Below are 72,089 nucleotides of genomic sequence, written 5' to 3'. Positions count from 1 at the left end.
CACCAGCAGTATGAAAGTGTTCCCTTCTCTCCACTTCCACGCCAGTATCTGCAGTTTTGAGATTTTGTGATGTGGGCTATTCTCACTGGGGTTAGATGGTATCTCAGGGTAGTTTTGATTTGCATTTCTCTAATAGATAGGGAAGATGAACATTTTTTCATATGTTTTTTAGTCCTTCGTCTATCTTCTTTAGAGAATGTTTTATTCATGTCTGTTGCCCATTGATATAAAAGATTGTTGGCTTTTCTCATGTGGATTAATTTCTATATAGATCCTAGTTATCAAGCTTTTGTCTTATTCAAAATGTGCATATATCCATTTTTATTGTGTGTGTTGTCTATTTGCTTTGTTTGTTGTCTGTTCAGCTGTACAGAAGCTTTTCAGTTCAATTAAACCCCATTTGTTTATTTTTGTTGTTGTTGCAATTTCCCTGGTAGTCTTCTTCATGAAGTCTTTACCAAGGAAAATAACTTCCAGTGTGTTTCGAATATTTTCTTTGAAGATTTTTATTGTTTCATGCATTAAATTTAAGTCTTTATCCATCTTGAATCAATTTTTGTGAGTGGAGAAAGGTGTGGGTCCAGTTTCAGTCTTTTACATGTGGATATCCAGTTCTCCCAACAGCATTTATTGAATAAGGACTCTTTATCCCAAGGTATGTTCTTGTTTGGTTTATCACAGATTAGGTGGTTGTAAGATGTTACCTTCATTTCCTGGTTTTTCTATTTGATTCCAAATGTCTATGTCTCTATTTTGGTGCCAGTACCATGCTGTCTTGGCCACTATGGCGTTGGAGTACAACGTAAAATCTGCTATGGTGATGCCCTAGCTTTATTTTTATTACTAAGAACTGCCTTAGCTATACGGGTTTTTTTAATGGTTCCATACAAAATGCAGAATCATTTTTTCCAAATCTTGGAAGTACGATGTTGGTATTTTTATAGGAATGGCATTGAACAGGCAGATTGCTTTGGGAAGTATAGACATTTAACAATGTCGATTCTTCCCACTTATGTGCATGGTATGTTCTTCCATTTGTTAATATTCTCTGCTATTTCCTTTCTGAGGATTTCATAATTTTCTTTATAGAGGCACTTCATCTCCTTTGTTAGGTGAAGAGAGTTGTGTCTTTAATTAGCTTCTCATCTTGACTTATTGGCATATACAAAGGCTACTGACTTGTGGACATAGATTTTATATTCTGAGACATTACTGTATTTTTTTATGACTTCCAGGATTTTTGTCATTGAATCTCTTGGATTCTCTAAGTATAAGGTCATGTCATCAGCAAGGAGGGAGGGTGTGACCTCCTATGCTCCCATTTGGATTCCCTTTGTTTCCTTCTCTTGCCTAATTGTATTGGCTGGAACATCCAGCACTATGTTGAATAGTAAAGGTGACAGAGGATACCCTTGTATGGTTCCAGTTCTAAGAGGAAAAGCTTTCGGTTTTACTCCACTCAGTAAAATATAAGCTGTGGGTTTGTCGTAGATAGCTTCGATCAGTTTAAGAAATGTGCCACCAATGCCTATACTCCTCAGTGTTCTAATCAGAAAAGGATGCTGGATTTTTTTTTTTCTTTTTTTTTTTTTTTTATTGTTGGGGATTCATTGAGGGTACAATAAGCCAGTTACACTGATTGCAATTGTTAGGTAAAGTCCCTCTTGCAATCATGTCTTGCCCCCATAAAGTGTGACACACACTAAGGCCCCACCCCCCTCCCTCCATCCCTCTTTCTGTTTCCCCCCCATAACCATAATTGTCATTAATTGTCCTCATATCAAGATTGAGTACATAGGATTCATGCTTCTCCATTTTTGTGATGCTTTACTAAGAATAATGTCTTCCACTTCCATCCAGGTTAATACGAAGGATGTAAAGTCTCCATTTTTTTAATAGCTGAATAGTATTCCATGGTATACATATACCACAGCTTGTTAATCCATTCCTGGGTTGGTGGGCATTTAGGCTGTTTCCACATTTTGGCAATGGTAAATTGAGCTGCCATAAACAGTCTAGTACAAGTGTCCTTATGATAAAAGGATTTTTTTCCTTCTGGGTAGATGCCCAGTAATGGGATTGCAGGATCGAATGGGAGGTCTAGGTTGAGTGCTTTGAGGTTTCTCCATACTTCCTTCCAGAAAGGTTGTACTAGTTTGCAGTCCCACCAGCAGTGTAAAAGTGTTCCCTTCTCTCCACATCCACGCCAGCATCTGCAGTTTTGAGATTTTGTGATGTGGGCCATTCTCACTGGGGTTAGATGATATCTCATGGTTGTTTTGATTTGCATTTCTCTAATATATAGAGATGATGAACATTTTTTCATGTGTTTGTTAGCCATTCGTCTGTCATCTTTAGAGAAAGTTCTATTCAAGATATTGGCCTGGGGGAAGACTTCATGAAGAAGACTGCCATGGCAATTGCAACAACAACAAAAATAAACAAATGGGACTTCATTAAACTGAAAAGCTTCTGTACAGCTAAGGACACAATAACCAAAGCAAAGAGACAACCTACACAATGGGAAAGGATATTTGCATATTTTCAATCAGACAAAAGCTTGATAACCAGGATCTATAGAGAACTCAAATTAATCCACATGAAAAAAGCCAACAATCCCTTATATCAATGGGCAATAGACATGAATAGAACTTTCTCTAAAGATGACAGACGAATGGCTAACAAACACAGGATTCTGGATTTTATAGAATTCTTTTTCTACATCTATTGAGATGGTCATATAGTCTTTGGTTTTACTTCTGTTAATACAGTGAATAACATTTATAGACTTGTGTATGTTAAACCAGCCTTGCATCCCTGGGATGAAACCTACTTGATTAACATTTTATGACTTTTTTGATAATAATGTGTAATCTGTTAGATAAGATTTTCCTGAGAATTTTTGCATCTATATTTATGAGTGAAATTGGTATGAAATTCTCCTTTTTAGTTGTGTCATTTCTTGGTTTTGTATTAGTGTGATGTTTGCTTCATAGAACGTGTTGGGGAAGATTCCTTCCTCCACAATTTTTTGAATAATTTCTGCAGTACAAAAATAAGCTCTTTCTTGAAGGTTTGACACAGAATTCTGTGTGAAGCATCTGGATGGTGTATGTACACCATGGAATATTATGCAGCCTTAAAGAAAGATGGTTGTTGGATGCTTTTGTTTTTCTTCTTCTTTTTCTTTTTTTTTTTTTTTGTAGATACAGAGGCTCACTCTACCGCTCTCAGGTAGAGTGCCATGACATCACACGGCTCAAAGAAAACCTCTAACTCTTGGGCTACGCGATTATGTTGCCTCAGCCTCCCAAGCAGTTGGGACTAAAGGCGCCCGCCACAACACTTGGCTATTTTTTTGTTGTTGTTGTCGCACTTTGGGTGGAGACGGGTTTGAACATGCCACCCTCAGCATATGGGGCAAGCACCCTAATCAGTGAGCCACAGGCGCCGCCCGGTTGTTGGAAGCTTTTTTATTGTTTCTTTAATCTCAGTGCTTGAAAATGGTCTGTTCAGCAGCTCTATTTCTTCCGGGCTAATTCTAGGGAGAAAGTGCCATTCCAAATATTGATCCATTTCCTTCACATTGTCAAATTTCTGGGAATAAATTTTCTGGTAGTATTCAGGGATGATCTCTTGTATCTCTGTGACATCAGTTGTTATTTCCCCTCTATCATTTCTGATTGAGGTTACTAGAGATTATTCTTTTCTATTTCTAGTTATTTTGGCCAAAGTTTTATTTATTTTATTTATTTTTTTCAAAAAAAACTCCTTTCATTAATTTTCTGAATGATTGTTTTGTTTTCAATTTCATTAATCTCTGATTTGATTTTGGATATTTATTTTCTTCTACAGGGTTTGGGCTTAGATTGTTCTTCTTTGTCCAATTCCATAAGATGGCTTGTGAATTTGTTAATGTGCTCTCTTTCTGTTTTTCAAATGTAGGCATCTAATGTGAAAAATTTTCCTCTCCAAACTGCTTTTGCAGTATCCCACAGTTTTTGGTAGCTTGTGTATTCATTGTTGTTATGTTCAAGGAAGTTAATGATTTCCTATTTTATTTCTTCCTGCACCCATCTTTTATTCAACAGAATTTTGTTTAATTTCTTTGCCTTTGTGTGGGGTTGAACGTTTTTGTTAGTGTTGAGTTCTACCTTTAGTGCCTTATGGTCTGAGTAGATACAAGGTAAAATTTCAACTCTTTTGATTCTTTTGAGGTTTGTTTTGTGGCCTAGGGTATGATCAATTTTGGAGAATATTCCATGGGGTGATGCAAAGAATGTATATTCTTTATCTTTGGTATGGAGTGTTCTATCTGTGTCTTTCAAGCACAGTTGTTCTAGGGTGTCACGTAAATCTCTTATATCTTCATTTATTTTCTATTTAGCGAATCTGTGCAGCTCTATAAGAGGAGTGTTAAAGTTCCCTGTTATTATTGCATTATCGGATATCATATTGCACAGACAGAGCTAGGTTTGTTTAAAGAATCTGAGAGCATTTAAATCGAGTGCATAAATATTTATAATTGAAACGTCTTCTTGTTGTATTTTTCCCTTGACCAATATAAAGTGACCATCTTTGTCTTTTTTGACTTTAGTTGCTTTAAATCCACATGCATGTGGAAATAAGATTACAACTCGTCTTTTCTTTTGAATTCCATTTGCCTGAAAACTTGTCTTCCAACCCTTCACTCAGAGTTTCAATTTGTCTTTTGAAGCCAGGTGTTTTTCCTGCAGACAGAAAATGGATGGCTTGTGTTTTTTAATCTGTGTCTCTTCAGTTCGAAATTCAAGCCATTAACATTTATTGAGATACTTGATAAGTGTGGTAGTGTTCTATTCATTTTATTTTGTGAGTCCATTGCTTATTTTTATCTTTTGCACCATTGTGGAAGTTAGGTTCTGTCCTTTAGTTTCTGAGTCCTTAATTTGCTGCTGATCCTTAGTGATGGTCAGTGTGTAGAACAGGTGGAAGTATTTCCTGTAGAGCTGGTCTTGTGGTGAATTTCCTCAATGTTTCTATATCAGTAAATGATTTGATTTCTCCATCCATTTTAAAGTTTAGCTTAGCAGGATATAGAATTCTGAGCTGCAAATTGTTCTGTTTAAGTAGATTAACGGTAGATGACCATTATCTTCTTGCTTGGAAAGTTTCATTAGAGAAGTCTGCAGTCCCTCTAATGGATTTGCCCCTGTAGGTCAACTGGCACTTGCTCCCGGCAGCTTGCAGAATCTTTTCTTTTTGTTGACTTTGGACAGTTCATCACAATGTGTCTTGGAGAAGCTCTGTTAGAGTTGAAGCTACCGGGGGTCTGATATCCTTCTGAAAGGAGTGTGTCAGAATCTTTGGTAATATTTTGTAAATTTTCTTTCATAATATTCTCTAGTATGGCTTCCATTACCCTGGGGCATTCTTCTTCCCCTTCAGGGATTCCTATAGCTTGTGTGTTGGAACACTCCATAAAGTCTCATAATTCCGTCATTGAACATTCTGCTTTCTCTCTCTTCTTTTATGCTTCTTTAGCTATCTGAATTATCTCAAGCACTTTGTCTTCTATCTCCAAAATTCTTTCTTCTGCCTGGTCTAACCTGTTGCTGATAGTTTCTATTGCATCTTTAAGTTCCATAATGACTTGCTTCAATTCCTTCAGCTCTGCTATATCCTTTCAATATTCATATCGTTCATCTCTTATTTGATTCTGTTTTTGGATTTCCTTTTGTTTATTTTCCAGTTTGTCAGCAGTTGTCTTCATTGTTTCCATCATTTCCTTCATTGTTTTCAACATGTGTATTCTGAATTTCCTTTCTGTCATTCCTAACATTTATTTATAGGTGGAATCCTCTGCAGTAGCTTCCTTATATTCCCTTGGAGAGGTTTCTCTGGACTGGTTCTTCATGTTGCCAGGAGTTTTCTGCTGATTCTTCCTCATGAGTGATTTCTTTTATCAGTTTCCTTGCCCTAATTTTCCTTTCACTTCCTCTTACTCTTTAATTGGTCGTACCAGTTTTCTACTGCTTTTGTCCTGTTTTGGGGTCCAGAAGTTTCTTGCTGACTCTCTTTCTCCTCAAAGGGATGATTATAGACTGTTATCACTATTCAGAGATTCTTGGATTCTTATCTCTCCAGAATCACTATGCCCAGTTACAAGGAAGCTGTTAGTCAGCTGCCATCTTTTTGTATCTGGAAATCTAAATATTTTTTCAATTCATCTATCTGTTTTAGATAAGCCTGGTCCTTATTTTTTTTTATGATCTTGACAAATAGAATTGGTCGGGTCTTCTGGGGAATGTCAAACACACATCAGTCATCTTGTGTTTCTCTGATGTTTTTCTCATGCTTAGATTGGAACTTATGAGTTTCGGAAAGATTACTACAAAGATGAAGTTTCATTTTCATCACATCATGAAGGGTAAGGGGAAGGGAGGAGGGAGGCCAAGTTGAGGGAGAGTAATCGGTTGGACCTCACCTATTGTGTACATTGAAAGGGTACATGTTGGGCAGCACCTGTGGCTCAATGTGGTAGGGTGCTAGCCTCATATACCAGAGGTGGAGGGTCCAAACCCAGCCCCAGCCAAAATGGTAAAAAAAAAAAAAAGGAGAAGTTTCTCTTGTAAAATGTTTTGGCACAGTAACTGAGATAACGCCGGAAAGGCTATGTTAACCACTGTGATAAAAATGTGTCAAATGGTTTATGAAGTGAGTGTATGATGCCCCATAATCATATCATTGTATACAGTTATGATTTAATAAAAAAATAAATAAATAAATAAATAAATAAATAAAAAGGAAAACATAGTGTACATGTCAAATCTATTAAGAGTAGAGTATAAATGTGTTAACCCAACAAGTAAGTAAAGTGAAGGTTATGTTAACCAATTTGATGTAAACATTCCAAAGTGTACATAAAATCAGCACATTGTACCCCATTAATGTATGAATGTGCACAATTGTGATTTAATTAAAAAAGGGTATATCCTATCAATGTGGCTCAATATTTGTCAAGCTGACTTTGATCCCCTGGCTAAAGTAGTGTTTGTCCGCCTTCTATGAAGTTACTGGATTTCTATTACCATACTTTTTGCTCTAGAAGCAAGTCACTGGATCCAGGCCACACACAAAGAATAGAGGGGTATTTAGGCTGGATCCACTTAGTAAAGAGTGGTATATGTACATACATTATTTCAAGTTATTATGCTTTGAATATTAATCTCTTCTATTTATTCACTCATTAATATACAGATAGATTTATGGACATTTACTTTGTATCTCGGGTATAACACAATTCTGTTATTTATTTTCGTTCTTACATTTTTCCATCCTTGGAAATTGGGAGCTCATAGATTTTGGCTCCAGTGTCCCTATGCCCTATCCTCATCGTTATGCCTTCTTTACTTTCTGACACTACATGCTCAAGCATGTAGTGCTCAAGCCCTAGAAATAGCTATTTCTATAAGAAGCTGAGCAACACTTTTTAAATGCTGCTCAGGTGATTCTCATTTAGAATAAGTGGGAACCACTGTAGTAGAATATTTAGAAATAAACTTATCCTACAGCAAGCACACAAAGTAAATTCAGTGTGAGCTTAAAATGACATGCTTTTTTCCCAGAGGCTTAACAGGCTTGGACCCCCATGGGTTACTCACAGAGTTAGGCTTTTTTGGAATTGTAAAATTCCTTAGGCCTTTTCTCTGAAGCAGTACACCCCGTGAAGCCTGAGATCCAAGGGCATGCCACCCTTCCTCAGAGATATGGGCCAGAGGGTTGACATATGTTAACAACATATTGTCAGATGTCTATAGGTACTCTGCCCTGAAGGAAGGTCACAGTCATTACTTCATACTGAGTAAACTGAGTGAATGCTTGAAGATATTCTTTTATTAACTCTGTTCCCCTATAGCTGCTTTCGTCTTTGTGCCATGCTCGGAAAACTAGTCATTGTTTAGAGGAAGGGATTTACTACACAAGTGGTTACATTGACATGATAAATATTTCCTTTAAATTTAAAATTCAGCTAATAGACAATGGATTAGGTGTGTACGTGACTGGAAGAGTATAAAACTTAAACTTGGAATAAAGAACTTTTCTATATGCCATCCCACGGTGTATAGTCTGTTTCTTGACTTAATAATTACAGGAGAGAGTTTATACCTACAGCAAAGATTTTGCTCGTTTGCGTCTCGGGTCACGCAACAACCCACTAATACTGAGGTTGGACTGTCCTTTTTTGTAGGTCTCCTAATTCTATGATCAGACCAAATTCTTGTATCCTCAAAGAATTTAGCCATCTTTGATTCATTCTTGCCCTTCCTTTACCCTTTGTGTTCAATCCTTTCACCAAAGCTGTTTTATCTGCCTCAAGATCTAGAGCACCACTTCTTAAACTTTAATGTACATAGGCTCTGGTCAAAATGCAGGTTTTGGTTCAGCATGTCAGACCCCAGATTCTGTATCCAGAGTAGCAAATGATGATTGGCATGCTGTCTATCCATGAAATACACTTTAAGTGGGAGTAAGGATCAGAAAAAAGAGCCTACATGGTCTGCCTCACCCCATTATATTACCCAGCTTCATTATCTGTGCATTTCTGCATTTACCTTGCATTCAAACTAACCCATCTACTCACCAATTGTGGTGTGCAGTTTCTGATGTGGCTCCCAATGATCATGGAAATTAATGTCCTTGTGTAATCCTTCTCCCTTGGGAAAAAGGTAGGCCTAATTAACTGCTTTTAATCAATAAAATATAGCAAAAGTTACAGGGTATCACTTTTTTATTTAGATTACAGAAGGCAATGACTGTTTCTTTGCTTATGTTCTCATTGGGTGGCAGTTTCATCCAGCTTCTTGGTGCTCACTCCAATGAAGCAAGATGCCATGCTGTGAGATGGTCTGTAGAGAGGGCCACAGGCAAAGATCCAAGGGAGGCCTCTGGCCAAAAGCTTGGGAAGAACTGCAACCTTGAAACAATAGCCTGTGAAAACAATGACTATTAAAACAAAAATAATATCCAGTCATTGTCACAGGCTCCTGTACTCTCAGCTACTTGGGAGGCTGAAGCAAGAGAATCTCTTGAGCCCAAGAGTTTGAGGTTGCTGTGAGCTCTGACAACATGGCACTCTACCTAGGTGACATAGTCAGACTCTGCCTTTAAAAAGAAAAAAGAAATAAAGTTCCATGTTCTAGTCATTGCAAAATAAATGGAAGCTTTTTAAAGCCTGATGAAAGAAAAATAATTTATGATTTTTAAATATATCACTGATGTGTATTCAATTCCATTTCTCTCAGTATTATATTATCCAAAATGTATCTGGAATACATGGTTATTTTAAATATTTGCACAATACCCATAGGATAAAAATGTGCCAAAATATACGTAAGGGGTCATCACTTTTTTCTATTTCCCCATAATTTTATTCTATACTCTCATGCATGTGTCTGCTTATAGCTTACAGTAAATTCATTACCTTATAAATTTAGAACTTCTAAGTGCCTTGAAAGAGAAGAATAGCCGTTAAGTGGGCATAATAACATTGAATTTGTGATTAACCGTTTTACTTTCTCATTTATTTATGATCACAGTACAACAAAAATATTTTGTATACTTAGTAGTATTAACTCCATTTATCTCATATGCATTCAGAAAATTGCCTTGACATTAGTATGTTGTGAGTATGTCTAAAACAGTTACTAGAAGAGTTATTTACACTGGGAATATGACCATTTAAAAGCCTAAGACAATTCAGATTACGTACTTTATGATATCATTTAAAACACCACCATTTTTAGCAATGGAATTCAACAATTTATTTTTCCTCAATTTCTGAGAGAATTATGTTTCAATGAAATATTTCATATTCTCCATCTACCCTTCCCCATGTTAACACATTTCTCAAAATATTTAATGTTATTCACACTTTTTAGTTAAATTGCCCATCTATTCTTATACCTGAAATTTTTGTTTTAAAAGTTGTAAGTGTACATATAGCACAATTTATTAATCCATTCATGGATCGTCGGGCACATGGGCTTTTTCCATGTACACTATGGAATCTTATGCAGCCTTAAAGAAAGATGGAGACTTTACCTCTTTCATGTTTACATGGATGGAGCTGGAACACATTCTTCTTAGTAAAGTATCTCAAGAATGGAGAAAAAGTATCCAATGTACTCAGCCCTACTATGAAACTAATTTATGGCTTTCATATGAAAGCTATAACCCAGATATAACCTAAGAATATGGGGAAGGGGGAGAGGAATTGGAGAGAGGGGAGAGGATGGGCAGAGGGAGGGTGATTGATGGGATTACTCTTGCAGCGCTTATTACAAGGGTACATGTGAAACTTAGTAAATGTAGAACATACAATACAATAGTTATTAATACAGTAACTAAGAAAATGCCAGGAAGACTATGTTAACCAGTGTGATGAAAATTTGTCAAACTGTGTATGAAACCAGTGTATGGTGCCCCATAAATGCATTAATATACACAGCTATGATTTAATATTAATAAAATAAACAAATAAAAGTTGTAAGTTAAGTCAATATTTCGTGTTTCTAAATTAATAAAACACATAAAGAAACATTAAGTGAGCACAAAGGATACCCGACTCCCAGCACTTCACATTTGATGCAGAGGATGCCATACTTGTTTACCTCTGACTGAAAAATAAGCATAAATTTTGATGACCTATTTTACAAGTTTTGTTTTTTTTTTTCAGGATTATGCATAGCTAGTTTTGTGGAGGTTGAAGAAAATGAAACCAAAAGGATGCAATTTGCAAAGTCAATATTCCATGAAACTCAACAGGACAAATAAATTCAACAAAAAAATTACAAGAGAAACAGGATGGACTGGTAAGCCTATCAATTAAAATGTAGATGAGAAACATTAACTAAATTCAATATATAGGCCTTGAGTCCTGATTCAATCAATTTGTTCAAAAATAGGAGCACTAGAGTGCAAATGATCTTAAATATTAAAGAATTATTAATTTTTTCAGGTGTGATAATGTTATTGTGGTTATCTTTAGTTTGTTAAGAGTTTATATTCTAGAGATACATGTTGAAATATTTATGGATGAAATCATATAAAGTCTAGAATTTATTTTTTAAATTCTTTATTAAATCATGATTTTGTACATTAATGCATGTATGTGGTACAATGTGCTGATTTCATATACAATTGGAATTCTTACATCTAAGTGATTAACATAACCATCTGTTTGCATATTTTTTTGGCAAAAACATTCATACTTTATTGTTAATAGTATAGAATGTATCATTGCATTATACATATTAGTTTGGATCCAACTTGATACACTCCCTCATCCCGATCTCCCGCTTCCCCTCCCCTGTTTTTCCTCTTCCGTCCTTTGTTATGGATTATAGTTATGTTTTACCATTTCTATGAATGTGTAGGTGATTATATACTGATTTCATAGTAGTATTGATCCTTCAAAATAATCTCTCATAGGAATTAAAGTCCTGTTTCTCAGAATCACAGTCATTGAAATTAAGTTAAGATATTTACAAATTGCTAGGTACTCTAGCGACTTGCAAGAAGGCTGTCTGGGTAAGGAAACATCATTCTAGCCCTCTGCTTATTTTTGCTTTGTTCATATAGAATGTTCATCACTCACTCAGAAATAACCACATACAAGAAAACACAAATGTTGTGAACAAAAGCTAAGAAAAGTAATTAACAATAGAAATAGTCTCATAAGCAATCCATATAATGGAGATATCAGAACTGAACTTCAAAATAACTATCCTTCATGTGCTTGAGGAGATAAAACAAAAGAGTGAAAATTTAGGAAAAGAAATGGAAATTGGGCAAGTGATACACATGTTGTTCACCAAAGAAGATACCCAAATGGCAAATAAGTATATGAACAAGTGCTCAACCTCATTTGTAATTATGAATATGCAAATTAAAACCGTGCAATACTACTGCATACTCCTCAGAATAGCTAAAACTAAAAAGATGGACAATACCAAGTGTCCGTAATGGATGAAGGGCAATAGGAAATCACAAACACTGCTTGTGAAAAGGCATTTTCATACAACCACTTTAGAATACAAGTTGGCATTATCTAATAAAGTTGAGCATATATATGTGTATATATATATATATATATACCTTGTGATATAGTGAATTACCCTTAAGCATATACTGACTGAACAGATATGTATGTATATGTGCACCAAGAATATTCAGTGCAGTGTCTGTAATATGTGAAAATGAAAAACATCCAAAGTTCCATGAATAGTAGAATGAAAAAATAAATGTGCAATCTTCGGAATAGCATAGTATGCACAAGTATTATGCACATAACTATATGAATGAATTTCACCATTACAAAGTTAAACAAAGGAAACAAGATAGAAAAAGAGCAGATCCTGTTTGATTCTATTCAGATGAAACTAATCTCTGAGTTGAAGGAAAAGATGAACACAGTCTTGGTGGAGGGAAGCTTATAACCTTGATTCTATTGGTGCAAAAACAAAGTATGTAAACAAAATGTGTATTCCTAATATTCTGAAATTATAAAAAAGGATGATAGTGGCCTTTGGTGAAGAAAAAAGAGGTAATAATTGGGAGAAGTCATGGAGGAATATCTGGGGTGCTGATGAGGCCCTGGGTGGTGGTTATGAATTTGTTTGTAATGACTTTGTGACAATACATTAAACTTTACATTTACTTCCTATGCACTTTTCAATACATATTATAATTCATATAAAAAATCTCTATACTCTGTTTTCCATTTTCTAACCTACCTTAACTCACTAATGGGTAAATTGTGGAGTGTGTGAATTATATTTGAATAGAGTTGTTATATTTTAATCAATGGGCTGATATCGATGGTGAAATTAGACAAAAGCCATTACAAAACAAGCGTGGATGATCACCATAGCTTACACCTATAATCCTAGCACTTTCAGAGGCCAATGCAGAAACATCACTGGAAGCTAAGGGGTTTCAGACAAGACTGAACAACATAGTAAGAATCACCTTGTCCAAGAAATAAGTGCAAAACCTCCCCCAGAAGTTGTGCATCAGCCAGTACTCGCAGCTGCTGAAAAAGATAAAGTCAAATAGGACACTTGAGGTGAACAGCTTCCATTGCCTTGAACTATGATGGAGCCGCTGTATTTTTCTCAGGCAAAGGGGGAAATGCAGTCTCAAATATATGAGATATATTGTATAAGTGCAGGAAAAGTCCAGTAGAATTACAAAATATTTTACAAATGTATGTGTATTGGGATTGCCATTCTAGCTCAATATGGGAAAATCAACTTATAGAATACGCTATATTAATAGAATCAATATGAACATCCAAATGGTCACCTCAACAGACACAGAAAAGGCTTTTGACAGAGGAAATATATCTTCTCGATAAAAACTTTTAAAATTCATAGATGAGAAGGAAATGTCTTCAGGAATACTAATGGGATTTACAGGTGATTGGATACATCTAATGTGCAATATTCACACTATGGACTATTTTTCAACAATCTAAAGGAATGAAGTGCACATTTATCTTACAATAGGAATGAACCTTAAAATCATTATGATAAGTCATCATTATGACGGAACTTAGAAGAAAACATCAAGACAAGGCCAATTGTTTACTAGGAGTAGGGAATAGGTGGGGGAGATGGTGGGGAGGATGTACTAGTAGGTATTGACCTTTTCGTGTGGGAATAGAAGCAAAAGTTCTAAAATTAGATTGTGATGATAGCTGTACAAGTCTGTGACTATAATTTGAAATACTTAATTGCACACTTTCAAAGGGTGAACTACTTATTTCTATGAAGCTACTTAATGATGTTTTCCAAAACTTGAGGTACTCAAAAGACTCACATCATAAGAAGTACCCAGGTTGTGAGAGTGCCTGAAAGACCATCAACCCTATTTCCCTGATCACACAAGGCTACCATGTGAATTGACATGGAAGGCACATTATTCCATCCTACCGAAGTTGTCATTTTCTATTTCGTTTAGACAGAGTCTGATTCCTTCCCCCTGGGTGGAGTGCCCACATGTCATCATAGCTAACTGCAATCTTAAACCCCTGGGCTCAACAGATCCTATTGCCTCAGACTCCTGAGCATCGAGGATTATAGATGCAAACCAACAAGGCCCAGTTACATTTGACCACCCACTTCTGCATCTCAGAGTGTTAGGATTACAATTGTGATCCACCAGTGCAGACCTTGATGTTGGGATGTTATTCAAACTATGGTTTGTGGCCAGCGGTGGTGCATCATGCCTGTTATCTTGGTATTTTTGGAGGCCCAGGCAGATGGATTGTGTGAGCTCCTGAATTGTAGACCAGCCTGAGTACGAGTGCGATACCCATCTCTGAAGAATAAAAACCTGTCGGATGTTCGGCAGGCACCTGGAGGCCCATTTGAGGGCATAGGTTCACTTGATGATACCACTTGAAGATTGCTGTGAGCTATGATATCAGGGCACTCTACCAAGGGCAAAAAATCTGTCTCAATATATAAATAGAGAAAAACATTGTTAGAGGACTTACCCCCATTTTTACGTTTAACCGCAGATCTAGTTTTGAAATTTTACCCCAAATTCTATCATAGAAAAATTGTATTTCTAAAACTTGTATTAGTCAAGCCTTTGGGTTTTATGTAACTCTGACTCTTTGATATTTTAGATTCTGGTAGTCCCTGGAAACTTCCCCCACAGGGAATTCTTGATTCAAATCAAGCTTTTCATATGCACACTTAAAAATCCAGAGTATACTCTCCACCTTCCCTGTTGGGCTCATTAAATCCAGGTCAATATTTCCTTACCCCGATCACTCTGAGGCTAGGGACCAGACATCTCAGGACAACCACTACCCATCAGATCAACTGTTAATATCCCAATGAAACAATACAAAAGCCACTTGACCTGCCTCCCTTGTTCCTCCCCACAGAAGCCACAATAAATATCCTCCTTTATGTAGTCCCATAATCCATCTGCTAATGAACTGTCCTTGTACTAGGCCTAGAAAATTTTCTTTCCTTCTTCCTGTCTTCCTTTCTTTCTCCTTCCTTCCCTATTTTCTTCCTTCCTTCCTTTTTTCTTTTCTTCTCTTTTTCCTTCCTTCCTCTTTCTTCTCTCTCACTCTCTCTTTCTATCTTTCTTTCTTTTTCTTTATTTATTTAGTTATTTTTCATGAGACAGACTCTCACTGTGTTGTCCAGGCTACAGCATCATGGCATCAGCCTACCACATAGTGATTTCCAACTCTTGGGGTTGAAGTGATCCTCTAGCCTAAACTTCTGGAGTAGCTGGAAGTACAGACAAGTGCCACAATACTTGGCTACATTTCTATTTTAGTACAAAACGGGTGGGAGATCAGGGCAGAGCATGTTTTGATGTTTCTCAGCCTTGTCTCTAACACCTGAGCTAAGGGATCAGCCTACCTTGGCCTCCCAGTGCTTCTAAATATGGTGAGCTAAATTGCAAATATTATGGCAAATGTTATTGAGTTCTACTTAAGAAATGACCTTATCTGGGAATTTGAATAATGTCCAAATCTCAGGTCACTGTGAAACACAGGGAATAAGACAGAACTGTTTTGCATATCCGTAGTGGCAGATATCACCACAATTATGCATGCATCTCTTTTTGCTTATCAGGTTCCATTAGTATTTGTGCATTTAATGTGTGGCCCAATATGACTCTTCTACATCTTGCCCAAGAATGTACATCTACATTCTTTTGGCCAAGAAACCAAAAGTTTATACAGCTATGGCACTGACATCAAGAATGTTGGAATTTTCCAGATAGGCTGATATTTCCCACGATCATCATAAGTTACTACAGCTATGGAGTATACGACTGAACACATTGCCTAACCAGATGTCGATAGAGGACCTTAAGTGAGACACCTACCTTCCCAAACAAGCCTATGCTAGAGGTATAAGTAAAACATCACGGAAAGTATAAATGAGAATTGTGTGACGTACCTGTCAGGTCTGTGAAATTATTGTCTGATCTTTGGGCTCGGGTTATTGGCCTACAACATCCCAGGGCAGCAGTTGGTGTAAACTACACTCTTCCATTTCCTTACACATCCATGAGTTGAAAAGGAAAGTAAGGGTTATTGAATCCCTTGGCCACAGATGCAAAGAAACTTTAGGAAGCATGAATTGAGTGTGGAGAAAAGAAACCCACTCTTTTGTAACAGTTTGAACCCAACAACAAACCTGGATAGCCACTACACATACATAGCAGGAAAAAGGTTAAGCTTCAAGATGGTAACCCAGGGAAAAACCCAATGTAATATCATCCACAATGACCATGTAGTGACTTCATCCTGTAATTCCTGGGATCCAGGGTTTTGGTCAAAGATACTAAGTGGCCTTTTCTGCTCACTTTAGCTGGTGTCCATCATGTGTTTGGACCCAGGACTTCTTAACCCTCCATTCACAGACAGAGAAGTGTTGTCCTATTGATTCTTTTGATGGTTGAGTTTCCTGGCACTAGGATGACACAATAAATGAGACTTTGTACAGCAGTGTGATTCAAGCTGCATCACAGATGACAAAACTGGATGAAGTCACTTAATTGGTATGCATTTCCAGGACCTGTTTTGACACCTACCACAAAATATCCACTTGAGAGAAGCTTAAAAATTTACTATGCCTGTCTACAGCCTCATTTAAGTTAAATCTTCACAGGTCTTAAGCAGGTCTTGAGACTGCTTAAGAAACTTGTGGTCTGTAGTCCCAGCTGCTCAGGAGGCTGAGGCAAGAGAATCGCGTAAGCCCAAGAGTTAGAGGTTGCTGTGAGCCGTGTGACTCCACGGCACTCTACCCGAGGGTGGTACAGTGAGACTCTGTCTCTACAAAAAAAAAAAAAAAAGATAAAAAAAAAAAAAAAGAAACTTGTGGTCTTTTTAGATGATGAAAATGTTTGTTGGTTTGTTTGTCTATGTGCTTGTGTATGTGTATTTTTGAGGTACGGTTTCCTTACATGGTCCAGGCTAGTCTTTTGTGGCCTCAGCCTAGATCAAACTCTAAGATTCAGACAGTGTTCCTGCCTGGGACTCTCATGTGTCTAGAACTACAGGGGCCTACTGCAATGCCAGTTAGTTTTTCACTTTTTAATAGAGACAGGATCTGACACATGCTCAGTCCATACTCAGTATCCCCTCATTCAAGAACTACACTCATCTCAGTCTGCCAGAGGGCTAGGTTTATAGGTGTGAGCCGCCAAGTTTTGTCATTTTCTCTTTCTTGGTTTCAATCCCATCCTCCCTCTATCTGCCCCTCCCTCACTTTATCCTTCCTTCCTCCAATTCTGTCTCTCTCATTAATGTGCTCTCTCCGTTCTTTTCTTTCCTTCATCCCTTCCTTTCTTCTATCTCTCTCTCTTCTACACCTTAAGGGAAACTTGTCTAGTAAAAAACAAAGTATACAAGTGATCCCTGAATGCGTAGTCTTGATTTTTTTTGAGAAAAAGCCTCAAGCTATCACCCTGGTAGAGTGCTATGGCATCACAGCTCACAGCAACCTCCAACTCCTGGGCTAAAGCAAATCTCCTTCCTCTGCCTCCAAAGGAGCTTGGACTACAGGTGTCTGCCACAATGCCCAGCTATTTTTTGGTTGCAGCTGTCATTGTTGTTTTGGCAGACCAGGGCTCTATTTGAACCCACCAGGTCAGATGTATGTGGCTGGCATCTTATCCACTTGAGCTTCAGCCAATGTGCCTAGTCTTGATCTTTACACTTGCTATGGGTGAATTGTGAAGTGTATGAATTATGTCTGAATTGAGTTGTTATTTTTTTATCTATGTGCTGTTATCTATGAGAAAAATAGAGAAAAACCTTCACCAAACATAAGCATGTATGAGCACTCTAGCTCACACCTATAATCCCAGCAATTTCAGAGACCTAGGCAGAAACATCACTGGAAGCTATGGGGTTCCAAAGCAGAATTAGCAATGTAGTGAGACCGCACTTGTCTAAGAAATAAGTGCAAAACTTCCGCAGCAGTGGTGGCATGGGGCTACACTCTTAGCTGCTGAAAATAATAAAGTCAGTATGTTCATTTGAGGTCAGAAGCTTGCATTGCCTTGAGCTATGATGGTACCACTCTATTTTTCTGGAGCAAAGGTGGAAACACCGTCTCATATCTATAAGACATATGCTGTATAGGTGCAGGAAAAGTCTGGTGTCATACAAAATTTTTATACATGTATACCAAGAGCGATTTATTACCAGGATTGTCAGTCTAGCTCAATATGAGAAAATCAACTAATAGAATACAGTAAATTAATAGAATCAATAAGAAAAGCCACATGGTCACCTCAAAAGACACATAAAAGGCTTTAGACAAACGCAACATATCTTGTTGATAAAATCTTTTAAAAATCTTAGATGAGAAGTGAATGTCTTCAGGACTATTAATGGGATTTACAGTGGATATATATAATGTGCTATAATCTCACGACGGAATAATTTTCAACAATCAAAAGGAATAAAGTGCACGTTTATGATACAATAAGAATGAAACTTAAAATCCTTATAAGGCCAGTTACAAAAGACCACACAGAGCATGACTGAACTTAAAAAAGAAAACATCAAGGCAACGCCATTGCCTGCTAGGAGTGGGGGGCAGGTGGGGCAGAGTGGTGGGGAAGATAAAAGTGATGTTATTTGTGTGGAGGAAGAAAAAAGGTTCTAAAAGTAGATTGTGATGATAGCTGTACAAGTCTGTGACTATAATGAGAAATGCTTAATTGCACACTTTCAAAGGGTGAACTTCTTATTCCCATGAAGCTACTTAACAATGTTTTCCAAAGATTGAGGTTCTCAAAAGACTCACAGCATAAGAAGTACCCAGGTAGTGAGAGTACCTGAGAGACTGTCAATTCTATTTCCCTGCTCCCTGCTCTTGCACGGGCTACCATGAATGGACATGAAGGGCACATTGATCTACCTTGACAAAGTTGTCATTTTCTTTTTCATTAAGACAGAGTCTGACTCCTTCCCCCTGGGTAGAGTGTCCCAACACCAGTTGGATTGTCTAAGCTTCTGAATTGTAGAGCAACCTGAGTATGAGTAAGATTCCATCTCTGAAGTACAAATAATGTCTGGATGTTGTGCAGGGGCTTGGAGTCCCAGATGAGGAAATAGGTTCACTTGATGAGCTATGATACTAGGGGACTCTACCAAGGGCAACAAAACAAGGGTCTTTCACAACACATAAATGGAGAATATCAATGTTAGGGGACTTACCCTTCATTTTTACTTTTGTCTACGGATCTAGTTTTGACATTTTACCCTAGACTAGATTTCAACTAGGAGAAATCATTCACTCATGAGAAAGTTGTTTTCTTAAAACCTGTGTCAGTGAAGCCTTTGGATTTTATGTAAGGCTGGCCCTTTGATATCTCAGTTTCTTGTATTCACTGGAAACTGCCCCCACAGTGAATTCTTGACTAAAATCAGGCTCTTTCTATGCACACTAAAATATCCAGAATAGGGTAGCAAATGTGGCTCAGTGGAAATGGCACCGAAACCATATGCCAAGGGTGGCAGGTTCAAACCCTGCCCTGGCCAAACTGCAACAACAAAAACAATAGCCAAGTGCTATGACAGTGCCTGTAGTCCCAGATACTTGGGTGGCTGAGGCAAGAGAATTGCTTAAGCCCAAAAGTTGGAGGTTGTTGTAAGATGTGATGCCATGGCGCTATACAAAGGGCAATAAAGTAAGACTCTGTCGCTGAAAATAAATAATCCAGAGTATACCCTCCACCTCTTCACTTGGGTTCATTCTTTCTGGGTCAATATTCCATTGCCCCAATCAGTCCAAGGCCAGGTACTTGACATGTCTAGACATTCCCTACCCATCAGATCAACTGCCAACATCCTAACGAACTAATCCCAAACTCGCGTTGTCCTGACTCATTGTTTCTCCCCACACAGGCCACAATAAATCTCCTCCTGTAGTCCCATATTTCCTCTGCCTACTGACCTGTTCTTGTACTTTTGATCTTGGAATCTGTGCTTAGAAATTTATCTTTCTTTCTTTTTCTTTTATTATTTTTCATGAGACCGTATCTCACTCTGCTACTCAGGCTAGAGTGTTATGGCCTCACCCTAGCAAGCAGCAACTTCCAACCCTTGGGTTGAAGGGATCCTCTTGCCTCAGCCTCTGGAGTAGCTAGAACTACAGGCAAGGGCCACAATGCTTGGCCACTTCTATTCTAGTAGAAACTGGGTGGGAGATTAGGGCAGAGGGTGTCTTGCTTTGCTTATTCTTGTCTCCAACACCTGAGCTCAGGGAATCATCTGACCATGGCCTCCCAGATCATCCAAATATTTAGGCATGTGTGGCAAAACTCATTGATTTCCACTTAAGAAATGACCATATCAGAGTCTTTAAGGAGTGTCCAATCCCCAGGCCCTGGTGACACATAGAAATTATGTCAGGACTCTTTTGCATAATGCTGGTGGTAGGTATCAACACAGTTATGCATGGAACTGTTTTTTGCTTATCATTTTTCATTAGTGTTTGTGTATTGAACATGTGACCCAACATAGCTTTTCTACCTCCTATGTGGCCAAGAAGCCTAGTGTTTGGGCACCCCTAGCATGGATGTCAGGAGTGTTGGAATTTTCCAAATAGGCAGAAATTTCACATGATCATCATAAATAACTACAGCTATGGAGTACAATAATGGACATAGTGCCTAACCAGATTTCCATAGTGGACCTTCAGTGAGACCCCTAACTTCCCAAATAAGCCATTTCTTGAGAAAGGAGTAAAACACCAAGAAAGTAGAACTGAGAATTTTGTTACATATCTGTCGGGTCTGTGAAATCACTATATTATCTTTGAGTTCAGATTCTTGTTCTACAACATCCGAGGGAAGCACTCAGTACAAATCACACCTTTCTATTTGTCTACAAATACATGACATGAATAGGAAAGGAATGGTTTTTGAATCCCGTGTCCACAGATACAAAGAAAATTTAGAAAGAAGGAATTGAGGGTGGAAAATAGAATACCACACTTTTGTATTAGTTTGAACCCAAAGATGAACCAGGACAGCCACTAAATATGCTTAACAGGAATAAGGCTAATCTTGAAGATGGTAACACAGGAAAACACCAACTGAGATGTCATTCATGGTGATTATGCAGTGACTTCATATAATTTAATGTCCTGGGATTCATGCTTCTGGTGAAAGATACTAAGTGGCCTTTTTTGCTCACTTCAGCTGGTGTCCTTCAAGTGTTTGGACCAGGCAACTTCTTAACCCTCTATCCACAGAGGGAGATGTGTTCTCCCATTTGTGCCTTTTTGATCCTATTGATGGTTGAGTTCCCTGGCACTAGATTGACACAACACTTGAGAGTTTGTACAGCAGTGTGACTCAAGATGCATCACACCTGACAAAACAGGATGGAGTCACTTAAGTGGGACTCTATTTCAAGGACCTGTTTTGACACCTACCCCCAGACATCCATTTTACTGAAGATTAGAAATTTACTATATATGGCTTCAGCCTCAATGTGGTAAAAGCTTCACAGGCCTTAAGCATGTCTACTGTTCTACAACCATCAAGGTAATTCTGGTCTTTTTAGATGATGAAAATGTTTGTTGGTTTATTTGTTGGTTTGTGTGTGCGTGTATGTGTATGGGTATTTTTGAGATACGATTTCCATATGTTGCCCAGGCGAGTCTTCCATTACCTCAGTCTAGATCACAGCAAACTCAAATTAGAAGATTCAGGCAATCATCCTGTCTGAGACTCCCGTGTGGCTAGGACTAATAGTGCCTGTCCCAATGCCTAGATAATTTTTCACTTTTTAGCAGAGACAGGGTCTGACCCTTGTTCGGTCTACTCTCAGCATCACCTCGTTCAGGAATGCCACTCATCCCAGCCTGCCAGAGGGCTAGGATCATAGGTGTGAGCCAATAAGTTTGGTCACGTTCTCTTTCTTTGTTGCCCTCCCTCCCTTTCTTCGCTCTTCACTCACTTTAATCTTACACTTCCTCCAATTCTGGCTCTCTCTTCCTCTTGCTCTCTCCATTTTTTTTCTTTCGTTCCTCCGTTTCTTTTGTCTATCTTTCTTTCTTTTACACCTTCAGGGTAACTTCTCTTGAACAAACAAACAAATGACACAAGTGATCCTTGACTGTGTTGTCTTGAATTCTTTAGGTGAAATGAGTAAATTGTGGAGTCTTTGAATTATATCTGAATAGAGTTGTTATGTTTTAATATATAGGCTGTTATATGTGATAAAAATAGACAAAAGCCTTCACCAAAATAAGCATGGATGATCACCATAGTTCACAGCTATAATCCTAGCACATTCAGAGGCAGAGGCAGAAAAATCCCTAGAAGCTAATGGGTTCCAGACCAGACTGAGCAACATAGTGAGACCCCACTTGTCCAAGAAATAAGTGGTGACATTGGCCTGTACTCTCAGCTGATGAAAAGGTTAAAGTCTGAAGGATAACTTGAGATCAGCAGATTGCATTTCCTTGAGCTATGATGCTACCACTGTATTTTTCTCAGCCAAATAGAGAAACACAGTCTGAAATCTATAAGAGATATACTGTTAGGTGCAAGAAAACTCTGGTAGCATTACAAGATATTTTATAAATCTAACCAAAATGGGATTTATTACCAGAATTGCAATTCTAGCTTAATATGGGAAAATAAACTCATAAAAAACACTGCACTAATACAATCAGTAAGAAAAACTACGTGGTCACCTCAACGGACACAGAAAAGGCTTTTGACAGAGGCAACATATCTTGTTGATAAAATCTTTTAAAATTAGTAGATAAGAAGGGAACATCTTCAGGACTTCTAATGGGTTTACAGATGATTGGATACATATAATTTGCTATATTCACATGATGGAATATTTTTCAACAATCAAAAGGAATGAAGTGCACATTTATGTTACAATAGAAATGAACCTTAAAATCATTATGATGAGGGAACAAGGCCAGTTACAAAAGACCACACAGTATGACTGAACTTAGAAGAAAACATGAAGACGAGGCCAATTGTCTGCTAGGAGTGGGGGTCAGGTGGGGCAGGGTGGTGGGGAAAATAAAAGTGAAAAATTAACATTCTTTACATGAGGGTACAAGAAAAAGTTCTAAAATTAGATTGTAATGATAGCTGTACAATTTTGTGACTATACTAAGAAACAGAGAATTGTACACTTTCAAAGAGTAAATTATTTATTTCAATGAAGCTACTTAAAGATGTTTTCCAAAACTTGAGGTGCTCAAAAGGCTCACTGCATAAGTAGTACTCAGGTCGTGAGAGTGCCTGAGAGGCAGATAACCCTATGTCAGTGCTCACACCCAGGCTACCATGAATTGACATGGAAGGCACATTGTTCCATCCTACCAAAGTTGTCCTTTTCATTTCCTTTGAGAGAGACTGTGAGTCCTTCCCCCTGGGTAGAATGCCCCTATGTCATCATAGCTAACTGCCATCTCAAACACCTGGGGTCAACAGATGCTATACCATCAGCCTCCTGAGCATCAGGGATTACAGATACCACCCCACAGTGCCCAGTTACTTTGGACCACCAGCTTCCGCCTGCCAGAGTGTTAGGATTACAGGTGTGAGCCACCACTCCAGACCTTGAAGTTGGGATATTATTCAAACTATAGTTTGTGGCCAGTGGTGGTGCTTCATGCCTGTTATCTTTGCACTTTCGGAGACCTAGTCAGTTGGATTGTGTGAGATTCTGAATTGGAGACCAGCCTGAGCACAAATGAGATCCCCATCTCTGAAGTGTAAATAATGGCTGGATGTTGTGCAGGTGCCACTTAATGGAATAGGTTCACTTGATGACAATACTTGACGATTGCTGTGAGCTATGATAGCAGAGCACTCTACTGAGGGCAATATAATGAGACTCTGTCTCAACATACAAATGAAGAAAAAAAATGTTAGGGGACTTAGCCCTCATTTTTACTTTTGACCACGGATATAGTTTTGAAATTTTATCCTTAGATTAGACTTCAACTAGGAGAAATTATTCTCTAATGGGAAAGTTGTTTTCCTAAAACCTGTATTATTCAAGCCTTTGGATTTTAGGTAATTCTGACCCTTCATTATCCTAGATTCTTGTAGTCACTGGAAACTACCCACATAGTGAATTTTTGACTCAACTCAGGCTTTTCATATGCACACTAAAAATTAGGGGTAGGGCGGCACATGTGGCTCATTGGGAATGGTGCTAGCACCATATACCGAGGGTGGAGGGTATGAACCCTGTCCTGGCCAAAGTGCAACAAAAAAAAAAAAAATAGCTGTAAGATGTGATGCCATGACACTCTACTGAGTGCAATAAAGTGAGACTCTGTCTCTAAAAATAAATAAATAAATAAATATTCATAGTACATTCTCCACCTCTTCACTTGGGGTCCTTCATTCGGTGCTAATATTTCCTTGCCCCAATCAGTGCAAGGCCAGAGCCTACACATGTCTAGACAACCCCACCAGATCAATTGGCAATATCCTAATGAATCAATCCCCATCCCACTTTGTCCTGACTCATTGTTCCTCCCCAGCCACAGTAAATCTCCTCCTGTAGTCCCATATTTCCTCTGCCTACTGACCTGTCCTTATACTTGTGTTCTTGGAAACTATGCTTCTTTCTTTTTCTTTTATTGTTTTTCATAAGACAGATTCTCACTCTGCTGCTCAGGCTATAGTGTTATGGCCTCAGCCTAGCAAACAGCAGCATCCAACACTAGGGTTGAAGGGATCCTCTTGCCTCAGCCTCTGGAGTAGCTGGAACTAAAGGCAAGGGCCACAATGCTTGGCCACCTTTTCTATTCTTGTAGGAACTGGGTGGGAGATTGGAACAGAGGATGCCTTGCTATTGCTCAGCTTTGTCTCCAACAACTGAGTTCAGTTGATCAGCCAAGCTTGGCCTCCCAGATCATCCAAATATTTAGTCATGTGTGGCAAAATTCATTGAGTTCCACTTAAGAAATAACCTTATCAGAGGCTTTAAGGAGTGTACAATCCCCAGTCCTCATTGATACATAGGGATTATGTCAGGACTGTTTCGCATATTGCTGGTGGCAGATATCACCACAATTATGCACAGATCTCCTTATTGCTTATCAGGTTTCATTAGTGTTTGTGTATTGAACTTGTGGCCCAATATAACTCTTAGACTTCATCGGTGGCCAAGAAGCAAAACGTTTGGACACCACTGGCACAGAGGCCAGGAATGTTGAAATTTTCCAGATAGGCTCATATTTCACATGATCATCATAAATGACTGCAGCTATGGATTATACTAATGGACACAGCACCTAACCAGATTTCGATAGCAGACCTTCAGTGAGACACCAGCTTCCAAAAGAAGCCATTTCTAGAGAAGGAAGTAAATCATCATAAAAAGTAGAACTCGAAAATATGTGATGTACCTGTAATGTCTGTGAAATCACTGTCTAATCTTTGGGCTCAGATTCTTGGTCTACAATATCCCATGGCAGCAGTAGGTGTAAAACACATTCTTTCCTTTGGCTACAAATCCATGACTTGAACAGGAAAGGAAGGGTTGTTTAATCTCTTGGCCACAGATACAAAGAAAATTTAGAAAGAAGGAATTGGGGGCGGATAATAGAACCCCACACTCTTGTATTAGTTTGAGCCCAAAGATGAACCTGGACAGCCACTACACCTGCTTAGCAGGCATAAGACTAAGATTGAAGATGGTAACTCAGGGAAACACCAATTCTGATGTCATCCACAGTGACATGTAGTGACTTCATCATGTAATGTTCTGAGATCCATGCTTCTGGTGAAAGATATTAAGTGGACTTTTTTGCTCACTTCAGCTGGTGTCCCTCAAGTGTTTGGACCAGGCAACTTCTTAGCCCTCCATCCACAGAGAGAGACATGTTCTCCCACTTGTGCCTTATTGATCCTATTGATGGTTGTGTTTCAAAGCACTAGATTGACAGTTTTTAAAGCAGTGTGACTCAAGATGCATCACACCTGACAAAACAGGATGGAGTCACTTAAGTGGGACGCTATTTCAAAGACCTGTTTTGGCCCTACCCCCAGACATCCATTTTACTGAAGCTTATGAATTTACTCTATATGGCTGAAGCCTCAATGTGATCAAAGCTTCACAGGCCTTAAGCATGTCTACTGTCCTACAACCATCCAGGTGATTCTGGTCTTTTTGGATGATGAAAATGTTTGTTGGTTTATGTGTTGGTTGGTCTGTGCATGTATATGTGTATGGATATTTTTGAGATACTATTGCCCTATGTTGCTCAGGCTATTCTTTCATTGACTCAGTCTAGATCACAGGAAACACAAATAACAAGATCCAGGTAAACCTCATGCCTGAGGCTTCCTTATGGCTAGGTCAACAAGTGCCTGTCACAATGCCTAGAATTTTTCACTTTTTCGTAGAGACAGGGTCTGACTCTTGTTCAGTCCATTGTCAGCATCCCCTTTTTCAAGAAATCCACTCATCTCAGTCTGCCAGAGGGCTAGGATTATAGGTGTCACCTACAAAGTATGGTCATTTTCTCTTTCTTTGCTTCCTTCCATCCCTCTCTTCACCCCTCCCTCACTTTTCCTTCCTTCCTCCAATTCTCCCTCATTTGCTTGCACTCTCCATTCTTTTCTATCCTTCATCCTTTTCTTTCCTCTATTTCTCTTTCTTCTACACCTTCCTGGAAACTTCTCAGTTGCTGAGAAGGATAAAGTCAGAAGGATCACTTGAGGTCAGCATTTTGCATTGCCTTGATCTATGAAGGTACCACTGAATTTTTTTCAGTCAATGAGGGAAAAAGTCTCAAATCTATAATATATATACTTTATAGGTGCAAGAAAACCGTGGTAGCATCACAAGATATTGTATAAATGTATCTGAAATAGGAATTCTTACAAGGATTATAATACTTGCTCAATATGGGAAAATCAACTAATATAATAAACAACATTAATAGAATCAATAAAAAAACCACATGGTCACCTCAGCACACACAGAAAAGGCTTTCGACAGAGGCAACATATCTTGTTGATAATACTTTTAAAATTCATAAAAGAGAAGGGAACGTCTTCAGGACTACTAATTGGTTTATAGATGACTGGATACATAAAACATGATAGAATATTTTTCAACAATCAAAAGGAATGAAGTACACATTTATGCCTAGACAATTTTTTACCTTTTAGTAGAGACAGGGTCTGAGACTTGCTCAGTCCATTCTCAGAACTCCCTCATTCAAGAACTCCACTCATCTTAACATTCCAGAAGGCTAGGATTATAGGTTTTAGCCACCAAGTTGTGTCATTTTCTCTTTTTTTATTTTCCTTCCTCTCTCCTTTCTCCCCTCTCTCCTTTTATTATCCCTTCATCCAATTGTTTCTCTCTCTTTCATTCACTTGCTGTCTCCAATCTATTTTTTCCTTCATCCCTTTCTTTCCTCTATTTCTCTCTTCTATACCTTCAGAGGCCAAGACAGAAAGATCACTGGAAGCTAGGTGTTTCAGACCAGACTAAGCAACAAAATGAGACCCCACTTATACACCAAATAAATGCAAAATGTCCTCAGCAGTGGTGGCATGGGCCTGTACTGTCAGGATAAAGTCAAGAAGATCTATTGAGGTCAGCATCTTGAATTGCCTTGAGCTATGATAGTACCACTGTAATTTTCTGGTCAAAAAGGGGAAACACAGTCTCAAATCTTTAAGACATACACTGTATGGATACAGGAAAAATTCTGTCGCCTACAAAATATTTTATAAATGTATCCCAAATGGGATTTATTATCAGGATTGCCAGTCTAGCACAATATGGGGAAAATAAACTCATAGAACACAACACATTAATGGAATAAATAAGAAAAACCACATGGTCACCTCAACAGACACAGACAAGGCTTTAGAAAAATGCAAGATATCTTGATAAAATGTTTTAAAATTGTTAGATGAGAATGGAACTTCTTCAATACTACTAAGGGGATTTACAGATGATGGGATACATGTAATGTGCTTTATTCACACAATACAATATTTTTCAACAATCAAAAGGAATGAAGAGCACATTTATATTACAATAGGATTGAACCTTAAAAAGATTATGATAAGGGAACAAGGCCAGTTACAAAAGACCATGCAGAATATGACTGAACTTAGAAGAAAACATCAAGACGTAGTCAATTGTTTGTTAGGAGTTAGGGGACAGGTGGGGGAGGATGGTGGGGAGGAAGATGAAAGTGACTCCTAGTAGGTATTGATGTTCTTTGTGTGGGGGGGAAAGATAAAGTTCTAAAATTAGACTGTAATGATATCTGTACAATTCTGTCACTATACTAAGAAATACAGAATTGTACACTTTCAAAGTGTGAACTACTTATTTCAACGAAGCTACTTAACGATGTTTTCAAAAACTTGAGGTGCTCAAAATGAAGTACCCAGGTCGTGAGAATGCCTGAGAGACAGTCAACCCTACCTACCTACTCACACACAGGCTACCATGAATTGACATGGAAGGCACATTGTTCCATGCTAATAACATTTTTGTTTTCTTTTTCTTTGACATAGACTCTAACTACTTCCGCCTGGATAGAGTGGCCTGATGTCATCATAGCTCACCACAATCTCAATCTCCTGGGCTCAATAGATCCTACTGCCTCAGCATCCAGAACATCTGGGATTACAATATCCCCCCACAGTACCCAGTCTCTTTTGATCCCGGCTTCTGCCTCCCAGAGAGTTAGGATTACTGCTGTGAGCCACCACTCCAGATCTTGAAGTTGGGATATTTTTCAAACTATGGTTTGGGGCCAGTGGTGATGCTTCATGCCTGTTATCTTTGCAGTTTCGGAGACCTGCAAAGTCCATTGCAGGTCTGAGCTTCTGAATTGGGTCAGACAGTCCATTGGATTGTCTGAGCTTCTGAATTGGAGTCAGACAGTACATTGGATTGTCTGAGCTTCTGAATTGGAGTCCAGCCTGAGCAAGAGTGAGATTCCCCATCTCTGAAGAATAAAAAAAGACCAGATGTTGTGCTGGTGCCTGGAGGCCCAGCTGAGGGAATAGGTTTGCTTGATGACAACACTTGAAGATTGCTGTGAGCTATGATAGCAGAGCACTCTACGGAGGGCAACAAAACGAGACTCTGTCTCAATACTTAAATAGAGAAAACAATTTGTTGGGGACTTACCCCTCATTTTTACTTTTTACCACGCACATTATTTTGACATTTTACCCCTCACTTAGATGTTAACTAGAGATATTATTCTTTCATAGGGAAATTGTTTTCCTAATACCTGTATTAGTCAAGCCTTTTCATTTTATGTAACTATGAACCTTTGATATCCTAGATTCTTGTAGTTCCTGGAAACTGCCTCCACAGTGAATTCCCGACTCACATCAGGCTTTTCATATGCATACTAAAGAATCCAGAGTATACCCTCCTCATCCTCTGTCTCTTTTAACATACACCAGTATTCTCTTTCCCCAGTCACTCTGAAGTCAGGCACCAGACATCACTGAACAACTCCTATCCATAAGATCAACTGACAATATCCCAAAAAACTAATACCAAACCCCCCTTGTACTGACTCACTTATTCTTCCCCACACTCCACAATAAATCTCCTTTTTGTAGTCCAATATGCCATATGCCTACTGAGCTGTCCATGTAATTTTGCTCTTAGAACTGTGCCCAGCAAATTTTATTTCTTTCTTTTCTTTCCTTTTTTTTTCTTTTTTTCTTCTTTCCTTCCTTTTCTTCATTTTCTACATTTTTTTTTCATGAGACTCTCACTCTGCTGCCCAGGAAAACGTGTCATGGCCTCAGCCTACCACACAGCAACATTCAAGTTTTAGGTTGAAGGGATCCTCTTGCCTCAGCCTCTTATTTAGCTGGAAATACAGGCACATGCCACATTTGGCTACTCTTCTATTTCATTTATTTATTTATTTTTATTAAATCATAACTTTGTATATTGATACATTTTTGGATTTTAGGGTGCAGATTCAATATACAATGTGAAATGCTTACATTTAACTAAGTAACACAACCATCACAATTATACTCATTTCTTCATAATTTTGAAATGTACCATTGCATCATGCACATTAGGTGAGGTCCTCCCAAATATTCTTCCTCCTCCCATATACCCACTCCACTCCACTGTCTTTCCTCTTACCTTCTACTTTGTGGAGTATAGTTATGTTTTGCTATTCATATGAGTGTGTAGGTAATTACATATTGATTTCATAGTAATATTGAGTACATTGGATACTTCATTTTCCATTCTTAAGATACTTTACTAAGAAGAATATGTTCCACCTCCATCCAGGTAAACATAAAAGATGTGATCTCTCCATCTTTTTTATGTTTGTATAGGATTCCATGATGTACATATACCATGATTGGTTAGTCCATTCATGGGTTGATGGGCACTTGGGTTGTTTTCATGCCTTTGTTATCATGAAGTGGGCTTTTATAAACATTCTGGTGCAAGTGTCTTTGTTGTAAAATAATTTTTGATGATCTGGGTATATACCTAGTAGAGGAATTGCAAGATTGAATGGTAGGCCAACTTTCAGTTCCTTAATTGTTTTCCCAACTTCTTTCAATAAAGGTCCTGTTCACTTGCATTCCCACCAGTACAGTAGAAGAGTTCCCTTCTTTCCACATCCACGCCCACATCTGTACTTTTGAGATTTTGTGATATGGGCTAATCTTACTGGTGATAGATTATATCTCAAAGTGGTTTTGATTTGCATTTCTCTAATGATTAAGTATGATGAGAACTTTTTCATGTGTTTGTAGACCATGTTCTTATCTTCATCAGAGAAGTTTTTGTTCAAGTCTCTTGTCCACGTAGAAATGGGGTTATTTATTATTTTCTCACTGATTAGTCTGAGTTCTCTGTAGATTCTAGTTATCAGACCTTTGTCAGAAGCATAACCTGCAAAAATCTTCCCCCATTCTGAAAATTGTCTGTTTGCTTTACTTACTGTGCTCTTGTCTTTGCAAAAGCTTCTTAGCTTGATCAGATCCCAGTAATGTATTTTTGGTGTTACTTCAATTCCCTGGGGGGTCCTCATAAATATTCTCCCAGGCCAATTTCTTCAAGTGTTTTTCCTGCACACTCTTCTAGTCTTTTTATGGTTTGATGTCTTATGTTTAAATTTTTTTATCCAGTGAGAATCATTTTTTGTTAATGATGAAAGGGGGTTGAGTTCAGTTTCGGTCTTCTACAGGTCTCCAGCCAGTTCACACAGCACCATTTGTTAAATACGGAATCTTTCCCCCACTAAATATTTTTGATAGGCTTGTTGAAGATCAAATGATGATAAGTACCTATTATCATCTCTTGGTTCTCTATTTTGTTCCATAAATCTACCTCCCTGTTTTTGTGCCAGTACCATGCTGTTTTTTATCACTATACATTTATAGTATATCTTGAAGTCCGATAATGTGATACTTCCTGATTTGTTCTTATTTCTGAGAAATGTATTTGCTATTCAAGGTTTTGTCTCATGACATATGAAATAAAGTTCTGTTTTTTCAAGTTCTTTAACGTATGACAGTGGTGATTTATTAGGGATTGCATTAAATCTGTAGATTGCTTTGGGTAGTATGAACATTTTAACAATGTTGTTTCTTCACAGTCATGAGCATGGTATATTTTTCCATTTGTTAACATCTTCAGCTATTTCTTTTCTCAGAGTCTCATAGTTCTCTTTTTAGAGATATTTCACGTCTTTTGTCAGGTAAATTCCCAGGTATTTCATCTTCTTTGGCAGTAGAGTCCATGTTGATATTTTCAGGTTGACTTGTGTTGGCATATACAAAAGCTACTGACTTGTAAGTATTAATTTTGTATCCTGAGATGCTGCTGTATTCCTTGGTCACTTCTAAGAGTTTTGATGTTCAGTTCCTGGGATTTTCCAGGTAGAGGATCCTATCATTACTGAAGAGTGAGAGGTTGATGTCCTCTGATCCTTTTTGGATACTCCTGATGGTCTTCTCTTTGCTGATTGCAATAGCTGAGACTTCCATTACTATGTTGAATAGCAGTATGCATCCTGGCCTGATTCCTGATCTGAGTGGAAATTTTTTTAAATTTTTACACCTTTCAATATGATATTGGCTGTGGGTTTTCTGTATGGCCTCTATCCATCTCAGAAATATCCCTTCTACGTCTATTTTCTTAAGTGTTCCAATTATGAAAGGATGCTGGATATTCTTAAAGGCTTTTTCTGCATTAACTGAGAGAATCACATGGTCTTTGTTGTTTATTTTACTGATGTGATGTACTATATTTATAGATTTGCATATGTTGAACCAACCCGGTAACCCAAGAATAAAACCAAAATGATCATGTTGTATAATTTTATTGATGAGTTATTGAATTGTTTGTTAAGATCTTATTTAATAATTTTGCATCTATTTTCATTAATAATAATGGTCTATAATTTTATTTCTTTGTTGGATCCTTTTGTGTTTGGGCATCAGGGTCATATTTGCTTCATAGAATGTGGTGGAATGTAGGCCATCTTTTTCTATGCTTAGGAAAACTTTGTATTATACAGGTCCTAGTTCCTCTTGAAATGTTTGATAGAATTCAGATGTGAAGCCATCTGGTCCTGGACATTTGTATTTTGGGAGATTTCAGTGATAGAAACAGGTCTATTTAAGATTTCTAATTCTTTCTGGTTGAGTGTATGAAGATGGCATATTGGTCCATTTCCTTCAGATTTTCATTTTTGGGGGAATAGAGATTTTTGTAGTAATCATTGAGGATTTTTTGAATTTCCAAAGTGTCTGTTGTTATTTCTCTTTTATCATTTATGATAGATGATATTAGAGATTTTACTTTCTATTTTAAGTTAGGTTGGCCAAAGGCTTATCAATTTTGTTAATCTATTCAAAAAACCAACTTTTTATTTCATTGCTCTTCTGAATGATTCTTTTGTTTTCAATTTCATTTAAATCTGCCCTAATTTGGGTTATTTCTTTTCTTCTGCTGGGTTACAGGGTTGGAATGTTTTTTTTGTTTGTTTGTTTCTGTTTTTTCTAGTTGCTTGAGATAATCCATTAAGTTGTTGGCTTCCTGTCTTACTTGATGAAGGTTCCCATGCTATAAATTTCCCTCTGAGGAATGCCTTTGCAGTATCCCACAGAATTTGGTAATTTTTGTCTTTGTTTTCATTTTGTTCCAAAAATTTAGTGATTTCCTCTTAATCTTGTGTTTAACCAAGCTATCATTCAGTCTAAAATTATTTAGTTTCCATGAGATTGTTTGAGCATTGAAGATTCTTGTTGCTATCCTATTCAACTTTTATTCCATGGTGGTCTAAGAAGATACAAGGAATCATTTCTATACTTTTAAATTTGCTGAGGTTAGACTTATGTCCTGGAACTTGATGTGTTTTGGAGGATGACCCATGGGCTGATAAGAAGAATGTAAATTCAGTTTTATTAGGGTGAAATTTTCTGTAGAGGTCTGTAAAGTCCATTAGTTCTAGGGTCAGATTTAAGTCTAATATATTTTTCTTCACTTTCTTCTTGGAGGACCTATCAAAAACTGTCAGAAGACCATCCTCTTCTGCCTTGAAATGTTTCAGCTAAGAGATCTGCAGTCTTTCTGATACTTCTTGCTTTGTAGGTGATGCTTTTCTTATGTCTGGCTGCTTGGAGAATTTTCTTCTTCATCTTAACTTTGGCAAAGTTAATCCCAATTTGTCTAGGAGATGCTTTATTTGGATTGAGTCTTGCTGGAGTTCTGAAACTGTCTGCTCTCTGAAGTTCTGTATCTCTTGCAATGCTTGAGAAATTCTCCAAAATCTCTTATAGTAGAGCATATTTACCTTTAGGACCATCCTCTTTTCCTTTGGTTATTCCTGTAAGCCCAATTTTTGATCTTTTGGAGTGATCCCACAAGTCTCTCAGGGTATCATCAGTTTTTTATCTCCACTTCTCTGCCTCTTTGAGTGTTGGAACATACAAAATCTTTGTCTTCAGTTTCACAGATCCTTTCTTCTGCCTGTACAACTCTATTACTGAGGGATTCTACTGTATTTTCGAGCTCCTCAACTAAATTTCTCATTTCCTTGAGCTTTGCTATCTCTTTTCTCACTATGTTCATTTCTTTGGTGACTTGGGCTTTGAATTTACTAAATTCTTGAGTCAACTTAAGAACTACTTCTTGGAATTTAATTTCTATCTTTTCTTCCATTCTATTTATCTTATTTGCCGTCCATATTCTGAATCTGATTTCTGACATTGTTGCCATTTTTTTTTTTTATATGGCAGGTTCACTTGCATGTCCTTTGTCATTTCTTGGGAGGATTGATCTACTCTTGCTGTTCATGTTTCCAGAGTTCTTCTGTTGGGTCCACACATGTTTATTTTCCACCACTTGGTTATTAGAACTGGTATGGTGAGATTGAATTGGGGTTCCATGGAGGTAAAGATAGTCCCTTACCAAAGTGCTAGGCTTTGTGATTGTGGCTTATCTCCTACAACCTTACAAAGGCCTCTTTCAAATTTTTGACCAGAGACTCTGAGGCCCTACTTGGTGAGATAGCACAAGCTAGCTCTGTTTTTTATATCAGCTAACCTCTACCCTATCCTAAGAAATTACAGTATTAGGTTTAAATCTCAACTGTGAAGAGATACAAACAGATGTGGTGCCCATCCCCCACCCTTTAGTTCTTTTCCACTACAGAAATTCGAAGGTCAACCTGAGAATGTACCTGAATTGAAAGCCCCAGACACAGGTTTTAATTGTCTTACTCATTGGAAACCATGCTCAACAGAGAGGGATTCAAGTGTCTCCAACACCACGATTGGAGCCAGAGATCTACACCCCCATCCACCAGACTCAGTCCACACTGTTGTATGCTTTTCTTTTCATAGGCCCAGTTGGAGTCAAAGGCCACGCCTGAACCCATGGGTCTTAGTCCACACCCAGCTAGCCTCTGCTTGTCAGACCACCTGGAGTCAGGTGACCACAACCCTGCCTGCCAGACTCAGTCCACTGCCTGGAAAGCCTCTGTTGGAGTAACAGCTTTCCTGCACCTGGGCACCAAGAGTCTGGGGAAATAAGACTACAGACATCTCTGGCTTTTGGGAACTGCCTACAATCATCCCTTTGAGGATACAGGGAATCAGCAAGGGACTTCTGGACCCAAAGAGGAGGACAAAAACAGTGGGAAACTGGCAAGTGGTTGCATGTGTTCAATCGACCTTATCACGCTGGCAACCATAAGTACAAGCAGCAAACAAGAAAGGCCTTGCCTGTGAATTGTTTCAGTGTTTTTTGACTTGGCACTCAGTTGAAATGCTTTGGGAAGTGCTTGAACAGGAGTGTGGAAAACTTTGGGCATTGTTTGGGGCCCCACACAGAGCCACTGAACTGGGCTGCAGGGAGACATTGTGTGAGAGAACTGCCCTGGCAAGCTCTGCCCTCAGGGTCCCAGAGCAAGGATAGGGTGGGACTAGGTAACCTAGTGACTGAGCATCCTAAAGGTGGGAACTGTGCTGCGTTACAGCCTTAACACTTAGGAACAGAGTAAGAAGGTTTTGGCACACTGGAGGCTTGGGCTGTTGCCTGGGCAGAGTGCCATGGTGTCACAGCTCAAAGCAACCAAAAATTCCTGGGATTGGTACTGCCTGGACCTGCATAAGATCTGTGCTGTGACCCCACACTAACAGGGCCTCCACATGCCCTGACCAGGAACCGCAGGAACCCTTCAACCCTGCATGCTCCCTCTTGGGTCCTCCCAGCCTCCACAGTGGCCCGCTCATCTGGCCAGGGATTTGGGTAGTTGTGGGCCCTCTGGAGCCCTCCCTGCCTCTATGCAGAACCCTGATTCTGGCCAGAGACTGTTTGAGTCTTGGGATCTCTGTGCAAATGTCACTGGGTGCAAGGCACTACCAGAACCGTACAAACCACCTCCTGCCTTGTTGCTGAATCTGGGTGTGTCACACACTGGAGCTGCTTCCATAACAAGAACTCTCTAACTGGAGAAGCCACAAAGGAACTACACAGGGTCACTCCCTAAAAGATCAAGCAAGAATAGAATGATCCCGCTGGAATCCAAATCTGAGGACGACCAGATACAATGGTGAAAAAAAAAATCATGAGGCAAAATCAACAGAAAAACTCTGGCCATATGCATAATCAGAGTAGATCAACTTCCCAAAGGATCAATGGGTCAGACACAACACAAGATCCCATGCACAAACAAATAGCTGCGATGTCAGTAATCAAATTCAGAATCTGGATAGCAGATAAGATTGAATTAGAATGCCAAGCAGTAACCCAAAAGATATCTCAAAAATTCAACAAATTCAAAGACCAAATGACCAAAGATTTTGACACATTGAGACAAGAAGTTGCAACCCTCCAAGATTTGAGAAACACAGTACAATCCTTCAGTAACAGAATGGAGCAAGAAGAAGAAAGGATTTCTGACATTGAAGACAAAGCTTTCAAATGCTCCCAAACTCTCAAAGAGTAGGAGAAATGGAGGGCAAAAAAAGATCATTCTCTGAGAAAGCTCTGGGATAATGGAAAGAAAACTAATATTTGTCTTACAGGGTTCCCCGAGGATGGTCATCGACTTTTAATCTCCTAAAACAAAATAACTTTCAACCCAGGATCCTGTACCCACCTAAACTGAATTTCATCTATGATGGAGAAATTAAATACTTCAATAACATTCACATGTTGAAAAAATTTGCCATAACTAAACCAGCTATCCAGGATATACTCAGACCTATCCTACATAAAGACCAGCAAAATCCACCACCACAAAACTAAACTAACCGAGAAAATCTTGATCAAATTCCAACTTCCACAGTCGCAAAAGGATTAAAAATGTCCACTGGGCTCTCGAAAGGCTTATCAATATTCTCAATTAATGTGAATGGTTTAACTCTCCTCTAAAGAGGCACAGGCTGACTGACTGGATAGAAAAACTCAAACCAGATATCTGCTGCATACACATATCACATCTTACATTAAAAGACAGATATAGACTCAAGGTGAAGGGATGGTCATCTATATTCTAGGCAAATGGAAAGCAGAACAAAGCAGGCATTGCAATGCAATCATGTTTGCTGACACAATAGGCTTTAAGCCAACCGAAATAATTAAGGATAAGGATTGATACTTCATATTTGTTAAAGGTAATATTCAATATGATGAGATCTCTATTATTAATATTTATGCACTCAACCACAAGGCACCTCAATTTATAAGAGAAACTCTAACAGACAGGAGCAACTCAATTTCCTCCACTTCCACAGTAGTTGCAGATTTAAACACCCCTTTAGAAGTCCTGGATGGATACTCCAAAAAGAAGCTAAGCAAAAAATTTTGGATCAACAATTCAACATCTGGACTTAACTGACATCTACAGCCCATTTCATCCGCAAAAAGCTGAATACACATTCTTCTCATCAGCCCACGGAACATATTCCAAAATCGACCACATCCTAGGCCACAAATCTAACCTAAGCAATTTTAAAAAATAGAAATTATTCCTTGCATCTTCTCAGAACATCATGGAATAAAAGTTGAACTCAACAACAACAGGAACCAGCATAACTGAGAAAAACATGGAAGCTAAACAACCTTATGGTGAATCACCAATTTTTTGGAACAAAACAACAATCAAGACACAAATTACCAGAACCTCTGGGATATTGCATAGGCAGTGCTAAGAGGGAAATTTATAGCACTGCAAGACTTCCTCAAGAAAACGGAAAGAGAGGAAGTTAATACCTTAATAGGACATATCAAGCAACTGGAGGAGAAGAACACTCCAAACCCAAACCCAGCAGAAGAAAAGAAATAACAAAAATCATAGAATAATTAAATAAGATTGAAAACAAAAGAATTATACAACAGATCAATAAATCAAAAAGTTGTTTTTTTGAAAAGATCAATACAATAGATAAACCTTTGGCCAACCTAACCATGAAAAAAAGAGTACAATCTCTAATTTCACCAATCAGAACTGGTAAAGATGAAATAACAACAGATGTCTCAGAACTTAAAAAAAATCATTAATGAATACTACAAGAAACTCTACTCTCACAAATATGAAATCTGAAAGAAATCTACCAATACCTGGAAGTATGCCACCTACCAAGACTTTGCCAGAAGGAAGTGGAAATGTTGAACAGGCCTATATCAAGTTCTGAAATAGCATCAACTATACAAAATCTCCCTAAAAAGAAAAGCCCAGGACCAGATGGCTTTATGTCAAAATTCTACCAAACATTTAAAGAAGAACTAGTACCTATACTACTAAACCTCTTCCAAAATATAGAAAAAGAAGGTATATTACCCAACACATTCTACGAAGCAAAAATCACCTTGATCCCCAAACCCGGGAAAGACCCAACAAGATAAGAAAATTATAGACCAATAACACTAATGAATATAGATGCGAAAATATTCAATAAGATCCTAACAAACAGAATCCAACAACACATCAAAAAAATTATACACCATGACCAAGTCGGATTTATTCCAGGGTCTCAAGGCTGGTTCAATATACGTAAATCTATAAATGTAATTCAACACGTAAAAAAACTAAAAAATAAGGACCATATGATTCTTTGAATTGATGCAGAAAAAGCTTTTGATAATATGCAGCATCCCTTCATGATCAGAACACTTAAGAAAATTGATATAGAACGGAAATTTCTTAAACTAATAGAGGCCATCTACAGTAAACACACAGCCAACATCTTATTGAATGGAGTTAAATTGAAATCATTTCCACTTAGATCAGGAACCAGGTAAGGTTGCCTATTGTCTTCATTGCTCTATAACATTGTAATGGAAGTTGTAGCCATTGCAATTAGGGAAGAAAAGGTGATCAAGGGTACTCACATAGGGTCAGAAGAGATCAAACTTTCACTCTTTACAGATGATAGGGTCGTTTATCTGGAAAACACTATGGATTATCCTACAAAACTTTTAGAAGTGATCAAGGAATACAGCAATATCTCAGGATACAAAATCAACACCCATATATCTGTAGCCTTTATATGTGCCAACAATAACCAAGCAGAAAAAACTGTCAAGGACTCTATTCCTTCACAGTAGTGCCAAAGAAGATGAAATATTTGGGAGTATACCTAATAAAGAATGTGAAAGATCTATACAAAGAGAAATATGAAACCTTAAGAAAAGAAATAGCTGAAGATTTTGACAGATGGAAAAACATATCATAATCATGACTGGGAAGAATCAACATTGTTAAAATGTCCATACTACCCAATTCAATATATAATTTTAATTCAATTCCCATTCCATTGTCATATTTTATATATATATATATATATATATATATACATATATATATATATATATATATATATATATATATATGTATATATATATATATATATTTGTGTGTGTGTGTGTGTGTGTGTGTGTGTGTGTGTGTGTGTGTGTGTGTGTTTTTGGCCGGGGCTGGGTTTGAACCCGCCACCTCCAGCATATGGGAATGGAGCCCTACTCCTTGAGCCACAGGCGCCACCCTCCATTGTCTTATTTTAAAGATCTTGAAAAAATAATGCTTCATTTAATATGGAATCAGAAAAAACCTCGAATAGCCAAAACACTACTCAGCAATAAAAACAAAGCAGGAGGAATCACGCTACCAGACCTGAGACTGTACGATAAATTGACAGTGATCAAAACAGCATGGTACCTGCACAAAAGCAGAGAAGTAGATGTCTGAAACAGAATGGAGAATCAAGAAATTAATCCAGCTACTTACCGTTATTTGTTCTTTGGCAAGCAAATTAAAAACATTCAGAGGGGAACAGATTTCCTATTTAACAAATGGTGATGGATAAACCTGTTGGCAATGTGTAGAAGATTGAAACTGGACCCACATATTTCACCATTAACTAAGATAGACTCTCACTGGATAAAAGATCTAAATTTAAGACACGAAACTATAAAAGTACTTGAAGAAAGTGCAGGGAACACTCTTGAAAGAATCGGCCTAGATGAATATTTTATGCGGACTCCCAAGCCAATTGAAGCAGTGTCAAAAATATACTACTGCGACCTGATCAAACTAAAAAGCTTCTGCACAGCCAAAAACATAGTAAGTAAAGCAAGCAGACAGCCCTCAGAATGGGAGAAAATATTTGTAGGTTATACCTCCGATAAAGTGTAATAACCAGAATTCACAGAGGAACCAAACGCATTAGCAAGAAAAGAACACATGACCCCATCTCAGGGTGGGAAAGGGACTGGAAGAGAAACTACTCAAAAGAAGACAGATGCACAATCTATAAACACATGAAAAAAAGCTAATCATCCTTAATCATCAGAGAAATGCAAATCAAAACTAATTTGAGATACCACATAACCTCAGTAAGAGTAGCCCACATAAAAAATTCGAAAACCAGAGATGTTGGCATGGATGTGGAGAAAAGGGCACACTTCTACACTGCTGGTGGGAATGCACACTAACACGTTCCTTCTCGAAGGATGTTTGGAGAATACTGAGAGACCTAAAAATAGACCTTCCATTCGGTCCTCTAATTCCTTTACTAGGTTTATAACCAGAAGAACAAAAGTCACAATATAGCAAAGACATCTGTACCCGAATGTTTATCACAGCCCAATTCATAATCGCTAAGTCATGGAAGAAGCCCTTGTGTCCATCGACCCACAAATGAAATAGCAAATTGTGATACATGTATACTATGGACTATTCTGCAGCCTTAACAGACGAATGGCTAACAAACACATGAAAAAATGTTCATCATCTCTATATATTAGAGAAATGCAAATCAAAACAACCCTGAGATATCATCTAAACCCAGTGAGAATGGCCCACATCACAAAATCTCAAAACTGCAGATGCTGGCGTGGATGTGGAGAGAAGGGAACACTTTTACACTGCTGGTGGGACTGCAAACTAGTACAACCTTTCTGGAAGGAAGTATGGAGAAACCTCAAAGAACTCAACCTAGACCTCAAATTTGATCCTGCAATCCCATTACTGGGCATCTACCCAGAAGGAAAAAAATCCTTTTATCATAAGGACACTTGTACTAGACTGTTTATTGCAGCTCAATTTACAATCGCCCAAATGTGGAAACAGCCTAAATGCCCACCAACCCAGGAATGGATTAACAAGCTGTGGTATATGTATACCATGGAATACTATTCAGCCATTAAAAAAATGGAGACTTTACATCCTTCGTATTAACCTGGAAGGACGTGGAAGACATTATTCTTAGTAAAGCATCACAAGAATGGAGAAGCATGAATCCTATGTACTCAATTTTGATATGAGGACAATTAATGACAATTAAGGTTATGGGGTGGGGAAACAGAAAGAGGGAAGAAGGGAGGGTGGTGGGGCCTTTGTGTGTGTCTCACTTTATGTGGGCAAGACATGATTGCAAGAGGGACTTTACCTAACAATTGCAATCAGTGTAACCTGGCTTATTTTACACTCAATGAATCCCCAACAATTAGAAAAGAAAAAAAAGAAAGTTGGACACTTTACCTCTTTCATATTTACATGGATGGAGCTGGAACATATTCTTCTTAGAAAAGGATCTCAGGAGTGGAAGAAAATGTATCCAATGTACTCAGCTCTACTGTGAACCTAAAATTATAGCGTTCACTTGCCGCGGACCGCCGGTCGATGGGCCTCAGTCCGAGGGTGCTCAGGGCGAACGGTACAGGTTGGTTGAGAGGTCGACGCAGGATAAATGACAGACTGCTACACAGCAAAGTGATGAAGGAAGCAGCTGTACTTTACTGAATTTTGAGTTGATATTTATACATTTTTGACAAAGCATTACAAATTACAAAAGGTATTTTTACAACTTGCTGAGCCTTACAAGTTATTATCTAACCTTGTAGATGTGAGTATTCAACCATCCCACTTGCACAATGTCCTGCCCGCAAGGGGTTTTGCCCGCAAGGGGTTCTGTCCGCAAGGGGGAATAAAGGTTATTGGTTATCAGTTGTGTCTTTCACTACCCCTTATCCAAGTAAATGCTTCAAAGGTTAAAGTTTTAAAACGTGAAAATTCTTTCTTTATAACTACTAGTATTAGTAATAATTCACAAATTATTTACTTCTAATGTGATTAAAAGATTTCATATATGTGTGGGTTATGTAAGTGATTATAGTATTAGGAAATATATGAAATGTAAAGGTATGTGGAAAGTTTTAAGTCGTGGGTGGCTGTGGGTGGTGTAAGCACATATCTGGATGGAACATCTTGTTTGCTGCTCCTGCATTGTCTCAATTCACTGACATTTATGATAGGGGCGTGCTATTGCACCGTTCCCCCTGGAGACACTGAGTCTCCACAGGCATTCTTTGCTATGTTTAATTATGGATCAGTAAGTCATTATGTTTATTCTTAGTTTCTAAAGACAATCAGGCATTCAACTGAACAGACAGGTTTCATTCACAGGCATTCCTCAGGCTTTTGCTGCACCTTAAGTAATTACGTTCAACAAACAGCATGCTAGGCAACTTCTGCGCTGCTGTGCATACTAGGGGTGCTGGGGGCTTCGCTCCGGGGAGCACAGACCACCTACCCATGCGTTTTACAACGCGGACAGCGCCACCTCGCTGCGGCTTGATGCCGAGGGTGCGGCATTCACTTGAAGGCTATAACCCAATTATAGCACAAGACTATGGGGAAAGGGCCAAGGAAGGGTAAGAGAGGGGGGAGGTTTTGGTGGAGGGAGGGTAATGGGTGGGGCTACATCTATGGTGCATCTTAGAATGGGTACAGTTGAAACTTACTAAATGCAGAATACAAATGCCTACATACAGTAACTAGGAAAATGCCATGAAATCTACATTGAACAGTTGGATGAGAATTTTTCAGATTGTATATGAAACTCGCACATTGTACTCCTTGATTGCACTAATGTACAAAGCTATGATTTAAGAATAAAAATAGAAATAATCATTAAAAAAGAGAGACAGAGAGAATCACCTAAATCCATGGGGTGGAGGATGTTGTGAGCTGCAATGCCATGGCAGTCTAACCAGGGTGAGAAAGTGAAACTCTGTCTCACAAAAAAATGAAAGAAAAAGAAAAAAGAAAGAAGGAAACAAAAGAAAAGTTAAGAACAAAATAAAAGAAAAGAAAAAGGAAGGAACAAGGTATAGAAGTGATTCCTGTATGTATAGTCTCAAACTCTATACTGGAAATGGGTGAATTGTGGAGTGTGTTTATTCTATCTAAATAGAGTTGTTATTTGTTAATCTACCAGCTATTTTCTATTATGAAAACAGAGAAAAAGCTTCATTAAATCATAAGCATGGATGAGCACCATAGCTAAAACCTATACTCTTAGCACTTTAAAAAGCCAAGGCAGAAAGATCACTGGTAGCCAGGACTTGCAGACAACACTGAGCAACATACTGAAACCCTATTTGTCATCAACAAAAATTTCAAACCATAGCCAGTAGTGGTGCTATGTGCCAGTACTCATAGTTGCTGAGAAGGATCAAGTCAGTAGGTTCAGTTGAGGTAAGTAGCTTGCATTACCTTGAGTTATGATTGTACCACTGTATTTTTCTGGGTCAAAAGGGGAAAACACAGTCTCAAATCAATAAGAGATATACTGTATATGTCCCAAGAAATTTCACTAGCATACAAAATATTTTATAAATATATAGCAATTGGTATTTATTACCTGGCATGTGAGTCTAGTTCAATATGGGAAATTCAAGTAATAGAATACACTACATTCATAGAAAAATACTCAAATACACATGATTGGCATCGTCAATAGCTTAGTGGTTATGGTGCTGGGCACAAACACTGAGGCTGGCAGGTTATAATCCTGCCCAGGCAAGCTGAACAACAATGACAACTACAACAAGAAAGTAGCTGGGTGCTGTGGCAGGTGCCTATAGTCTCACCTACTTGGGAGGCTGAGGGAAGAGAATAGCTTAAGCCCAAAAGTTTGACATTGCTGTGACCTGTGAAGCCATGGCACTCTACCCAGAGGGATAACTTGATATTCCGAATAAAAAAAAAAAAAAGGAAGTTCATCTCATAGACTCAGAAAAGGCAGGAACAATCTTAAAGATAAAAGCTTTTATAAGTTTTAGATGAGAAGGAAACTTGTTCAGCAATACAAATTGTATCTACAGATGATTAGATAGATATAATGGGCTATAGTCATACGATGGAATATTTTTTAAAAAATCAAAAGGAATGTACTGCATATTTATGTTACAATAGACATGAACATTAAAACTTCATAAGGGGAAAAGTCCAGTTTCCAAAGACCACATCCAGTATGGTTGACCTTAGAAGAAAACATCAAGACAAGGCCAATTGTTTGCTAGGACTAGTGGGCTGGTGGAGGAGGGTGGTGGGGAAGTTGAAAGTGATTGCTACTAGGTGGACTTTCTTTGGGTGGAGGGAGAAAAAGTTCTACAATTAGTTTGTGATGATAGCTGTACCATTATGTGAATATACTAATAAACACAGGATTCACACTTTAAAAGGACCAGCCTGAGCAAGAGAGAAACTCTGTCTCTAAAAAGGAGCTGGACATTGTGGTGGGTTGTTATAGTCCCAGTTACTGGGTTGGTTGAGGCATAAAATCATTTTAACACCAAGACTATCAGGTTGCTGTGAGGCAAGATAATCGCTCTGACCCCAAGAGTTAGTGGTTGCTGTTAGTTATGTCTCCATCACACTCCACCAGGGTGACACAGTGAAACTGTCTCAAAAAAAAAATCAGGCAATGTATAACTTTTAAAGGGACTGAGACCCTTTTTCAAAAACCCCAATCAAAGAAACAAAACAGAAGGACAAAGAGAACAAACACAAAATCTGTGATGCCTCTAAATTACTTGGCTCTTAATTATCATCATGTCTGTCCACATCTCATTGGCCAGTGCAAAAGGTATTTCTGAAGCTAACAATTAAAAAATGGGGAAATACATTCCAAATCTACAGAGAAACATTGCAAAGTCACATTACAAAAGATGTGAATATAAGAAGGGGGTGAAGAAGTGGGACCAATGATTCCATTTACTACAGACAGTCAGGATGATTTTAATTTCTACCTTAACTGAGCCTGTCTCACTGTAGGCATGACATTGTAATATATCTTGTGACCACTTCTAATTTATTATTTGCCCTACACTTGCTTTCCCATATGCATTCACACCTTCCATTGATGCCTGATTTTTTTTTTTTTAATCAAGGAGTCTTTCTTCATATGTAGGCTAATTCCTTATTCAATTACCATTTCTCCCAATTTGTTCTATAAGTGAGCAATTTTCATGAGTCCTATGTTTTCACACATGCATTGACTACTGTGTGCAGACTCATGGACCTGATAAATTATTTTTACCTTAATCCCATGCAGTTACCTAATTCTGAGCCCTGTTTATGTGTTTTTTGAGATAGAGTCTGACACTGTTGCCTGGGTAGAGTGCAATGGCATCCTACCTTATAGCAAACGCAAACTCCTGGGTTCAAGTGATTCTGTACCCTCATCCTCCTGAGTAGCTAGAAGTACAGGTGCCTTGTCAGAATGTCTGACTAGATTTTTTACTATTTTTAGTACAGATGGTGTCTTGCTATCACTCAGTCTGGTCTGCAACACTTGAGCTCATGAAATTAACCTATGTCAGTCTCCAAAATTGCTAGGATTAGAGGTGTGTGTCACCCATGAGCCTTTCTTATTAGCCAAGCCTATATCCTTTGCCTGGCTCTCAATACAAAGCCATGTACCTATTCTTAGTACAATATTTGTTTTGGGTTCATTGAGAACAAAGTAGGATTTAAAAAGAGACATTTGCCCTCAAACGATTCAAAATAGACCTTCCATTTAATCTTGCAATACCATTTCTGGGCATCTAACCAGAAGAAAAACATAATTTTATCATATGGATATATGTACTAGATTGTTCATCATAGCACATTTTACAATTAGCAAAATGTGAAAACAACCAAAGTGATCATCAATATGTGAGTGGCTTTATAATCTGTGGTATAGGTATACCATGGATCCTATTCTACCATATAATACAAGGAGATGTTACATCTTTTGCATTAACATGGATTGAAATCAAACATATGCTTCTTAGTAAAGAATCACAAGAATGGAAAAGCAAGTACACAATGTTCTCAAAACTAAAATGAAGTTAGTATAGGGACTAGCACATGCCCGTACAAGAGAAAAACTCAATTCTATTCATGTTGCGGGAAGTGGGGAGAGGGTAGGAGAAAGGAAGATTGGTATGCTCTCATGCAATGGGTACAACGTAAGGGTATATGGTACCCAACTACAACAGGGATTTTACCTAACAAATATAAACATTGTAACCTATTTGTTTGTACTCTCATATAACTGTGAAATAGAAAATTTAAAAAATGGGAGTGAGAGCATGATGGCGGCCAAGTAACAGCTTCCCTGCAACTGGGCAAAGTGAGTCTGGTGTGATAAGACTCCAGGCATCTCTGGCTTGTGGGATCTGCCTATAATCATCCCTTTGAAGATACAGGGAGTCAGTGAGAGAATTCTGGACCTCAAGAGGAGGACAAAAACAGTGGAAAACTGGCAAGTGGTTGTGTGTGTTCGATCAGTCTAATCCCGCCAGCAGCTGTAAGTACATCGGCAGTGAGACTGCAAACCAGAAAGGCCTTACCTGTGATCTGTTTGGGTGTTTTTGGACTTGGCACTCAGTTGAACTGCCTTGGGAAGAGATTGAGCAGGAGTGAGGAGAACTTTGGGCGTTGTCTAGGGCTCCAAACTGAGCTGCTGAGCCGGACGGAGGTAATAGTGCTCTGTTGTGGGATACAGGGATCCATTGTGAGAGAACTGCCATGGCAAGCTCTGCCCTCAGGGTCGCAGTAAAAGGATCAGGCGGGAGCTAGAAAACTATTGACTGAGAAGCCTAAAGCCAGGGACTGAGCTGCTTTATAACCTTCACCATCAGGGGAAGAGTAAGACCAGTTTTGGCACATTGGGTTAGTAGATAGCCACTTCAGCAGTGATCGCAGTGACAAGCAATTTCCTGGGAAAGGTTCTGCATAGCCAAGTTGAGATGTTTAAAGATCCTTTTAAGAGGGCTGAAGATAGATTTAGTGTCTCCACGCTGTGGGGTTTGAGAAATTAGTGGAGGGCTGAAGTCATATCAGCATTGTGATTAACATCTCATACCACAGAAGACCACCTGTTGCCCAGACAATATTCAACATGATATATATATATATATATATATATATATATATATATATATATATATGTATATATCTTTGTTTTTGGTTATTTTTTGTTTGTTTGTTTATTTGTTTATTTTGTTGTTGTTGTTCTGTTTTTTTAACTTCAACATTTCAACCTTTTCTGTACATTTTTTTCTTTTTCTTTCTTTCTCCATTTTTCTAGTTTAAAAACAATTTCTCATTGCTGCCTTTTTCAATAATTAGAACTTCATTTTTGCCAGTGTTTCTACCTCTATTATTTGTTTTGTTTTTACTCAATTTTATCCTGTATATTATTCTGTTTGATTGTTTTGGTGTCATTTATAGCATTTTTGTCTTTCCTCTCTACTTGGAGGAGGTGGGGTACTGTGTCCAATCAGGTTAGCAAAGAGCTGCTGACCTCCAGGGAACCACTCAACGGGGTACCCTCAGAGGTTAAGGTTTTTTTTTAAGTTGTGTCAAAGTACTTTACTATAAACCTATATTGCTTTGTCTCCCTCTTAATGGGCCTTTCTTCTTTTTATCAGTATTCCCCTATACCCACCAACCTCTCCTTTCTATATTCTTTTCTTCCTTTCTTTCTATCTTTCTCTTTTTCTTTCTTTTATCCCTTCTTGCTCTTCAAACTTCTCATTATTATGTGCCTGTACCAAAAGAACTCATCAAGAAGTCCACAGGCATGAGAACATAAAGAGAAAGAGGAAGTGAAAGGAAAATTAGCACAATGAAACAAATAAAAGAAATCAGTCATTAGGAAGAATCAGCAAAAACATCCTGGCAACATTTAGAACCAGTTCAGAGCAACCTCTGCAAGGGACCATGAGGTAGCTACTGAAGAGGATTCGACTTATAAAGAAATGTTAGAAATGACAGAAAGGGAATTTAGAATACACATGATGAAAACAATGAAAGAAATGATGAAAACATCGAAGGAAACTGCTAATGAAGTGGAAAAGAACAAAAGGAAATCCAAAAACAGAATCAAATAAGAGATGAATGATATGAAGAATACAGAAAGGATATAGCAGAGCTGAAGGAACTGAAGCAGTCAATAAGGGAACTTAAAGATGCAATGGAAAGTATCAGCAACAGGGTAGACCATACAGAATAAACAATTTCTGAGGTAGAGGACAAAGTTCTTGAGATAACTCAGATAGTTAAAGACGCAGAAAAGAAGAGAAAGACAGCATAACGTTCCCTGGCAGAATTAGGGGACTTTATAAAGCATTCCAATATACAAGTTATGTAAACCCCGGAAGGGGAAGAAGAATGCCCCAGAGGAATGGAAGCCATACTATAGAATGTTATAAATGAAAATTTGCCAAATATCACCAAAGAGTCTGATACACTGTTGTCAGAGTGATATCAGATCAGAGGTCACCTGAACTCTAACAAAACTTCTCCAAGAAACGTTGTGATGAACCTGTCCGAAATTATACAAAAAGAAACGATTAGACTGCCAGGAGTAAGCACCAGTTGACCTACAGGGGAAAATCTATCAGAGTGACTGCAGACTTCTCTAATGAAACTTTCCAAGCAAGAAGACAATGGTCAGCTACCTTTAATCTACTAAGACAGAACAATTTCATCCCCAGAATACTATACCCTGTTAGCTAAGCTTTAAAATTAATGGAGAAATCAAATCATTTATGGATATACAAACATTGAGGAAATCCGCCACAACAAGACCAGCCTTACAGAAAATACTTCAACCTATTCTACACACGGACCACATAATGGATCAGCAGCAAAATAAGAACTCAGAACTTAAAGGACAGAACCTAACTTCCACACTGATGCAAAAGAGAAACTAAGCAATGGACTCTCACTTAATAAGATGAATAGACTACTACTGCACTTATCAATTTTCTCAATAAATGTTCATGGCTTGAATTACCCACTGAAGAGACATAGATTGGCTCAATGGATTAAAAAACACAAGCCATCCAATTGCTGTTGCAAGAAACACACCTGTCTTCAAAAGACAAATTGAAACTCCAAGTCAAGGGTTGTAAGACAATTTTTCAGGCAAATAGAATTCAGAAGAAAAGAGGAAATGCAATCTTATTTTCAGATACATGTGGATTTAAAGCAACTAAAGTTCCAGCTCCATCCATGTAAACATAACAGAGGTAAAGTCTCCATGTTTCTTCAAGGCTGCATAGTATTCCATGGTGTACATATACCATAATTAAAGTAAACATAACAGAGGTAAAGTCTCCATGTTTCTTCAAGGCTGCATAGTATTCCATGGTGTACATATACCATAATTAAAGTATCTCGAGAATGGAAGAAAAAGTATCCAATGTACTCACCCCTACTATGAAACTAATTTAGGACCTTCACATGAAAGCTATAACCCAGTTACAACCTAAGAATAGGGGGAAAGGGGTAAGGGTGAGGAGGGAGGGGAGAGGTGGGTAAAGGAAAGGGCATTGAAAGGATCACACCTGTGATGATCTTACAAGGGTATATGTGAGGCTTGGTAAATGTGGAATGTAAATGTCTCAGCAAAGTAAGAAAATGCCACGATGGCTATGCAACTAATGTGATGAAAATGTGTTAAATGGTCTATGAACCAAGTGTATGGTGCCCCATGATCATACTGATGTACACAGCTATGATTTAATAAAATAAAAGAAAGGAAAAAAATAATAAAAACTAAAGTCAGAAAAGACAAACATGGTCACTTTATATTGGTCAAGGAAAAAATACAACAAGAAGACATTTCAATTCTAAATATTTATGCACCCAGTTTAAATGCTCCCAGATTCTTGAAACAGACCTTAATCAGTCGAGCAATATGATATCCAATAATACCATAATTACAGGTGACTTTAACCCTCCTCTTACAGAGTTGGATAGATCTTCTAAACTGAAATTAAACAAAGACATAAGAGATTTAAATGACACCCATAAGAGATTTAAATGACACCCCAGAACAACTGTGCTTGATAGACACATACAGAACACTCCATCGTAAAGATAAAGAATACACATTCTTTTCATCACCCCATGGAATATTCTACAAAATTGATCGTATCCTGGGATACAAAACAAATATCAACAGAATCAAAGAATTGAAATTTTACCTTGTATCTTCTCAGACAATAATACAATAAAGGAGGAACTCAATTCTAACAAAAACATTTAACCCCACACAAAGGCATGGAAATTAAACAACCTTCTGTTGAATAACAGATGGGCCCAGGAAGAACTAAAACAGGAAATCATTAACTTCCTTGAGAATAACAAGAAAGAAGAAACAAGCCACCCAAACTTGTGGGATACTGCAAAAGCAGATTTGAGAGGAAATTTTATCACTTTTGATGCCCACATTCAAAAAACAGAAAGAGAACGAAACAACAAAGTCACAAGCCATCTTATGGAATTGGAAAAAGAAGAACAATCTAAGCCTAAACCCAGTAGAAGAAAAACAAACAAACAAACAAACAAATCAGAATCAATGAAATTGAACACAAAAGAATCATTAAGAAAATTGATGAAACAAGGATTTGGTTTATTGAAAAAAATAAAATAAAATAGATAAAACATTGTCCGGACTAACTAGAAATAAAAAAGTAAAATCTCTAGTAATCCCAATCAGAAAAGATAAAGGGGAAACAACAACTGATCCCACAGAGATACAAAAGATCCTCTCTGCATGCTACCAGGAACTCAATGCCCAGAAATTTGACAATGTGAACGAAATGGATCAAATTTGGAATCACACCCTCTCCCTAGACTGAGCCAAGAAGAAATAGAGCTCCTGAACATACCAATAACAAGCAATGAGTTCAAAGAAACAATAAAAAAACCTTCCATCCAAAAAATGCCCTTGTACAGATGGCGTTACCTTCAAGGAAGAGCTTATTCCTGCAATGCAGAAATTATTAAAAAAAAAAAAAATGAACAGGAAAGAATCTTCCCTAACACGTTCTATGAAGAAATCATCACCCTGATACCAATTGCAAGAAAAGACCCAACCAAAAAGAAGAATTTCAGACCAATTTTACTCATGAATATAGATGCAAAAATTCTCAACAAAATCTTAGCCAATAGATTACAGCTCATCATCAAAAAAGTCACACATCATGATCAAGCAAGTTTCATCCCAGGGATGCAAGGCAGGTTTAACATACGCAAGTCCATAAATGTTATCCACCATATTAACAGAGGCAAAAATAAAGATCACATGATCCTCTCAATAGATGCAGAAAAAGCATTCGATAAAATCCTGCATCTTTTTCTACTTAGAACACTGAAGAGTATAGTCACAAGTGGTTTATTTCTAAAACTGACTGAAGCTAACTATGATAAACCCACAGCTAATATTTTACTGAATCAAGTAAAATAGAAAGCTTTTCCTCTTAGTACTGGTACCAGACAAGGTTGTCCCCTGTCAACATTACTATTCAACATAGTGCTGGAAGTTCTAGCCAATACAATTAGGCAAGACAAGGAAACAAAGGGAATCCAAATGGGAGCAGAGGAAGTCAAATTCTCCCTATCTGCTGACGACATGATCTTATACTTAGAGAATCCCAAAGACTCAACTAGAAGGCTCCTAGAAGTCATCAAAAAATACAGTAATGTTTCAGGATATAAAATCATTGTCTACACGTCAGTAGCCTTTGTATACACCAATAACAGACAAGATAAGAAGATAATTAACACAACTCCCTTCACCATAGTTTCAAAAAATATAAATACATAGGAATATACCTAACTAACAACGTGAAGGACCTCTATAAAGAAAATTATGAAATCCTCAGAAAGAAAATAGCAGAGGATATTAACAAATGGAAGAACATAATATGCTTATGGATGGGAAGAATGGACATTATTAAAATGTCCACACTTCCCAAAGCAATCTACATACTCAATACCATTCATATAAAAATAGCAACATCATACTTTCAAGATTAAAAAAAAATGATTCTGCATTTTGTATGCAATAAGAAAAAATCTGTATAGCTAAGGCAATTCTTAGTAATAAAAATAAAGCTGGGGGCATCAGCATACCAGATTTTAGGCTGTACTACAAAGCCATAGTGCTCAAGACAGCATGGTATTGGCACAAAAATAGAGACATAGAAACTTGCCATCAAATAGAAAACCAGGAAATAAAACTAACATCTTACAGCCACCTAATCTTTGATAAACCAAACAAGAACATACCTCGGTGGAAAGCCTCCCTATGCAATAAATGGTGTTGGGAGAACTAGATATCCACATGTAAAAGATTAAAAGTGGACCGACACCTTTCTTCAACTCACAAAAATTGATTCAAGGTGCATAAAGTTCTTAAAATTAAGGTATGAAACAATAAAAATCCTCAAAGAAAACATAGAAAAAACACTGGAAAATATTGGACTGGGAAAAGGCTTTATGAAGAAGACTGCCATGGCAATCGCAACCACAACAAAAATAAACAAAAGAGACTTCATTAAACTGAAAAGCTTCTGTAAATCTCAGGTGACAACAACCAAAGCAAATAGACAACCTACACAATGAATGGAAAATAATATTTGCATATTTTTAATCAGATAAAAGCTTGATAACTAGGATCTATAGAGAACTCAAATTAATCCACATGAAAAAGCCAACAATCGCATATATAAATATCTAAGAGACATGAATAGAACATTCTATAAAGAAGATAGATGAATGACTAACAAACATATGAAAAAATGTTCATCATCCCTACCTATTAGAGAAATGCAAATCAAAAGCCCCCTGAAATAGCATCTAACGCCAGTAAGAATGGCCCACATCACAAAATCTCAAAATTGCAGATGCTGACGTGGATGTGGAGAGAAGGGGACACTTTTACCCTGCTGGTGGGACTGCAAACTAGTACCACCTTTTTGTAAGGAAATATGGAGAAACCTCAAAGCACTCAAGGTAGACCTCCCATTTGATCCTGTAATCACATTACTGGGCAACTACCCAGAAGGAAAAAAATCCTTTTATCATAAGAACACTTGTACCAGACTGTTTATTGCAGCTCAATTTACAATCACCAAAATGTGGAAACAGCCTAAATGCCCACTAACCCAGGAATGGATTAACAAACTGTGGTATATGTATACCATGGAATACTATTCAGCCTTTAAAAAAAATGGAGACTTTACATCCTTTGTATTAACCTGGATGAAAGTGGAAGACATTATTCTTAGTAAATCATCACAAGAATGGAGAAGCATGAATCCTATGTACTCAATTTTGATGTGAGGACAATTAATGACAATGAAGGTCACGTTGGGGGTGGAGAAAAGGGAGAGCAGAGGGAAAAGAGAAGGGAGGGATGGGGAAAGGAAGAGAAGAGAGAGGGAAGGAGGGAATGGGACGGGGCCTTGGTGTGTGCCAAACATTTGGGGGGTCATGACACGATTGCAAGAGAGACTTTACCTAACAAATGCAATCTGTGTAACCTGGCTTATTGTACCCTCAATGAATCCCTAGCAATAAAAAAGCCAATTTTAAAAAAAAGTATAGATTACATTTGCCAAATTTGATGGAAAAGAATGATAATGTCAAGTAAAATATTTCAGAATAATAAAGTTTTCACTAGATCAGTCTGTTGTCTATATATACTGAAAAGAATATAAAAGTATTTAGAATGCAAAAAATATATAAATATATATTTATTTTGGATATGGGCCTTCAGCTGATTACATGGAACCTTAATGGCCATAAGTGATATTTCTGTCTGTTTCACTTCATACCCACATATTTATATCTGCTCTGATGTCATTTTAAATTATTAAGTGTAGAAGGTCTAACTAAGTGATGTTTGTTTTAGATTTAAATTAGAGAAATGTGGTATTTTGATTAATGATTATTCTCTATTAGTTGATGCTACTATGGGTTTGTTAGCTTGATGACCTACAGACAAAAGATATCTTGAATTCATTACCACTTGGTTCTGGATCTGTTTCACTTATGTTAAGTGAAATATGCCAAGCAAAAATGTATGAATGTTCTATGATTTAACTTTTAGAAGATACCCAGCAAAGGCAAAGTCATGAATACACAAGTAGAATAATGTCTACCAGAGTCTGAGTGGAGGAGAAGTAGAGAGTTATTGTTAATAAGTACAGAGTTCTGCTCAGGATAGTGAACCATTTCTGGAAACGGACAGTGGTGGAAGTTGCAAAATGCTTTAAAATACATAATGTCACGGAATTAATGCTTGAATTGGTGAAAATGAAAAGAGTTTCCTGTGTTATTTTCCCACAATGAAAAACATATTTCTTTATAACAATCAATCAAAGTATTCCGAAGATAGACACTTCAGCAATCCATATCATAAAATAACTACAGAGCCAGGGATGGTGTTTGTGATGTGGGCCATTCTCACTGGGGTTAGATGATATCTCAGGGATGCTTTAATTTGCATTTCTCTAATATATAGAGATGATGAACATTTTTTCATGTGTTTGTTAGCCATTCATCTGTCATCTTTAGAGAAAGTTCTATTCATGTATCTTGCCCATTGATATATGGGATTATTGGCTTTTTTCATGTGGATTAATTTGAGTTCTCTATAGATCCTAGTTATCAAGCTTTTGTCTGATTGAAAATATGTAAATATCCTTTCCCATTGTGTAGGTTGTCTCTTTGCATTGGTTATTGTCTCCTTAGATGTACAGAAGCTATTCAGTTTAATGAAGTCCCATTTGTTAATTTTTGTTGTTGTTGCAATTGCCATGGCAGTCTTCTTCATGAAGTCTTTCCCCAGGACAATATCTTCTAGTGTTTTTTCTATGCTTTCTTGGAGGATTTTTATTGTTTCATGCCTTAAATTTAAGTCCTTTATCCATCTTGAATCAATTTTTGAGAGTGGGGAAAGGTGTGGGTACAGTTTCAGTCTTTTACATGTAGACATACAGTTCTCCCAACACCATTTATTGAATAGGGAGTCTTTCACCAAAGGTATGATCTTGTTTGGTTTATCAAAGATTACATGGTCGTAATATGTTAGTTTCATTTCTTGGATTTCAATTCAATTCCAAGTGTCTATGTCTTTATTTTTGTTCCAGTAGCATGCTGTCTTGAGCACTATGGCTAAGTAGTACAGACTGAAATCTGGTATGCTGATGCCCACAGCTTTATTTTTGTTACAAAGAACAGCCTTAGGTATACGGGGTTTGTTCCGGTTCCATACAAAGCACAGAATCATTTTTTCCAAATCTGGAAAGTACGATGTTGTTATTTTGATAGGAATGGCATTGAATAGGTAGATTGCTTTGGGAAGTATAGACATTTTAACAATGTTGATTCTTCCCATCCACGAGCATGGTATGTTCTTCCATTTCTTAATATCCTCTCGTATTTCCTTTCTGAGGATTTCATAGTTTTCTTTATAGAGGTACTTCACTTCCTTCGTTAAGTATATTCCCAGGTATTTCATTTTCTTTGAAACTATGGTGAAGGGAGTTGTGTCCTTAATTAGCTTCTCATCTTGACTGCTATTGGTGTATACAAAGGCTACTGACTTGTGGACATTGATTTTATATCCTGAAACATTACTGTATTTTTTGATGACTTCTAGGAGTCTTGTGGTTGAGTCTTTGGGGTTCTCTAAGTATAAGATCATGTCGTCAGCCAAGAGGGAGAGTTTGACCTCCTCTGCTCCCATTTGGATTCCCTTTATTTCCTTGTCTTGCCTAATTGTATTGGCTAGTAATTCCAGCACTATGTTGAATAGTAAAGGTGGCAGAGGACAACCTTGTCTGGTTCCAGTTCTAAGAGCAAAAGCTTTCAGTTTTACTCCATTCAGTAAAATATTGGCTGTGGGTTTGTATAGATAGCTTCAATCAGTTTTAGAAATGTGCCACCTATGCCTATAGTCTTCAGTGTTCTAATTAGAAAAGGATACTGGATTTTATCGAATGCTTTTTCTGCATCTATTGAGAGGATAATGTGATCTTTATTTTTGCCTCTGTTAATATGGTGGATAACGTTTACAGACTTGCGTATGTTAAACCAGCCTTGCAACCCTGGGATGAAGCCTTCTTGATCATGATGAATGCCTTTTTTGATGATAAGCTGTAATCTATTGGCTAGGATTTTGTTGAGAATTTTTGCATCTATATTCATGAGTGAGATTGGTCTGCAATTCTCCTTTTAGTTTGGGTCTTTTCCTGTTTTGGATATCAGAGTGATGTTTGCTTCATAGAATGTGTTGTTGAAGATTCCTTCTTGCTCAGTTTTTGGTTATAATTTCTGCAGTACAGGAATAATCTCTTCCTTGAAGGTTTGATAGAATTCTGGAGTGAAGCCATCTGGACCAGGGAATTTTTTGGTTGGAAGTTTTTTTATTGTTTCTTTGATCTCAGTATTTGAAATTGGTCTGTTCAGGAGCTCTATTTCTTCCTGGCTGAGTCTAGGGAGAGGATGTGATTTCAAATATTTATCCATTTCCTTCACATTGTCAAATTTCTTGGCATAGAGTTCCTGATAGTATTCAGAGATGATCTCTTGTATTTCTGTGGGATCAGTTGTTATTTCCCCTTTATCATTTCTAATTGTGGTTGCTAGAGATTTTACTTTTCTATTCCTGGTTAGTCTGGCCAAGGGTTTATCTATTTTATTTATTTTTTTCAAAAAACCAACTCCTTGTTTCATTAATTTTCTGTATGATTCTTTTGTTTCCAATTTCATTGATCTCTGATTTAATTTTGGATATTTCTTTTCTTCTACTGAGTTTAGGCTTAGATTGTTCTTCATTTTCCAATTGCATAAGTTCTCTTGTGAGATTGTTGATGTGCTCTGTTTCTGTTTTTTGAATGTAGGCATCTAAAGCAATGAATTTTCCTCTCAAAACATCTTTTGCTGTATCCTACATGTTTTGGTAGCTTGTGTCTTCATTGTTGTTATGCTCAAGGAAGTTAATTATTTCCTGTTTTATTTCTTCCTGCACCCATCTTTTATTCAACAGAAGATTGTTTAATTTCCAAGCCTTTGTGTGGGGTCGAGCATTTTTGTTAGAGTGAGTTCCACCTTTAATGCCTTATAGTCTGAGAAGATACAAGGTAAAATTTAAATTTTTGTATTCAGTTGATAATTGTTTTGTGTCCCAGGAAATGATCAGTTTTGGAGAATGTTCCACGGGTTGATGAGAAGAATGTATATTCTTTATCTCTGGGGTGGCATCTTCTACATGCGTCTATCAAGCACAATTGTTCTAGGGTCTCATTTAAATCTCTTATATCTTTGTTTAATTTATGTTCAGAGGATCTGTCCAACTCTGTAAGAGGAGTTTAAAGTCCCCTGTTATGATTGTATTATCAGATATCATATTGCTCAGACTGAGTAAGGCCTGTTTCAAGAATCTGGGAACATTTAAATCGGATGCATAAATACGTAGAATTGAAATGTCTTCTTGTTGTATTTTTCCCTTGACCAATATAAAGTGACCATCTGTGTCTTTTTAGACTTTATTTGCTTTAAATCCACATGTATCTGAAAATATGATTGAAACTCCTCTTTTCTTCTGAATTCCATTTGCCTGAAAAATTGTCTTTCAACCCTTGACTTGGAGCTTTAATTTGTCTTTTGAAGCCAGGTGTGTTTCTTGCAGCCAGCAAATGGATGGCTTTTTTTTTTTTAAATCTAGTCAACCAATCTATGTCTCTGCTGTGGGGAATTCCAGCTATTAACATTTATTGAGAAAATTGATAAGTGTGGTAGTATTCTATTCGTCTTATTTTGTAAGAGTCCATTGTTTAGTTTTATCTTTTCCAGCCGTGTTGAGGTTAGGTTCTGCCCTTTAATTTCTGAGTTCTTACTTTGCTGCTGATCCATTGTGGTGGTCAGTGTGCAGAACAGGTTGAAGTATTTCCTATAGAGCTGGTCTTGTTGTGCTGAATATCCTCAATGTTTGTATATCTGTAAATGATTTGATTTCTCCATCAATTTTTAAGCTTAGCATAGCAGGGTACAGAATTCTGGGCTGGAAAATGTTCTGTTTAAGTAGATTAAAGGTAGATGACCATTGTCATCTTGCTTGGAAAGTTTCATTAGAGAAGTCTGCGGTCACTCTGATGGATTTGCCCCTGTAGGTCAATTGGTGCTTACTCCTGGCAGATTGCAGAACCTTTTCTTTTTGTTGACTTTGGACAGGATCATCACAATGTGTCTTGGAGAAGCTCGGTTAGAGTTGAGGTGACCTGGGTTCCGATAGCCCTCTGAAAGCAGTGTGTCAGAATTTTGGTGATGTTTGGAAAATTTTCTTTTATAATATTCTCTAGTATGGCTTCCATTCCTCTGGGGCATTCTTCTTCCCCTTCTGGAATTCCTATTACTCGTATGTTGGAATGCTTCATAAAGTCCCATAATTCTGACAGTGAACGTTCTGCTTTCTCTCTCTTCTTTTCTGCCTGTTTTACTCTCTGAGTTATCGCAAGAATTTTGTCTTCTACCTCTGAAATTCTTTCTTCTGCATGGTCTAACCTGTTGCTGATACTTTCCATTGCATTTTTAAGTTGCCTAATTGACTGTCAGTTCCCTCAGCACTGCTATATCCTTTTTATATTCTTCATATCGTTCATCACTTATTTTATTCTGTTTTTGGATTTCCTTTTTGTTATTTTCCATTTTATTAGCAGTTTCCTTCATTGTTTCCATCATTTCTTTCATTGTTTTCAACATGTGTATTCTAAATTCCCTTTCTGTAATTCCTAACATTTCTTTATCGGTGGAATCATCTGCAGTAGCTACTTCATTGTCCCTTGGCAGGGTTGTTCTGGACTGGTTCTTCATGAGCCCTGGAGTTTTCTGCTGATTCTTCCTCATGAGTGATTTATTTTATCTGTTTCCTTGCCATAATTTTCCTTTTACTTCCTCTTGCTCTTTAAGTTCTCATGCCTGTGGACTAAGGGTTACAGGACCAGAAGGGTGGGAAGGTTGAAGAGCAAAAAAGGGATGAAAGAAAGGAGGACTGAGAGATAAGAAAAACAAAGAAAAATAGAGAAAAGAGATGGGTGGGTAAAAGGAATATTGATAGAAAAAAGAGATGCACAGAAAGAGGGAGGCAGAGCAATATAGGTGTACAGTAGGGTAGTTTGACACAACCTTAAAAAAACCCCACCTTCTGAGTGTGCTCACTTGGGTTTTTCTTTTGAGGTCAGCAGCTCTTTGCTAACCTGATCAGACACAGTACCCAACCTTATCCAAGTAGAGAGGAAAGACAATAATGCTATAAATCAAACAAAAACAAGCAAACAGAATACTTTATGGGATAAAATTGGGTGGAGAACCAAATAATAGCGGTAAATACACTAGCAAAAATGAAGTTCTAATTATTGAAAAAGGCTGCAATGGGAAATTGTAAATAAACTAGAAAAATTGAGAAAGAAAAAGGATCTGTATGGAAAAGGTTGAACTTCAAAAGCAAAACAACATCAAAATAAACTAAAAAAACAAAGAAACCAAAAAACATTAGTTTCATAATAAGGGTGAGTACATTGGGTACTTTTTCTTCCATTCTTGAGACACTTTACTAAGAAGAATATGTTCCAGCTCCATCCATGTAAACATGAAAGATGTAACGTCTCCATCTTTTTTTAAGGCTGCATAATATTCCATGGTGTACATATACCACCATTTATTAATCCATTCATGGATTGATGGGCATCTGGGCTTTTCCCATGATTTAGCAATTATGAATAGGGCTGCAATAAATATTCTGATACAAATATCTTTGTTATGATGTGATTTTTGGTTTTCTGGGTATATTCCCAGTAGATGGAGTACAGTATTGAATTGCGGATCTATTTTTAGATCTTTAAGCTTTCTCCATATCTCTTTCCAAAAGGAATGTATTAATTTGCATTCCCACCAGCAGTGCAAAAGTGTTCCCTTTTCTCCACATCCATGCCAACATCTCTGGTCTTGGGATTGTGTGACGTAGGTTAGTCCTACTGGAATTATTATATATGTAAATCCCTTATAGATTTGACCCTGCATTTCTTTTTTTGTCATAGAAATATACAATTCTTGGGCAGTGAATGTGGCTCACTGGGTTTGGCACTAGTCCCATATACCTACGGTAGTGTGTTAAAGTCAGGCAAAGCCAAACTACAACAAAAATATAACCAATAATTTGGGTGGGCAACTGTAGTCTCCAATATTTGAGGGGCTCTGGCAAGCGAATCTCCTAGCCCAGGATTAGAAGTTTTATGTAAGTTGTGTGAAACCATGGCACTCCAATGTGGGTAATAGTGTGAGACTCTCTCAGTATAAAAAATAAAAATATATTGGTACAATCATAGCTTAAGGCAATACAAGCTGCTAAGATAAAGTGATCTTCCTGACTTTATGCTTCTTAGCAGCTGAGAGTAAAGGCTAATGAATACTCCTGGGGAAGTATTTCAGTTATCTCTTCAATAGGTGTTTTCTTACTATGTTTCTAAGTCTGTTCTGACAGTCGGTAGCTTCCAATGATCTTTCTACCTCAGCCTCTGAAATTGCTTAGATTATAGGTGTGAGCTATGGTGTTCATTTATGCTTATGTTTTGGTGAAAGTTTTTCTCTATTTTCCTGATAGACAAAAGCCTGCAGATTAAAAAATAACTCAATTCAAATTAATTTACACACTTCACAATTCACCCATTTTAAGTATAGAGTTCATGACTACACATTCAGGTAACACTTGTATAGTTTGTTTTTTTTTTTACTAGAGAAGTTTCCCTTAAGGTTTATAGGGAGAGATAGAGGTAAGATGAAAGACAGAAAAGAATGGATAGAGAAAGTTAATGAGAGAGAGAGGCTGTCTGTGAATGGAGGGTTAAGGTTGCTGGTTCAAACACCTGAGGGACAATAAGGGAAGTGAGCAAAAAAGGCCACTTAGTATCTTTGACCAAAATTCTTTGTTTATTCCAGCGTATTACAGGATGAAGTCACTACATGGTCACCGTGGATGACATCAAAATGTGTGTTGACCTGTGTTAGCATGTTAAGCTTGTCCTTATTCCTGCTAAGAATGTGGAGTGACTTTCTGAGTAGATCTTTGGGTTCAAACTATTACAAAATAGTGGGGTTCTTTTATGCACACTTAATTTCTGCTTCCAATGGTTTGCTTGTGTATCTGCCCAAGGGATACAACAACCCTTCCTTTCTTTTCACGTCATGGGTTTGTTAGCAAATGGAATAGTAAAGTTTATACCTAGTGCTATACTGGGATTATTATATAACATGAACCCACACCAAAAGATCAGACAGTGATTTCACAGCCTGCTGAGTACTTCATACAATTCTCAGTTCTACTTTTCCTATGATTTCACTTTGCTCTCTAGAATAGGCTTGTTTTTCAAAGTAGATGTGTCACTTTCAAGTTCATCTCTTGAAATCTAGTTAGGCAATGTTTCCAGTAGTGTACTGCATACCTGCATTTTTTATTATTATCATGGTAAATATCATCCTATCTGGAAAATTCCAATGTTTTTGACCTCCGGACCAGGAGTGTCCAAACTTTGGGTTCTTGGCCTCATAAGAAGTAGAAAAGTTATGCTTGGCCACATGCTCAATACTCCATCACTAATGAAACCTTATAAGCAAAAAAGAGAAGTGGGCACATTTGTAATATCTACCACTGTGGATATGCAAAACCGTTCTGATATATTCCCAATGATTCATTGGGGCCAGAGAATTGGACTCTCCAATTCTTAAGTTCATTTCTTAAGTAGAGGTCAATGACTTTTGACATGCATGAGTACAAAATTTTGTTGCTTTAGGAGGCCAACGTGGGTGGATCCTCTGAGCTCTGTGGTTGGAGACAAGGCTGAGTAAAGCAAGATATCCTCAGCCCTGATCACACACCCAATTTTTACTGAATTAGAAAATGTTGTCAACTGTGTGGGTTTGCATTTATTTCCAGCAATTCCAGAGGCTGAAGCAGGAGGATCTCTTCAACCCGAGTTGGATGTTGCTGTGTGCTAGGCTGATGCCATGATACTCTAGCCTCAGTAAGTGAGTGAGAGTATGCCTCATAAAAAATAATGAAAGAAAGAAAGAAAGAAAGAAAGAAAGAAAGAAAGAAAGAAAGAAAGAAAGAAAGAAAGAAAGAAAGAAAGAAAGAAAGAAAGAAAGAAAGAAAAGAAAGAAAGAAAAAAGGAGAAAATTGCTAGGCACAGATTTCAAGGGCCAATGTGTGATGAATGTTGAGTAGGCAGATAGAATATGGAACTAAATAAAGGATTAGATTTATTCTGGCCCCCAGGGGGCAGAAAAATTAGTCATGACAAATGAGTTTGGGTTTGGTTTGTTAGGATATTGCCAGTTGATATGAAGTATAGGGACTGTCCACGGATGACTGGTCCCTGGCCTTGCACTGATAGTGAGAAAGGAAAATTAGGGCTGATTGAAGAGGCCCAACATAAGAGGATTTAATACTCTGCATTTTTAGTGTGCATATGAAAAACCTGATTTGCGTCAAGAATTCACTGTATGGGAAGTTGCTAGTGACTACAAGAACCTAGGATAATAAAGATTCAGAGTTACATAAAATCTAAAGTGATTAACAAAGTTTGTAGGAAAAAAATTTTTTTACGAAAGAATATTTTCTCTAGTTGACATCTAATTTAGGGGAAATTTTTCAACTCTAGATCAGTTGTCAAAAGTAAAAATGAGGGGTAAGTTCTCTACCAATGTTTTTTTCTACTTATGTATTGAGACAAAGCCCCAGTAGACGACCCTATATCATAGCTCACAACAATCTTCAACTGTTGTCATCAAGTGAACCTATTCCCTTAGTTAAGACTCAAGGCACCTTCATAAGTTCTAGCCATTTTTCACTAATCAGAGATGGGAATCTCACTAGTGCTCAGGCTTGTCTTCAATTCAGAAGCTCAGACAATCCAACTGTCTTTGCCTACCAAATTGCCACGTGGACAGACATAAAACACCACCACTTGCTACCAACTGTAGTTTGAAACTATCCCAACTTCAAGGGCTGAGGCAATATTATCTGTTGACCTAAGAGTTTGAGATTCCCATTAGCTATGTTGAAGTCAGGACACTATTCAGCGGGAAGGAGTCAGACGCTGTCTTATGGAACATGTAAATGACAACATGGTTAGAATGGAAAATGTGCCTCTCATTTCTATTCATGGTAACCTGTGTGTGAGCAGGGATATTGGGTTGACTATCTCTCAAGTTCTCAGATGAGATGCATACTTCTTATGCTGTGAGTCTTTTGGGCACTTCAAGTTTTGAAAAACATTGTCAAGTAGCTTCATTAAAAAATGTAATTTACTCATTGAAAGTGTACAGTTCTGTGTTTCTTAGAATAGACATATAATTGTACAGCTCTCTTAACAATCTAATTTTGAAATTTTGTCTTCTCCCCTCATACAAATAATTTCAATACCCACTATTAATCACTTTCATCTTTCCCACCACCCTCACCCACCTGATGCCGCCTCCTAGCAAAGTGGCTTTGTCTTTATGTTTTCTTCTGAGTTCAGTCATGCTCTGTGTGGTCTTTTGTAAGTGGACTGGTTCCCTTATCATAATGATTTTATTGTTCATTCCTATTTTAACAAAAATGTGCATTTCCCAACTTTTGATTGCTGAGAAATATTCCATCATGTGAATATAGCATATTATGTATATATTCAATCATCTGTAAATCCCTTTAGTAGTCCTGAAGAGGTTCCCTTCTCATCTAAGATTTTTAAAAGATTTTATCAAGAAGATATGTGGTCTCTGTCAAAATCTTTTTTGATTCTATTAATGTGGTTTGTTGTATTAATTGATCTTCCCACATTCAGCTAGACTGCCAGTCTTGGTAATAAATCCCATTTGGGATACATGTATAAAATATACTGTATGCTACTGGAATTTTCTTGCATGTATACAGTATATCTTTTACAGATTTGATGATGATGCGTTTACTCCTTTGCCCCATAAGAATATATTTTAATCATCCTAATCAAGACTTTTCAAGCTGCTAAACTCAAGTGATCCTCTTGAGAGTATCCTTGTCAGCAACTGAGAATTCAATCTGGTAACACTTCTGTAGGAGATGTTTTTCACTTATTACTTGGAAATTGGGGTCTTACTACGTTGCTCATTCCAGTCTTAAACCCCTTACCTGCCAATGATCTTCCTGCCTCAGTCTCTAAATTTGCTGGTATTATAGGTGTGAGCTATTGTGCTCATCCATGCTTATGTTTTTGTAAAGATTTTGTGTATTTTATTCATAGATAACAGCCCATAGATTAGAAAATCAAAAGTAACATCAGCTTTCTCTTATGCTTGGAAGCAATCCCAGAATTTCAGGAGGCTGCCGGTGCCTGGTTAGAGGTATGAAGAGGCAGCCAAGCAGTCTGGCTACCACAGAGAGTAGTGGCTGAAGGTTCAAGCTCTACTTGGCACAGAGAGATCTGCACTAACCTTTGCTTGCTCTCTGCATAGTGTTGTACAAAGCAGTATCCTACCCTATAGCTGAGAAAAGGAGCAAAATGGCGGCCAAGTAACAGCTTCTGTGGTAACAGGTGCAATAAGGTTGAAGAGAGAAGACTCCCGGCATCTCTGGCTGGTGTGTTCTGGCCAGAAACCATCCTTTTGTGAGTAAGGGAGACATTGAGAGACTTCCAGACCCAATGAGGAGGAGAAAATTGTTGGAAAACTGGCAAGTGGTATATGCATTTGTTAATTCAGAGGATATCCACATCTCTAAACATAGCAACATCAAGACTACAAGCAGTAAAATCTTTCCTGTGGGCTGTTTTGGTATTTTGGGATTTGGCTGCTCAAGTTAATTGGCCTGGGAGATCTTAGGCATGTGTGTGGACAACTTTGTGCATTGTCTGTGGCCCCAAACTGAGACATTGAGCCAGAAAGAAGCTAATATAATTCAGCTGTGCATTTTCCATACAACTACATTGGGGAAGCTGCCTCTGTGGGTTGCAGCACTGGAATGGCCAGGAGACCTTAGGTGCATAATCTAGTGACTGAGATGCCCAAAGGCAGGGCCTGAGATCCTGGGGAAGAGCAGAGATCTAAGTATTTGGCAGACTGATTGGCCCTGAGGGGCATACAGTGAGGCCTGTTTTGGTACACTGAAAAAGATGGCAGCCATGCCAGGAGTGTTGCCAGAAACAAGTGCTTACTGTGGAAAAGTTCTGCTTAGCCAAAGTTCACAGGTTAGAGTGTATTTTAAGGTGGCTGAGGAGACATATGTTATCCCAAGATTGCAGGGTCTGGGAAATAAGAAGAGGCCTTCGGTCTCCAACTTGTACAATTGTGTCAACATTGTTATTAACATCTCATACCTTAGAAGATCACCTGTAGCCCAGACAATATACATATGTATGTATGTATATATATGCGTGTGTGTATATACATATATATATGTGTGTGTGTATATATATGAGTGTGTGTATATATATATACACTGTTGCTTTTTGTTTTGGGGGTTATGTTTTTTTATCATTATTCCTTGACATTTTCCTTTTTATTCCTTTTTTATCACTTCCTTTTCTTCTTTTTTTCTCACACTTTATGCCCCTAGTACTGAGGTTTAAATACAAACTTCCATTTTTACATTCTTTAACAAATAGAATTACAGGATTGCCAAAATTTTTGACACTGTTATATAATTTTTCCCCCAATTTTATCCCTTAAATATTTTTCTTTGTTTGTTTTGGTTTATTTTATACTATTTTTGTCTTTCCTGTCTACCTGGTGGATGTGGATTACTGTGACTGGTAAGGCTGGCAAAGAGTTTTGGCCTCAAGGCAAACACACAACTGAGCACACCAGAGGTTGGGTTTTTTTAAGATTGAGTCATATTACCATTCTATACACCTATATTACTCTTGCCTCCTACTTTCAGTGCCCTTATTCTTATTCTTAATATTACATTTTACTCACCCCCCTTTTTTTCTTTTTTCTTACTATTTAATTTTTTTTATTCTTACTTTTAAATCTTCTCATTCTTCTGGTCCTGCACCAAAAGGACTCATTAGAACTACTATAACAGAGGCACAGTAACTTGATGAGCAAGAAGAAGTGAAAAAAAAGTTAGAGCAAGGAACCATATACATAAAAGCACTCATGAAGAGGAATTAGCAGAAAAATTATGGCACCATGAAATGTCAGTGCACAGCAACCCCTTCAAGGCACTATGAGGTAGCTACAGCAGGGGATTCCATCTATAAAGAAATGTTACAAATGACATAGGGAAATTTAAAATACAGGTGATCAAAAAAATGAACAAAATTGCTCAGAAAATGAAAAACAACAAGCAATGAAGGAAATTGCTGAGAAAGTGGAAAATAACCATTAGCAAATCAAAAACAGAATCAAATAAAACATGAGCAATATGAAGAATATAGAAAAGATATAGCAGAGCTGAAAGAACTGAAATAGTCAATTAGGGAACTTAAAGATGGAATAGAACGTATCAACAACTGACTAGACCATTTAGAAGAAGGAATCTCAGGAGATAAAGCTCCTGACATAACTCAGATAGTTAAGGAGGGAGAAAAGTAGAGAGAGGAAGCAGAATGTTCACTGTCAAAATTATGGGACTTTATGAAGCATTCAAACAGATGAGTTATAGGTATCCCAGAATGTAAAGAAGAATGTCCCCAGAGGAATGAAAGCCACTGTAGACCATATTATAAATGAAAATTTCCCAAATATCACCAAAGTTTCTAACAGATTCCCTTCAAAGAGATATTAGTACCTTGGTGACCTCAATTAAAAATAGAGCTTCTCCAAGACCACGTTGCTAAATCTATCTAAAGTTAAGACAAAAGTAAAGATTTTTCAACCTGTGAGGAGGAAGCACCAAGTGACCTACATGGGAATATCTATCAAAGTGAATTCGGACTTCTCTAATGATACTTTTCAGGCCAAAAGGCAATGGTAATCTAGCTTTAATTTACTTAAACATAACAATTACCAGCCCAGAATTCTATATCCCACTAATCTAAGCTTTAAAATTGACAGTTAAATCAAATCTTTTACTGATATGCAAACATTGAGGAAATTGGCCACAGCAAGACCAGTTTTGTTCTTGTTAATTTCTGTTCAGAGCATCTGTTCAAAGGAAATAGCAAAAAATATTCCAACCTGTTCTACACACTGACCATGACAGTGGACATTCAGTGAAGTAAACACCCAGAAAGGACAGAATCTAGCTTCCACAATGATGCAAAAGACAAAACTAAGCAGTGAACTTTCCCAAAATAAGATGAATAGAATGCTACCACACTTATCAATCATCTCAATAAATGTCAATGGACTTTTAAAAGTTCCCATTGAAAAGGATGAATTTGCTGATTGGGGTGAAAAACAACATCCATCTATTAGCTGTCTGCAGGAAACACACCTCACGTCCAAAGACGAATTAAAACCCAGACCTGAGTGTTGGAATACAATTATTCAGGCAAAAGGAATCAGAAGAAAACAGGAGCTGTAATCTTATTTCCAGATAAATGTGGATTTAAAGCGAGTAAAGTAGAAAAATTAAAGGTGGTCACTTCATATTGGTCAAGGGAAAAAAAATACAACAAGAAGACATTTCATTTCTACATATCTCTCCAATTTAAATGCTCCCAGATTCTTTAAACAGACCTTGCTTAGCCTGAGCAATATGATATCGTATAACACTATGATAACAGAGAACTTTAACACCCCTCTCTCAGAGCTGGAAAGATCCTCTGAATAGAAATTAAACAAAGATACTTGAGATTTAAATAAAACCCAAGAACAACTTTGCTTGATAAATGTATATAGAAAACTCCATCTCAAAGATAAAGAATGTATATTCTTCTCATCATCCTATGGAACATTCTTCAAAATTGGTTATATACGAGGACACAAAACAAACTTCAACAGAATCAAAATAATTGAAATTTTACTTTTCATGTTATCAGACCACAAGGCACTAAAACTAGAACTGAACTCCAACAAAGATGTTCAAACTCACACAAAGGCATGAAAGTTAAACAACCTTATGCTGAATGAAAGTTGGGTGCAGGAAGAAATAATAAAGGAACTAATTAACTTCCTTGAGTATAACAACAATAAAGACACAAGAAACAAACATCTGTGGGAAATAGGAAAAACAGTCCTGAGAGAAATATGTATCGCTTTACAACCTACACTTGAAAAACATAAAAAGAGTCCATCAACAAATTCACAAGACATCTTAGGAAATTGGAAAAAGAAGAACAATATAAACCTAAACACAGAAGAAGAAAAGAAATATCCAAATTTAAATCAGACATGACTGAAACTGAGAACAAAAGAAATCATTGAGAAAATTAATGAAACAAGAATTTTTATTTATTTATTTATTTATTTTGCAGCTTTCAGCCAGGTCTGGGATTGAACACAACACCTCTCATATATGAAACCAGCGCCCTACTTCTTTGAACCATAGGCACCACCTTAGGAGTTTTTTTTTTGTTGTTGTTTGTTTGTTTGTTTTAATAAATAAAATAGATAAACATTCGGCCAAACTTGAAACAAAAAAGTAAAATCTCTACTACCCTCTCTGGAAATGATATAGGGAAAATGACAACTGGTGACCCAGAGATACAAGAGATTATTTCTGACTACTACCAGAAACGTTAAGCCAGGAAATTTGAAAATGTGAAGGAAATGGATCAGTATTAGAGTCACAGCCTCTCCCCAGACTTAGCCCAGATAAAATTGATCTCCTAAACAGACCAATTTCAAGTACTGAGATCAAAGAAACAATAAAAAACCTCCCAACAAAAAAATGCCCTGGCTTCACAACAGAGTTATATCAAACATTCAAAAAAGAGATTATTTTTATACTGTAGAAATTATTCCAAAAAGGGAAGAGGAATAAATCTTCCCCAACACTTTCTATGAAGAAAATGTCACCTTGATAACAAAACCAGGAAAATACCGAACTAAAAGGATGAATTTAAAACCAATTTCACTAATGAATACAGATGCACAGATTCTCAACAAAATCTTAGCCAATAAATTACCGCTGATCTTCACAAAATTCATATATCACGATGAAGTAGGGATGAAGTTGAACCAGGGATGCAAGGCTGGTTTAACTTATGCAAGTCTATAAACGTTATTCACCATATCAACAGAAGCAAAATCAAAGATTATATAATCTTATCAATAGATGCAGAAAAATCATTTAATAAAAGAAAGACTTATTCCTAATTAGAACACTGAGGATTATAATTAATGTGCATAGTGGCACATTAATGTTATTTTATTTTATTTTAATTTAATTTATTTATTAAATCATAGCTGTGTACCATAATGTGATCATGGGGCACCATACACTGGTTTCATAGGCCATTTGACACATTTTCATCGCACTGGTTAACATAGCCTTCCTGGCATTTTATTAGTTATTGTGTTAAGACATTTATATTCTACAATTACCAAGTTTTACATGCACCCTTGTAAGATGCACTGCAGGTGTAATCCCACAAATCACCCTCCCTCCGCCCATCCTCCCTTCCCCCCCCGCCCTCTTCCCCATATTCTTAGGTTATAACTGGTTATAGCTTTCATATGAAAGCCATACATTAGTTTCATAGTAATCAACCCTTTGGATTTAACATAACTCTGACCCTTTGATATCCTAGATTTTTGTAGTGACTAGATACTGCCCACACAGTGAATTCTTGACTGAAAACAGGCTTTTCATATGCAAAATATGTGGAGAATACCCACCCCTATTATCTTTGGATTCTTCAGTCTGGACCAATATTCCCTTGCCCCCATCAGTCTGAGTCCAGAGATCCGGCATATCTGGAGGACCCCTCCCTTTCACTTCACCTGGTAATGTCCTTTGGAATCAATACCAAACCCATTTGTCCTGGCTCATCCCCTTCCCAGGGGTCACAATAAATCTCTCCCTTTATGAAGTCCCATATTCTATCTGCCTACTAATCTCTCGTTGTACTTCAACTCTTGGAAACTATTCCCAGAAAATTGTATTCCTTTCATTTTTTTTTTTTTTATTATGAGACAGACTGTCACTCTGTTGCCCATGCTACAGTGTCATGGCATTAGCCTAGCATACAGCAAAATCCAAGTCAGGTTGAAGGGATCCTACTACATAAGGCTCTGGAGTTGCAGGAACTAAAGGCCAGGGCAAAAACCCTTGACAACCTTTTGTATTTGAGTACAATCTGGGAGTGTGATAATTGCTGAGGGTATCTTGCTATTGCTCAGCCTTGTCTCCAACACCTGATTTCACAGGATCAGCCCACCTTGGCCTCTCAGAGGAACCAAATATTGTAGTTATGTGCACAGAATGTCATTGGGGTCTACTTAAGAAGTGACCTTATCAAGGTCATTGAGGAGTGTCCAATCCTCAGGCCACAGTGACACATAGGGATTATGTAAGGACTATTTTGCCTATCCATGGTGGCAGATATAACCACAATTATGTGTGGATCATTTAGTTGCTTATCATGTTTCATTAGTGATTCTTTATTTAACGTGTGGCCCAACATAACTCTTCTACTTTCTAAGTGGCCAAGAAATTAAAATATTTTACACACCTCACACAGAGTACACGAATGTTGGAACACTCCAAGAAGGCTGATGGTTCCCACGATCATGACAAATAATTGCAGTTATGGTGTACACCACTGGACACTTTGAGTACTCTTTAACTCTGTACTTGAAATGAGTGAATTGTGAAGTGTCTGAATTATATCTAAATAGAGTTGTTATTTTTTAGTTTATTTTTTATGGAGCAATAATAAGAATGGTAATAATGCAAGAAAAGTAACATTCACAGTCAAAAAAGAGTATGTCTATCATAGAATGCTTTGACTCTGAAGTTCCATATGAAGTTATCAATTAACTTCTTATTTTTTTCCCAAAGTCCCTAAAATTAGACAACCAAAATTTATAAATAAAAATAAAACATAATTGTAAAAAACAGACCATGCTAAATCTTTAGACAATAAAAAAGAAGAAATACTTCAAAATAATTCTACATCATTAAGATCCACCTGATATTGAAATTGAAAATAAAAAACACATTATTATGGAAATAGAAACATACTTTATTTATAAATGAGGAGACAATATCTTAAAAAAAACATATTAACAACTTGAATTAAAAAGTGATGTTCAAGTAACGTACTTTGGTCAAAATTAAATTCAATTTATGTGAGAATTATTCACATTTTCTTTTCATTTTTTTCTTTTACTTTCCTTCACCTTTTTCCTTCTTCTCTCTTTGTCTCCTTTCCCCTTCCCCAATGCCCCACCATCTCATTAATTGTCATTAATTGTCCTCATATCAAAGTTGTATACATAGGATTTATGCTTTCCGTGATGCTTCACTAAGTACAATGTGTTCCACCTCAATCCAGGTTTATACAAATCCTGCAAAATAATTTTGATGGCTGAATAGTATTCCATGGTATACATATATGACAGAATGTCAATCCATTCCTGGTTTGAGGGGCATTTTTGGCTCTTTCCAAATTTCGGTGATTGTAAATTGAACTGTGATAAACAGTCTAGTTTTATCAAGTGTCTGTATAATAAAATGTCTATGTGTTTGTTTTCCATCTAGATAGATGCACAGTAATGTTATTGCATAATTCAACGGGAGGTCTACATTGAGTTCCTTGAGATTTCTCCATAGTTCCTTCCAAAAAGTTGGCATTAGTTTGAAGTCCCACCAGCAGTTTAAAAGTGAATGTTTCTCGTTTCTATCCACATCCACATCAGCATATGCAGTTTCGAGATTTTGTAATATATGCCATTCTCACTTTGTTTAAATTATATCTCAGGGTGATTTTTTTTTTTTTTTTCAGTTTTGGC

This window comes from Nycticebus coucang, chromosome Y (assembly GCF_027406575.1).
Source record: "Nycticebus coucang isolate mNycCou1 chromosome Y, mNycCou1.pri, whole genome shotgun sequence".
Lineage (NCBI taxonomy): Eukaryota > Metazoa > Chordata > Mammalia > Primates > Lorisidae > Nycticebus > Nycticebus coucang.
Note: the sequence above shows the minus strand (reverse complement) of the source record.